The following is a 60,948-nucleotide window of genomic DNA, read 5'->3' as shown; positions in this document are numbered from 1 at the left end:
AGAAGGACACTGCACCTTAGCCTGTATTTCAAATACCAAATTACCTATCCCTTCCATTTGTAATGCTTCCATCAGGAATTTGGGAATATATTCTAACAGGCCAATTACAATATTTCCAGTACCATTAATGAATTTAGACTGGCAGTGATGAACTGAGGGAATAAGCACGTGAATTGGTCATTCAGCAAGGGTATAGGCAACCTTATGCAATGGACTTCTTACTAGTTTATTGAACATCTATTTCCTTTTCAGAGCAAGTTTAACATCTAATCCTAGAACTGCATCAAGAATTCTAACAGCACAGCAGCCAATTATCATCTAACTTAAAGTCAAATACAGGAAATAGACTCTTTAGACATCACTAACATTTGCACGCACACACTTATTGCATTCTATCTGTATAAATTAATTTTCACAAATATATTCTGCTTTCCCTACCCGTACTCACATTTGCAGAAAGCACAACACGCAGGCAATGTGAAACACTTCCCATAGAAAAGCCTGTGGGATCCTACGAGAACTGTCTGAAAAAATCACTTTTGTTTAAAAACTCAAGTTCCAAAACGAGCCTTCAAAGAGCATCAGAGACCCACCACCAAGATAAAAAGCACTCGAGGTGACCACGCTTCCCATGTGCAACCATTACATGACCTTTATTAAACCAGGACTTTTTTCAGGAAATTATAAAAGTAGTAGCAAAACCTCGTATTTTTCATCAAGTTTAACAACAGGACGGTCAGTCTCTCCCGGCACAGCTCCCAGACAGAGCCAGACCACCATCTGGCTCCATCACAGAGCAATGACAACTCACACAAATGAGCACCTAACAGGGATCTGAATGCAGGCGCTCGGGTGGCTCCACACAGCTCCATTACAGCCATGAACACACAGCTGCACACGTTCTCCCTCCTCAGAACAGAAACACACCCTCAGACACTCAAACAAGGGGAAAAATACAACATTTTATGCATTTTTTCTATGCTTCCCTGCTACGCCTGTTACCAATGAACGTCAAGAAATATCTTAAATATCTCACTGTACTGTTAGCACTATATAATATATATAATTTTAATTGTTTTTCACACATGCTAATGTTTCCAGTATGATAAATGTCTTTTTAAATCCTGCAGGTTTGTCACACTTCTGTTTGACGGCAACTCCCAGGCACACACATCAAGACAAAAATAAATACTGCTCTGTTGGCAAACACTTCAGAACTCTGAGGACGCTAATACAGTGTCATTTAAAGACTTTTTAAATACAACAACAAAAGACAGTTGTTAAATAGAAGCCTGCTCTGACACAGCTACGGAACCCGCACTGCATCTGTGAGTCCGTCCCTGTGTGTGCACAAACAGCTTCCAATCTTCGGACACGTCAATGTTACACTTCAACCCTCTGCCCATAACCTTAAAAAAGCCCTCGGTGCTATTCCAAGCAAGCCTCCCCTCGAGCTGTACATCAGCAACACTGTAATTCCCAAACAATTGAGGTAATTATAAAAATGAATATCATTTATTGTTTGTTACTCTCACATCTTAGCACTTACTTCCATACAAAAGCCTGATTTTCAGCATCGCTTCCCAAGGGCATCTCCTCTGCACCCAGGGAGATATGAATGGACAAGAAATTGTGCAGGAGTTTTTGCTACCACCTTCGAGCCCACATGAACTCCATAAATAAGGTTTTGGCAGGGAGGCTCCCCCGGCATTTTAGAGAAGGGGAAAGGGAGCTTCCACACATTTTCAGTTCCACTTTATTTTCTGTTTTAAATCGCATCTAACCCAATGCAAGTGAAGGGGAAAAAAAAAAAAAAAAAAGAAAAAAAGAAAAAAGAAAGAAAAAAAACCAAGTCACCACATTACTACTGTGTGTTACCCTTCAGCAGTCTCTGGAGGAAACCACAATGTTCTCCTGGCCCCCACCCTCCCACCAGCCCAGAGGGGCTCAGCCACGCAGCACTGCCCGCTCACAGCCGGGGCTTCCTGAGCAACGTTCTGCTTAGGTCCTTCACCTCCTCGGGGCTGCTGACCCGCTCGTAGCCCAGCATGGCCATGGGCTGCTGGCAGTACTCCTCCACCTGCTTGATCTGCTGGAAGCTGAGCGCAGTCCTCCAGGCGCTCAGTGCCTGGGTGGCATTCCGGGCCGATACCACGAAGGGTTTGGAGGAGTAGCCGGGGCCACTGGTCATGTTGAGGGTGAACTTCTCCATCTCCGGGCTGACCGCCAGGTTAACGAAGCCGTACACCTGCCGCAGGGTCTTGATGGGCTCCATCACCAGGTCCTCGTAGCGCACGGCCATGTAGTTACCCCGCAGCCAGTCGGGGGGGTGCAGGGCGGTCTGCAGGGTCTTGGCCATGCTGCTACAGATGACCTCCATGGCGCCCAGGGCATGATAGTCCGAACCACCCCCGCCGTCCTTCTTCCCACCCAACTTGTGGCCGGCATCGAGGAAGGGCATGCGGTGGATGCGGGGGTCGCGGCTCCTCACCACCTGCAGGCTCTCCCGGATGAGGCCGTGTCGGGATTTGATGCGGGAGCTGGCGACCGCCCGCGGGTCCCGCACCAGGTGAATGACTTTGAGGTCCAGGGTGGGGTCCCGCATGAGCGGGGCGAGGACGGCCAGGTCGAAGACGCGCACGCCCTTGATGACCAGCGTGCGGTACTTGTGGCACTCCTCCTGGAAGCGGCTGAGGCGCTGCGGGGGACACTTCTTGCACACGCGGTCGTCCACCATGCCCACCACCTCCTTGCGGTAGGCCGGGCACAGGGGCGACGAGCAGATCACCTTGTTGGTGGCCGCCCCGAAGATGCCCAGCGTGGTCAGGTTCTTCCCGGCGCCCGCCGTGCTGTACAGCTGGAACACGGAGAGGTCGCAGCGGTACAGGGAGCTCAGCATGTCGCGGGCCGCCCCCTGCAGCGAGACGGCGTCCCCGGGGTACAGCTTCTGCCAGACGTGCCACACGGGCTCGTAGAGAAAGAACACCTCGGGGTTCTGGTTGAAGAGCTCCCCGAAGAAGGACGACCCGGAGCGCCAGGTGGTGAACACGTAAACCAGCTGCCGCCGCCCGCCCTGCTGCGGAGCTCCGCTCCCGGCCGGCGGCGGAGGTGGCCGCTGCCGGGGGACGGCCGGGGGCTCCCCGCAGCGCCGCGGCTCCCTTCGCCACTTGTACTCCAGCAGGTTGAGGGCGGCGAGGAGCAGCAGGAGCGCGTAGCCCAGGCACAGCGCCAGCGCTTTCCGCCGGCACACTTTCATGCTGGGCGGCGGCGGCGGCGGGGCCAACTGTTGCTCAGCGCCCCGGCGCCCCGGGGCCCGCGGCGGGCATCAGGGCGCACCGCCCCCGGCGCCGACTCCCGGCCGGTCCTCCCCGCGCCCGGCCCGCATGGCGCAGCCGCCGCCACGGCCCCTCGGCCGCCCCCGCCCCGCGCTGCCCTACTTAGCGCCAGCCGCGCGGCCGCACGCGCTTCTTCCGCGCCGCCATCGCCGCGCGGCCGCGGCCGCCGGAGCGAGGCGACACCGCGCTCCGCTCCGCCCCGCGGCGCGGCGGGCGGGGACCGAGCAGCGCATCGCAGCGCATCACATCGCAGCGCATCACAGCGCAGCGCAGAGCAGCGCGTCCCCGCCCCGAGCGGGGGGAGCCCCGGCCGCCGCCGAGCGGCCTCGGAGGTGCGGTCCGGAATGGCGGCGCTCCGCCCCGCGCCCCCATTGGCCGCGGCCGCCGCAGTGCCCGCACCGTGCGGAGCGGGATGCTCCATCGGCTCTGTCCCCGCAGCGCCTGCCATCCCACCAGCTCACGGCTGCGGTACCGGGGCGGCCCCGCCGGACCCGGCTGCACGGAAAGCGGCGGCCCCGAAGTTCTTTCCAAGCTCCGCGACACGGGGGGAGGAACGGGAAGGAAAGGTTGAGCGGGAGACGTGCAGTTCTGCCTCTGCCCTCCGTGTAGTCCAAAACCCCCTCCGAGCGGAGCAGGCTGCGGCTGCGGCACGGTGCAGGAGGTACAGCGCTGGAACCGGAGGGATAAAGGCTGGCATGGAAGGCCCGCTACTCCGTTTCCTATGCTTGTTACTGTAACAGCTGCAGAAACCCGGACCTCCTCCTCCTCCTTTTCCCCTGCAACTTTCCCAGAAGCAAAAGACCCCACTTGACTTCCGCCCCCACTGCTTCAGGAAAGCGTATCCTCCTTCAGTTCTGAACGACTGCAGAGCTGTACACACAGCCCTTCACATTGGAGACGAGCACACATCTCATCAAAAAGCGAGGGGAAAGGGAAGCTTTCTGTTTTTAAAACCTACAGCAGAGGGAATGCTTAGAGCCACGCTTTGCACAGATGAAGGTTTACACCTGATGAGCGTATAATGACTGTCCTGCAGCCACTGACACAGCACAATGCAGCAGGGTGTACCTCTGAAATAGGCTGTACCTGGAAAGCTGCAGTTACTTTATTCTTTAGACCCAAACCTTGAGTTCTATGCATGCAAGACCGGCCCTCTGCTTTAAACAAACATATACAAGGAAACTAACCTTATTTCGAGGGCAGCTTCACTTTTAAAAACTGCATCTTATTTGCTTTGGTGGAGCCAAACCCCAGCCCTTTCCCCATGCAGGTACACTGTAATGATGTGCTGAGGGATGGTGTAACTACAGCACATTCTTCATCCCATGCAGATTCACTCTGCAAAGTCCCCTCATCCTTCAGCTTTCAATGAGTCAGCTGCACTTATCTCACACTGCAGCGGGTTGGGTAACTGTGAGTGAAATTCCCCAACTCAAGCTACGAGATGAAAACATTCCTTGCATTTAATGCTTACATATTTTATGCTCCACTTTAATATTTTATACTTGACAATTACATTTAGGCTTTTTATATGCAACATTTAGGCAACCCCGATCTAAAAGCTGAGTGCTTGTGCTGCTATACATCTAAAACGTGCAAGTCCTGGGTTTTAATTTAAAACTCCCATATCTAACCCAATCTATTCTAGAGGAACATTAAGGCCAAATTCCTCAAATGCTGCTCCCAAGTGAGATTCTTGACACTGAAGTGACCGGTACGGGCAGCTTGCCAACTGTGAACAAAAGTTACAAGAAAATAGAGATGCCGCCCAAACTGGAAGTCCTACCAATTTGTTTAAGACTATTTTTGCATTGCCAGATGGGTGAGAGAAGATTCCCAGCAGCTTTTAGAGCTACAGATGTTTATACTTTGCACCATCCCATTCAGCACCGTGCTCAGCTTCCTATAGCCTGCGCCATCCCCACACAGCAGCAGCGGCACCCTGCAGAACGCACCCACTTCTAACAGCGCTTCAGCAGCCATCCCATTAATGGATGGAGCAGCAATCAGCCTTTACAGGCTTGTTTGCTCTTCAGATGTTCCTTCGGGTCAGTGTGTGCAGAAGCAGCGCTGCAGAAGGTGCTGACGTGGGCCAAAATTAAAGCAGGTGTCGTTCAAGTCATAAACAGAAATAGAGGGGCCAACTGGAGCGCCCATCTGGAGCAAGCTGTGCCCTACCCCCACGTTCCTCCGCTATATTTACCTCCATTTACACAGGTGACATTTTCAATAAAGTTAATTTCAATAAATATTTATAAATTCCTGTTTGTGCAGCTGAAGGAATCCACGAATTTTATGAGTGTCCTGAGGACATTACAGCACAGTTAAGTCTTCACTTGACTTTTATTAATATTAAAAACCCTTTCTCGGCTGTTCTGTAACTGGTCTATGTTACAAAGGAAATTAAGAGATTCTAGTCTTATAACCGCATACCTTACACAACATCACTGCACAGTTGCACATCTAAAACTCAAACCCTTTGGCATGGCGCATCCAAGAGCCAACTTAGCTGCACTGCACCAACTCACTGCTCTTTCCCAAACTTACATTAAGGTACCAACCCTTCCACAACCAAATCCAGGAACAGGAGTTGATGGTTAATTAGCACCATCACGCCCTCCAACCCCAGGGGTGCACTGCCCAGGCACCCTTCTATCTCTGGTCAGTACAGCTCTCACTTTGGTTGGCAGCCCCATAGCAGGGGCCATCCCCAGGCCACGTGGAAGTTCCACCCTTGCTCACAGCTAACCCCTTACAGACAAGAAGAGCAGCACAGCTGATGGTCTTTAGGCAAGCAGCTAATGGAAGTTTTCCAGGCCACACAACAGCAAAATCTGAGTAAGCAGTTCCAGCAGTGTTGCAACATACCGCGTTTCTTGCCTGTGAGCTTTAAGTGATGATTTAATAACCCGAACATTCATACGATCCCTCCCAAATGATTACTCTGGGCTCTAACATCAACAAGAGATCATTCATATTCCAGCCTGTCCCACCACATGGGGCCACATGAACTCTCTACCCCCCTTTTCTGTCTTTGTCAGATGTTGCAGGAACTAAATGGCCTCAGAGCTGTTTGTGCCTCCCAGAGCTGATGGGCTCAGACTTACAGGAAAAGAAGGGAGACAGAGGCAGAGCTCATGGCTCACTGCTGCCCAGAGATGGCCCTGCTTCCACATTTCCCCCCCTCCTTCTAAAAGGAGGCTCAGCATACTGAAGCAATGCATGCACCCATTCAGCTTGCTTTGCCACACTGCCCTTCTCCAGGTGCAGCAGGATGCTGCGTGTCCCTCAAGTGGCCAAACAAGTGGGATGCACAACACAGCATTCACTCAGACCATCTTTTCAACACAAATAATCCAGATCATCATCATCTGAAATTGATCGTTAACAAGTTATCAACAATGAGAAGCACCCTGCCCACTTCTGGTTCCTGCACTGCATCACTTTAACACACCAAACCAGCAGGAAGTCAATCACATGGAAAACTTAAAAAGTTTTTTCTCTTAATGAATTGGTTACTTACAGGGAACTAAAAGCACCACAAAAGACAGACAAGCATCAGAACAGGTGGCATGGAGAGGCAGGAACAGGACATGCAGCAGCAAAAGGCTGTGACAGCGGCTCAGCCGGAACTCACATCCTCATACAGCACAACACAGGCCTCGTTTCCTTCACTTGAAGTTCCTGCAAACTATTTCAGGGGTTGAAGAGCTGCTCATCACCTCAATACCTAAGCAGTTCCTCCAAGCAGAAGGTTCTTTGTTCAAGAGAGGATTATAGGAGCAACTCCAGTGAACAGCCCACGCCTTGTTAGTGGGTTTCAAAGAAACAAGGTCACTGCTAACAGCAGGAGCACAGCAGCAGCATTACAGCTGGACAACAATGTGGGCACCAGAGTCAGCCACCAGACGAGCTGGCAAAAGCAAGAAACCGTTGTTTGCAGAACACACGCACACAGCGCGTTTTACCAGGTTAAAAATAAAACCATTTCTGGATATTGGCAAACTGACAACTTTATTGTCAACGCGTCATTTGGGAAATTTTCTGCATAGAATAAAACAAAGTAAGACAAAAAAGTTCATGTGAAACTACCATTTCCTCTTTAGGTAACCACCAACAGAAAACTTTCCAGCTTATGACAGTCACGCATAAGACATCCCTGCACAAGGTTAGACATTTCCAAATATTACTCTGTGGAAATAGAAGAGTTAGGAACTTAACATCCTTGTTAAACTACTCCCTGGATTGAAGTGAAGCTGTCAAATTTGTAACTCAACAAACCTCACATTACTGAACAGCTGACTTTAGAAACAGTGAACTATGAAGATCTTGTATAGACTACTCTATGATCACTGTCTTCAGCTGTAGAGAATTCACTTCTCTTGTTGAACCACTGTAACTAAATCTATTAGTCTTTCAAGAAGGAACATATGGAAAGCAGACAGACCAGAGGTTAGGAAGACAGAGATTCAGATATTCATCAAAAGCTTTTACCTTGATGTACCCAAGTATTCAAGTTCTTGTGTAATTATGCAGCACAGACATAAAAGTGTTGAGCAACACCTCGCCCCAAACCCCTCAAGGGACTGTGCCTGAGGTCAGCAAGCCTTAACCTAGACACAAAATTCAGACTTCACTCCATCTGCAGAAGTATGAGTGCTTCAACTTCAGATCTGTTAGAAGCACGAATTCCAGAGGACTGTAGATATGCATGGCCCAAAAAAAAAAAAAAAAAAGATGAAAGATGATCAAAACAGATTTGCCATTTTTGGTTGATCTTGCTTTTTCTATCACAAGATTGCTTTTGTTATTACTTCTCCTCTTATTGATACAGTTCCAAGACATGAGAAGTTTTTAATATGCAAAGAACACAACACACCTCCAGCAGTGGTTGACCCCCCAATGGGGCTTTGAGCACACCATGCTTAGAAAGCTCAAGCATTATTCATGCCAAATTAGAGTACCAGTACAACTATCACAGTCCTACCTTCTATCTTGAAAACACACTGAATAAAACCCATACAGACTGAAAGCTATCCCAGTGCTGTGGTCTGGAGCCAACTACCAGTCCATGTCTTTAAGGCAGTTCAAGTCCTTCTTTGTGGAAACACACTATTTCTTCCAAAAGCACGTGCGATGGAGAAACTTTAGAGGATACGCATGTCAATATGTATCCTCACAGCTTAAGGCTGGGGGAGAGAAGAGCATTTCAAGGGTTTGTTCCAAAAACTATAAAAATAATAAAATCAATCAGGATCGAGTTTGGGCTTAACTTCAAATTACTTAAATTAAGTAAAACTAGGACTGTTGAAGATATGCTATCAAAGTAACGACTACAGAGGTCAAAACAAAAGAACAGGAGTGGTTCCACATGCAAAGAAACACAAAGACAACAGCCTGGTATTCACGCTTTGGCAGAGCTGCTAAATTACTACAGAAGGTGATGTATAAATGCAGAAAGTAATACGCTCTGTATCACTGGGACTGATGCACTAATAAAGTCTTTAAGTGGTTGCAGTTCTAAATATATGCTCTGGAAAACATTAATGTTAGCCTCGGTGACAAATGCTTCATTCTCACACTTCAGAGCCTCCAAGGGGGAGGCAGAACATTTGCACAGCATTCAGTGCCTATGTATGAACCTCAACTTACAGAAATCAGCTCTGCCTCAAGAACTACACTGCAAAAAGGTATTTGCAGCTGCTGTGCAGAGGAGTCAAAGGAAGTCACAGGGTTTCAAAAGAAGCTAATTGTGAACGCTTCTGTACACCGATACGGAAAACATGTGAATCAGGAGACTGTACACAGCCAAGCAGCTTTTCTCCGCTGAGGTGCGGCCCACTCACTCCAAGTGTGGGTGCAATTCTTACCAAGGTTCACAGAAGATAGCACTGGTTAGGAATTAAAAATAATTTTTAAAAAAGGATGAATTGCAGCTCTGTGCATAAAGATGTTTGCACAAATACCAGAATGCTCCATAATTCTCAGTGTCATATCCAGGTAGGCTTCATCTAAGTCTGTCAGCAGGAAAGCTGCTAGTCCCTAACTTGGACTAACATATACTCAGTTTATAAGGTGACCCCACTCCCCCCAGTGCTCCAGCCCCATGCTGAGATGAGCCCAAAGAGCTGGTATTTCAAGCTGCAGGGCACTACTCAGCCACACCACAGCTCAGCAGCAGAAAGCTGCATTCGTTTCCATGCTTCAGATAAACCTCATCACCCAAGCATGAACAATTCCCTTTGGTACCAGGAGTGGGAGGAGACAAAAAAAAATCCCTTATCAACAATCATGGCTCCTCTCCTTCCCAAAGCAAAGGGTCAGATGCTCACTGACTATGGAGAGTCAAAAGATTATGGGCTGTCCCTATGTAACATCTGAAAACACTGGATCACATCACCCTTGGGTTAGAGCTTTTTCACAAGGCTTCACGTCAACCCCACTTTCTGAATCCCAGATAAAAATTAACAGATGCCCACCCTAAGTAAAGCAGAAGCTTTTTCACCACTTCACTCCAAAGCAGCACAGAACATCAATCAGCCAAACACAATTCTGCAGTAACAGCACACAGTGAGCACCCCCAGATACAGCATCATGTGCTGCTTTCCCCTTTTCTTTGCAGAAAAGCCAAGGTATCAATAAAGCTACTTATAAAACCATGGAAGAAAATAAAGAGTAGATACGACCAAAAGGTGTCCAGCAAGGGGGGTGAGGGATAGGAACTAAACTAAAAACCAGCAAAAATAAAAACCAACATCCATATATTCAGATTCTTAATTGCTCTGAGTAAGAAAACAGCTTTTCTAAAGTCAGGGATATGAAGAAAAGTGCAAGAGGTAATAAATGGTCATACAGATAGCATTTAGACAACAGCGAAACTGATAAAAGGTTTCATAAAGATGCTAAAAAACAGTCTACCAGCCATGCTCCTGTAGTGCTGCAGCGCCTCGGTTTGAACCTTTAGTAATCACTGATGAAAACGCTGCAAAAGCCAAGATGAGAACTAATTTCTGAAACCCATACGCTGAGTGATTTTCTACCCTCAGCACGTTGCCGCTCATCACTTCTCCATTTACAAGCAGCTCCAAAATGAGAACAGCTTTAAAGAAGTCAATCAGATCTGAGTCTGATTTTCTTATTTTTTGTTCTAGAAAATCTGACCCACTCTGTGCTGTATCTGAATAAGGTGTATTTAAGAGAAAAAAACATGGTTCATAATAGTTGAGCTGCCTGAATCTGTACATCTGAAATGTTACAGAAAGGAAAATGCAAGAACAAACTGCCTATTTCTAAAACAAATTCTTCATCATGTACTATAAAAAGGTGCATTCTTCTCATTATTTAAGTATCTGTCCAACACTCCTTGTAAGAAACCTTTCACCGTACACACGCATTCTCCATGTTTCCAGTATTCCACATCATCTCTCACTTCTCATTAGCAAAGTTTTCAGTTATTTTTCACTTGGTTCTTACATTTAAAAGCATTTTTATAATCCTGTAACAAAGCCTCCTGGCAAGAAAAAACAACAAAGAGAACCTATCTTCTCTCTACATTAAATCTGTATGTTTTTCAGAAGATGTTTTAGATCCTGCTCCTGGAATTGCCCCCAAGGCTACACACACACACACATACACACACACACACAAACCCCAAAAGATTTTCTCCATCATATTTACAAAACTGTAATAAACATAAAACCTCTAAGTCCAGAAATACAATAGCAGGCATCCTCCAACACTCTGTGCCTGCATTAAGTGCAGCTGTTTACTTTTAGGAACAGCTCACAGGAAGCTGCATCCCTTTAGCATTATGTTTCTATTACAATCTACCCACACCTTCAAGTATAAACATGGAACCCTCCCCCTTCCTCATGCCTGTCCCATTCCCGCATCCCTCCACCCTCAAAGGTTGCATGAGAGACACCACGGTGAAGTGGTCTGAAGCCTACATGGCCTTAAAGCTGAACAGGTTTGGAGAGGGGAAAGCCTATCATTACAAAGTTAAGCAGCATCTCAATCTCAAAAATAAGAAACCACGTAATTAAAAATTCTGTTCCTCGGATTTTCTTCTTATTTTGAAGAATTTCTGCAAGAGAAGAATAAATTCTATGAAAACAATGTAAAAAAAGTTGTACTTTTAGAGTAAAAACCATTTTTCATTTTGAATTGCAAGCTGATATTACTGTACCTGTGCTACAGGAACAAGTCAGAGCTTCAGGCTTGCTGTCCTTCTACTGATCCTCATTAATGCCATAAATACAACTTGCTGATATATCATATAATTAATGATATAGATAGACATGATGCACCTCTGCAGTCTATTTTTCCCCAATATAAAAACAACCACATTGCTCTGCTAAAAAATATTGCTCAGGATTAAAACAGCGCAACACCAAGCAAAGACCTACTTGCAAAGCCATTCATGTTCAGTACCAGACTGCTCAACTGTTTTTGCAGTAAAATAGCACAGCAGAAAGGACAGTCCACCCACTGGATTCAAAAGGTGCTTTTACGTGGATAGTCCAGCTTGAGGTAACAGCAACACCTATTACTATACTGAAAACCTATGCATCACAGTATGCCTGAAATGCGCAGTACTTCCAAACAAACTATGAATTTCCTTCTAAATCTGCATCCCCAGTGGGGCAAGAAAACAACGCCTTCATTTTCTGTTCAGATTTTATTTGAAATCTAATTCAAATTGTCAAAGCTACAAAAAAGGGGGAACATTGGAGTTATTTCTGCTATGTCACAACATTCTAAAACAAAATATCACTACTGCCAGCAGATCAGTTACACACGTCTGATGAAACTTCTAAACACAAAAATGTTTCATTTGGGAAATAGTCACAATGAAGATATTTTGTACAATATAAAACAATGACGGGTCTACAGATGCAGATACTCATGAGTATACACGTGCATTCACAAAAAAAATAATCAGGAATGCTTTTTTGTTTTTTTTTCTTTTCCTTTCTTTCCTTGTTTTTTGTGTTTTTGTTTTTGTTTTTTTGTTTTTGTTTTTTAAACAGACTGTTCAGGCACAAAAACAAAACTGCATTTCCAGTAAGTGACAGCATCATAAAAAATATCAACATTGTCAGTGTTTGCTTTTCTTGGACTTCTTGTGAGATCTGTGAGGAGAACGGGACTGAGACCTGGATTTTTTCCCTGACTTTTTAGGGGACCTCGATCGTGATCTTCTTGATCTTTTAGGTGTCCTGGAACCAGATGGTGACCTGAAAATAAATAAATAAATAAATAAACTTACTAGATGAAGCCTTTGCATTAAATGCTAACCAGTAACATCAACTTGTAGTTACCCAGCATTTCTGTTGTGAGATAATCTAAGTAAAAATCTTCTTTTTATGTTGAAGGGAATGTATTTTGGCTTTTACTACTCAGAAACCAAAAGAGTAAATGATATCTAATCATGTCCTTCTTACATCAAGATACAGAATTTACAGCCTTCAACAAATGCCTCAACTACCCAGGCTCTTGTATTTCTAGCAGTCTATATCCACATCCTCAGAAGTGAAAAATTACCAACTGTGTTACAATGAAATCCTGATTCTTATTCAGCTCATGATGCAACCCGAGAGAAGCAGAATGGACACCATCATGTAATCCACACCTCAGTAACACATTTCATATAACCTCATACATTAACCTCATATAATCTAAACTGAATTGCCATCATATTAAGTCTAATGAAAAATAAATCTCAAACACCTAATTCTAATTGAATTTCTTACTTCTAACAAAAGAATCTGATTAGTGTAAAAATGCTCTACAAATTTTCTCTAGAGCATCACAGGAGTTTCTCCCTCAGCATGTTTGTGCAATAAAATACTCTAGAACTCTAAAAAATGGGACTGAACTAAGACAGAAACAACAATCAAAATACTTAAAGCAACAAAAGCACCAATAATAAGATCTCACTGTAGTCTTAACATTAGCTATGGGCTAATATTTGTACCAGCCTGGAAGATGAAAGATAGCATGAATGTTGTAAGAACTATAATTCTATGAGCTACACAAGATTGCAACATGAAAAGAAAATCTAATGAAGGAGCAGGTTGATTTTAAGTAGTGTTTATCAGTAAGCAGGTAAACAAGAACATAGAAGTGAACAGTCTTGAGATATCAAGGCTTCAGGACACACACATTTTACATTCAAAGACATTAACCAGCAACCAGCAGTATACTCCATTAGGAGAAAAAAAAATGTGTGTGTATATTCAGTGTGCTTAGCTAAAAGCCCTAAAAACTATGTATTTAGCTTTCATACAAATTGAAACAGAACAGATGCCAGCTTACCTTTTGCCTTTTTTACTGACATCTCTTGGAGAGTCTTTATGTGATGACCGAGAACGTGAACTCTCTTTGTGGGATCGCTCTGAGCGCTCCGAGCGCTCTGATTTTGGTGATGGGGATTTTGCTCTTCTACTGCCACTGCTGCGAGATGGGCTGGGGGAAGCACTGTGCCTTCTTTTCCTTTGAAAAGGAAGCATGTTTGTTACATATTAGACACACACAAGTAAAAATGTGTATGAAGAAGACTGACTCCCTTTCTTTTGCCTATGTAACATTAGATACTCCAAAGTAACCGGCTGTAAAAAAAACTAAGACACGTGATTCATCTTTGTTTATAGCAGCATAAAAACATTCTGCCACGTATTCTTGAAAACAAAGCACTTCACCACAGTGCTTAATATTACAGAAGATATGGCTATACAAATATTAGAACATTATACAACCAATTACTCTAACCTTGCTACACTAAAGAAATTTCACAAGATAAATAATTAAGCATTCACAAATCTATCCTTCATTACAGCTTTCTGAAAGCAGCCAATTTACTGATAAGGCAGAGTTAAACATATATCGCTTTCAGTTGGTCATTCTGTTATCATGTTTCCTCAGGGCTTAAATAATCAGAAAGAGGGTTCTACTCGAAAGGACAAGTCACTTGGGACAGGACAAAAATACCCGTTCCTTTCAAACATATTTGAAAACGCTCATATCCCAAGCAGAAAAAAGATGTTTTGTGATGCTACAATTTTAGGGCTGCTGTTGTAAACAAAGGACTGGATTTTCCTCCCAGCTATCTGAATCCAAGGGAAGTCGTACCTCTCTTTTCTTGTTGGTGTACATTCCTCCTTTTCCTTCTTATCTTTGGACCTAGAATCAGACTTCTCTTTGTCCTTCTTGTCCCTTTCTCGTTCTCTTTCCAACTCTTTTTCTTTCTCCTGAATAATTAGAAGAACTCATTATTTCAGATGAAAAATGCAGAGGGGAGGAAGTTGGATAACGTAAGTGCAGGAAATTAATGAACAGCCACACTTTATCTGGTCTCATGTTTTCTTTACACTAATATTAATACTTAAAAATGTCCACTTCACACTGACCATTACAAGGTATTCTTTGACTAAAATCAGCAGGCTTGTAAGATGTGCATTTGGTAGCATAACTAATTACTTTACCTTAATAAATACAAATAAACAGTATTTCAAACAGTCCTGATTTCCTATTCTGTTAAAAATAGGAAATGCTACTAGAAACTTCACTCATTAAAAGCTCATTCTATAGCAAATTAGATAGATGATAAAACTACCAAGCCTGTGGGAAATACAATCAAAACCACTATTATTTTACTAGTAAAACTCATATTATAATAAAGCTAAAGCAAAAAAGCAGAAGAGGAATTTATTCCCCCTTATCAGTGGGGTTAACACGTTAGAGAATATCTGCTGTAACTGTCAAAATGTACCTCTTAACTAAATACCATCAGCAAAGGCAAAAGCAGTAAAGTGAAATAATTACCAAATAAGCTAATTCTACACAAAGGTATCTAATCAAGTTATTATTATTGTAATTACAAATTGAGGATGTTGTTCTTTTAAGCAACCATAACTCTAGACATTCCATGTTTAGTGTACATCCATATCACTTCTTTCTTCAACTACAGAAAACACTGAGAAAACAGGAAGTTTTAGGATGCAACTGCATGGAAATGAGAAGTTACTTATAACAAAGTCTTAATTGCTATCATCAACTTCCAAACACGTAAATCTGTTCCAGGATCAGCCTTCTTGCTTTTCACGAGTCTTTTTTCAAGGTATTGAAAAAAACTACTTTAGTGAATTAAGCAGATATTGAGCACTAAATAACCCAAAGAGTACATGACAAACACTAGCTGTGAAGTGCAGCATTTGTATTTAGCTTCCAAGAAACTGCATGTCTATCTCTAATGTCATCACTGGTCTGTCAGTCTCCAATAGTACATTACAGAAATAACCAACGCTTTCTCTCACTGTCCAAACAGGTTATTTTCTTTAATCACACAGACAACACTGATTTTTAAAGCTGCTCTGACTTCGTAGTTCAGATAAGACTACTAAAAATAGTAACAGTAAAGAAATATTCACTTTTAGGTGACAGCATGAACTGGAATCATCCAGAAAAGTCTTAAGACAGTGGAGAACCAGAAGTGCATTTCCTACTTTGTTCTGCTCCTTCTCTCCCTTCAGAAGCCTCTAACACAATTGGTCAATTACCAAAAACCAAAAGTGAAGTGTGATGAAAATCTTCAATGGGCTGCTCTTCCCTCATCTAACAGTTCACTTTATGTAGTTCATTCAGAAGCAAACTCTCCAAGGTCGCAATAAATTCCAATGATATTTATCTACACAGTGTGAAATACTACATTTACTTTGATTTTAAAAAAGAGATGATATCCACTGTGCAGAAACAGCAGTTGGATTTCAGCAGGCAGTTCAATATTACAGTACAATTTCCACAAGAACCATTTGTCAGTACACTTACTGTCACCTCACATTTGATAAAATGCAATGAATGCCTATCACAGTATCAGACAAACAAAGAATAGTTCTTACCCTCTGGAGCAGCTTGTCTCTATAGTGTTCAACCTGTTCCTGAAAACTCTGGCCTGGTTTCTTGGGTCTTTTCCCAGACTCTAACTCATCCTGAAACTTCATCACCTTGAGCTGTGAAAATAATACTGACCGTTAGGTTACAGGGCTTTTATTACCATCCAGTTATGCGTATCACCGAAAATGAAGTTTCTGTAATTTATAACACATTGTTCATTCTTTCCATACAAGTTTATGTACAAGATACTACCTTTATTTAATTAGATCAAAGTAACAAAACCACATACTTCTCCACAGCCACCTGCAGTTGTTTACAGACGCATCAGGAACTAAAAATAAAGGGCATTTTTTCTGTCATTCTACACCCTCTGTTTTTTCATTAGAACATTAGGCCTTGATAATTCTTTGAACATCATCTGTCTTTTTCTTTCAAAATGAGACCATTTATTGCGTGCCTTAATATGTTGTTTCAACTTCTATCTACTAGAAATTTTTCTTCAGAAACTGCTCAATTAAAATCAGATGAATGACAGAGGACATTAAATGAATCTCCAGGGCTGTTTGCACTGAGTGGCTGATTTGGAGAGCAATTGTTCTACTGATTGTTTTACTGACATAATACTCTTTCACGTGCTATCAAATTTAGTAGCAAAGTTCGGTGCTGTGAAGTGTAATTCCACATTTATTTCCGTAACATCCCCACCTCAGTCACAAAGTTAACCAAGTGTCAGAGTTTTTCTAATTTTTTGGTCTAGATATACTAACACCTTCACCAAGTTGATTCACAGCCTAAAGCTTCACTCACATTCCTTATCATTTGATAATTCTTGCTTCTAACATTGATTTCACAGCTGATGTGGCCTATCACAATCCTCCAATTGTTTTGGACAGGGGAGCTGTCATTTGAGATGTGGGAAGGATCTTTGCAACAAGTGACATTGTACTTGTCAACCCTCTTCCAAATGCTTACGCTGACTCCCAAGTATTTCCTGTTTTATTGCTGATCCTGCATAGCAATATACATAAGAGAACGTTTTTTCCAGCATTTGAGGCTTCATTTTGAAGAAAAAAAACCCCATAACTATTTAAAAAGGCTTCTACCTCATGCATCAGGGCATAGCATTAGACTGCACCATGCAGGGGTTTACAAAGCCCAATATTCTAAGCTACTAACAAGAGCACGATTGACATATGCAAAAAAAAACATGCTAAAATTTGCTTTAGTCATTATTACTGAGGACTACAACCAACTTGGAGCTGACACTCGCACAAACAAGCCTGCAAGGAAAGCGTCACCATCTCAACAGGAAACTGAAAGATGACTGCTGGGCACATTACCCATCTGACAAAGCACAGCCTGTGATACCTCCACACAGGAAGATAAAAGAGACAGCAAGGATAACTACGCATCTCTGAAGGCTCTGCCACCACACAGGCCATTAAGTAACTTGGACACAAAAATAATTAACTTGCGGCAATTTGTCTTAAATGCATGCCATGGAACCTGCTGCCAGCAAGACACGTGAAGTGCCAAAAGAAACTATTTGAATGTTTTCTCTAAGAACATGGGATAAAAAGGAAAACAACAACAACAAAAAAAAAAGAAATAGACCTTAACAAGTGACTGAAGGAAGAGGGGAAAAAAGGAGAAAAAACCTATACAATAATGACAATAATACAATACTGACCCAACACTCCATCAGATTCTCACTTCGTTCTGTAAAAGATCACAACTGCCTCAGGAAGCCTTACATTTTAAGGGTCATCAACAGCGCTGTTTTCCACATCGTCCCATTTCCCCACAAATCCACATAAACTTCCTCCACCCACAGCAACTTCCTAAGATAATCGAGTCAGTTGGGCCTACTATGACTCCTGGCAAACAAACACCCACGTGTTACAAAACACTGTGTTGATAGCAAAGGCTCACTACAGGAAGGTTATTCTTTCCATCCTGCCCTCTCCATTCCCTTTGCTCCAACAAAGCACTCCTTCTCCATCCTTTCCTTATAGCAGAGCTGCAGTGGTTGGCCAAACCTTCCACGAACCATATGAATTCATTAATCCAGCAGAATCCCACCACACAGTGGTGGCCTCCACCACTACTGCCGTGCTGGCTGGTATCTGCTATACATTCTTTTTACTGATTTCTTCATACAGTGTGCGTGGTACTTAGATTACTCCCATAGAATTGCAGATACCCCTACAGGAAAGGTATTCTTAAACCTCAGGCTTAAATCTGCTTAAGTATCTAACCAAGATTGCTGTAAACATTCTACTTCTGTTAACTTGCATTCAGAAAGAACTAACATGTTATCACTGAAATGGTTTTATGTTTTTTGGTTTTTTAATTATTTATTTAGCTACTCTTGGACAACAAAAGTAAAACTTATAAGCTCCTTTAATTTCAGGAGCAGAGATAGCTATATACAGAAATCTCCTCAGACTTCAGAGATCATACTGATATCGAGATAACAAGCCTCAAATAGTTCCTATGGCTTGATTAATAAACATATAGAAAACGAATATTCTGCACATTAAATACCACAATCTACTGAAAGAAATAATGGAAACCATATGGAAATTCAGTTTCTTAACAAAGATAAAGAGAGCCTTTAAATCCAGAATAGGACTCAGATGCAATCTTCTCTTGGGGATTATGCTTAATCTACTTTTATCCTATGCCTTCTGCCTTCTCCACTGGAGACCAAATACTACCTAAAAGAACTTTCATCTCGTATGTTCAAGAAAGTAAAGAAAACAACTGTTTTCCTTTATGACACAGGAAAAACTTCTTCGGCTCTTGGTAGAAAAATAAGTTGTACAATAACGTGACACCCTTTGTTGGTGAAAAAATTATTTCTGCATGCACTGGGCAGGGGGTTACTGACAGAGCACAGACACAGAACTCTGACTGAATTCTACCCACATCTCCCGTGGTGGAAATTCTGAACAGAAAGATTGAAAACCAGTAGACTTCTAACTCTGCTTAAGAACTCAGACATAGCTTTGAGGAGTCAGTGGCTACTGAAAAGGACAATCTTCTCCAGTTCCGACCATTTTGCGTGGACTGATAAGGCTGGGTTTATGAAAAACCCACTTCCTGTTGCAGAAGCCTGTACTGTGATTCTTCAGCACAGACCTGTAAACTTCTAACCTTGTCATTTTGCTCACAAATAAGTTCCTGCACCTTCCAAAACATGTACGCCTGGACTAAGAGAGATTAAAATCACAAGTTACCATAGAAAGTCACAATCTACAGTATCAAAAAAAACTGCCACTGCATAGACAGCTGCTGTCCCAAAGGCTTGAAAATTGGTATCAAAGTGATTTGAGCTTCTGAAATTAAGGAGATCTGCACTGGCTAAGTCTGCCAGAAATGTCTGGTACACATCTAAACAATGAGAGAACGCAGGCTTAACTTGAAACAATACATGAAGCCTATTTTTTGCAAGGATAGATGCAGGCAAACGGTTAATAACCTGAAATAACTGCTATATGTAGCCTGTGCTGACAGGGCCAAGGTTCCTTAAGCTTCTTTGTTACTTTACCTTCCCCTCCAGCCAACAAACATAAATAACTGTGCCAAAAGAAATAGATATTTGTATAGCATAAATTTCAAAAATATGCATAAAAAATAGTTTCAGCTTCCACAGTAATTATCATGTAAACTTCTAGAGAGTTAGCCTTCAGAGATATTAGATGACATTTTTAACAGTATATTAGATAGCATAACTGTTCAAGTCAGCAACTGTGGTTCATTTGGGGGACGACATTTTTTAACATAGTTCCTGTCCTTGAATTCAGTAATGGATGTGTTCTTTGGAAGGAATGGAGTATGTACAAGAAAACTTTCAGCATGAACAACTTAAAGTAATACAGGAAGTACACATCTGTCAATGATAAATTTACAGAGAAATGTGAAAATTTAAGTACATCAGCACAATGCCTGAAGTGCTTCGAAAATGAAAATAACTACATTCCTCTTCCAGTGATTTGAGGTAAGACAGAAGGCAAGAAATTCAAACAACTCAAATGTTTACTGCCTGAAACCATTACAGAAGATACACGTACAAACACTTTAGTATAAAATCGCTAACTGTTGAAGTTAATCACTTCATAATCTACCTCAACAATTGCTGAGATAAAAATATTTATATACTTTACAAAGGTTAACATTTACAAGAAGATACCCTCAGAATGAGCCCTTTCCGTATCAATAATTAGAGTAAAATGATAACTTGTTTTTCTTGCACTTTCATTATACTAACATGGATTTTCTATAAAACTACTGCCACCTTGCGTTAAGTGAAGTTTAACTTCCATTTGTCTTTTCTCAAATAATAAAAAACTGACTTCAAATGGCCACACACTGTGAGCTTTCACGTTGCTGTGATAAGCAAGAGGCACAAAAGTTCTTAGTAACAATCCATTCATTTTGATCAAAGAAGTTTTTAAATGAAAACACATTCACGATAAACGAAGAGCATGCTATTTTACAACACTGCTTGTATACCCTGAAAGAATATTATGGGAGTTTGCCAGCGTCTCATTTGCTAAGCAGTACACCCAAACAAAACAGGTAGGCAGTTCAGTGCCACCTTCAGAATTATAATCTGTCACTTGGAGATACAGTAACTGCAACAGCAGCTTGGCAGCCTGTTAGTACCATTTTAAATCTGAGAATAGAAGGTACAGAAAACAGCAGTATCAACACATTGATGGTTTCAATACCAAATAAATGCTGGAAATTAGCATGTAGTTTTAAACCTGATTTGCATGGCAATGTATGAGACTTAACCACTAACTTTTTCCTGTGTTATTTTAAGTCAACATAAAAGCAAGCCAATACTAAACCAACCTTTATAAAAAAAAAATACACCAGACTTAAAAAACCCATATAAGAACTGTGATATTTCAATATATTTAGATAAAATTTCAAATCAATTTCCAATAGTACATAGAGAATTTGTGGGTGGAGGAACTGAAAAGATACAGAAGGTTGGCACAAAATACCACACACTGACCTCAATCTCCCGAAGTTTGGCACGCTTCTCTTCACTCATTTCTGAGTATTTGACTGCTGACTTGGACTCAGGCATCTCTTCTTTAATAGGATTGGAATACATGTGTTGCTCTTCTGACTTTGAACTCTGAGTGTCTTCCTCATCTTCACTTTCCTCCTCTTGACTTTATAGAAAACAAAGAATTAACTGGTTTGTACGTACTAAAGACAATCTGTCATAAAATTTACCTTCTCTACTACTTAGTTTGCATTTAGTTACTAGTTAAGAAATCTGCTAAATGCAACAAACAGCAGTTACAAAGATGTCTCACTCTGTGAGGCAGATACCTTTATATTTTCATTTAATTATATAATTAGCTTTTATTCCTCAGATAATCTACTTTTTTCATATAAACAAAACACAAAAGAATTCTTGAAATGTACAGTCAGCAAACCCAGATGGAACTCAGTTGCAAGACAAGCTATTACTTCAATCGAATCTGTAAGTACTTTAATCATGTTTTTCAGATATAATTAGTGCTATTAAAGAACCAAATTACCTACATCTATTTTTGGAAGCAAGCCTCAATCATGACAAATATTCAAAATGATATTCCCAGATTGGCCGCTAGAGTGCTGCAGCACAACATATAAGGCCGTAAAATGTTTAGAGCATTACTAACAGATGCTCTCTATCTGCCTGAAGAATAAAGTAGAACACTGCTCATAAACAACAGATGGTACAAAGTCCACTAGCATCTAAACATACACATTAGAATATTATTCATTCTTGTGCCTTCAGAGATAAGGCAGAGTTTTAAACCCCTTCAAATAAATCTGACATTCAATACCAAACTGTAAACACTACCCCAGGTCTAACTATTTGACATTAAGTTAACAAATCATTATCGTTTTGAAGACAGTGGTTAACAACTCCACCGAGAATTTAAACATGTTTACATGTTTGCAATAAAATTCTGACTCAATTTTCTTATATTCCTATTTTGAACATATTTCTTTCTTTCTGCTCTTGTAATAAACATCTAACATAAAAGGATTATCAAGACATTCAATCTCAAAGGTAGAAAATAAATAATTTTTCATACTGATGAAAATGTATTCAATTCTTAGGATTTTAAGCAAAAAAAACATCTTGAAAAGTAACACGCTAGCAAGTTACAACGCCAATGCAGATACATGTTTAAAATGTTTCTATAACTTCAGATGCACCATAGCTGTCAGTAAAAATACTTCTTAATAAAGGGAAATGCTAGGCAAAGATTAGAAGATCCAAATATTTACTTTGGTATTTCTTCCTCTTCAGATTCTTCATGTTGGTCAAAAAGTTCCCATTTAGAAGTGGTAACAGCTAAAAAACACAATAAGAGAATTTCAACCACAGAAAAAGTTATCACTTTATCTCAAAGTTCCTATTTGTAGGTATGATAAAAATCACATTATAAAACCTTACAGCATCTAACACTTAATACAGACTTGTTAGTTCATAAATATTCCAAATTACATCTTAGCAGAATGCTTGCTTATACTGCTCGCAGATATCCACTTATGTCTCCTATTGTGCCAGTAAACCTTTCAGAAGCAGTGAAGTATTTATTAGCTTATAAAATCTTAACTGTCAGAAACGTATTTGGAAAAAGACTGCCAAAATACTCTAGTTTTTCTAATACTCACTCTTAAGAAATCATAAATTAGTTTTAAAGGCTACTGAAGTACACAAACAAAATCAAAATTAACCAACTCCTTTACATAAGACATAACCAAGGATCACAACTGAAAACTCTGCTGCATAATTACAGAAATCATATTAGCACTTTCAAACAGAATGGCTGAAAATAATCATAAAATCAGTAAGGGAATCTAAACTGCCAGCTTACTCAGGAACAGAGTCTCTTAACAGATGCTTTGAAAACTAACCTTGAGCTTCCAATTCTGATTCATCCACTGCTTCCCACTTTGAAGGAGCAACTTTAAATATAGGCTCATTCTTTTTTGAGTCTTCAGCTGTATCCACTGTTGGAGAAAGACCCAGAAAAATGATTTCCAAATCTCTTCAAAAATTCTAACTTAAAAATTCTTACTTAACAGTCTGATGCTAGTACTGAAGTTTATTCTATCACTGCACTAATTGCAAAGAAAAGAAATCAGTACTTGGAAGCTGAGGTGCTTCTATGTATCATGCATCTCAAATTACAATCTAAAATAAATTTTTAAACTAATTCCTCCTAGTATAAACTGAAATTAAGCAGTTACTGAACTACATGAGTCCAGGTTGTTACAGGGGTCTAGAGGTGGCCACAAAGATTATCAAGAGGGCTGGAGCATCTCTTCCACGAAAACAGGTTGAAGGAGCTAGGCGTCTTTAGCTTGGAGAAGGGAAAGCTCCAGGGAGACCTCACTGTGGCCTTCCAGTACTTAAAGGGAGCTAATAAACAGGACACAGATCAACTTTCTACACAGGCGGATATTGACACGACAAGGGGGAATGAATTTATACTGATGGGAGATTTAGATATCAGGAGGAAAATTCTTCACCGGGAGGGTGATGAGGTACTGGCACAGGTTACCCAGAGAAATTGTACATAGAGCCTTGGGCTAGTGTGTGGCAACCCTTGCCCATAGCAGAGGGAGTGGAACAGGATGGGCTTTAACACCTCTTCCAAACCAAGCCATTCTATGACTCTAAAGCCAGGTTGCCACATTATTTTTTTTTTTAATTTTAAAAAATTGAAGGTTTAAATTGAAAGCAAAATTGAAAAATTTCATACGAGGTACTCCATCAAGATCATCATCCAATGATTTAATAGGAACTCCATCCAGATCATCAATAGGAGCAGCATCAATAGGAATTCCATCCACATCTTCTAATGGAGCACCATCAAGCTCTTCCTCAATGGGAGCACCATCAAGATCATCTGGTACTTCCTGAAAAAAAGATAACAGCAAATAAATCTAGATAAAGACTGAACAAATCAATGAATAAATCTAAGTTGTCTTTCTTTATTTCTCCAATTATTTATTCAATTCAAGAAAGTAGCTTTAAAAGACTCGAACACCCTGAAAACCTCACAAATTTAGCATGTTTGCTACCAACTACATTTGCTTATTACAGAGTAAAAGTATGACAATGTCATCCCACGCAAAATGATAAGCAAGAACCTGGAATTTGTCCACAACATACTGGAAACTCTGTAATTATCATTCCAAAAAAATCTTCTGATCCAAATAAGACATTAAACTGAGGGTTAGCTCAAAACGTGCCAATAAGTCAGACAGATTACATTTAGTACATATGAAAGATCCCCTAAGAACCAGTCATTTGAACCACTGACAGCAATTAACTATTTAGCAAGAATACAAAATTTCAGATCACATATAAGTGGGAAACATATCAACATAATTTCATAAGTCTTTCCCTTCAAATTAAGGAAGATGAAATGGTTCTTTTAAACTAACCATGACACTCATGCAAAAAGAAAATTGATGGCTCATTTAACTAGATCCCAAGCATTCTGCTTACAAAGAAGCAAATGTGCTTCTGACAGATTCTTGGCAATACCAGGCAAAGTATTTGCAAGTAGGCCAATAGTTATACACAGAAGGAAGAACAGAACTCACTCATCTAGCGAAGGAGCTCTGGCTATGCAGTACTTCTTTTCAGGAAGCCACCTAGGCCCAACAGATACTCTCCATTCAGTGGATAGCCCTTAGACAAGACCAGGGTGGCTTCACCCCGTCTGGTCATGTAGGGAATACAGGTGTAAACAATTGGCCTGTGTTCCCTGGACCAGCTGCACCCCTTCACCAGGTGCTCAATCAGCAGTTCAAGGCATGATCTAACTGTTCCCCTACACCACATTACTAAGAATTCTCAAAAACAAAAACTAACAGTTGAAAAATCTAACTCTGAATTCACAGACACTACAGAGCATTGCCAACACATAGAAAATGTACATCATTCTGCACTAGTCTTTGCTCTGAAATGGTTACAGAAAGCAATCTGGTGCAGTATCTTAACCTGTAAATGCATTAACACATTATACAATATTTGCATCTGAGTTACACCTGTCTTTAAGACAAAAGATTTGACATTAAAAGAAAAGTTGTGGTGCTACATAAGCATGTTCATACAACAAAGATTAATCAAAACACAGAAATCACTTTTACAAACAACAGCTTTATTTACCTTAACAAAGGCATCAAAATATTCTTTGCCAGTTTTATTCTATACTTAAACATTCTCCCACCACCTGCTTGCACCACTACCAAGGACACTTACCTCTGTTTCTTTGTCTTCCATGATATTTACAAGCCCCAAGAAAATGTTCTGTAGCTTGATCAAAAATGGTTCTGGATAGATAGCCCAGTCTTCCCATGCTCGGAAGCATGTCATTACCCTTTGCTAGAAGCAATAGGGAAAAAAAGAGCTAGTAAGTTTGTATTAAGAAATTTTAAGTGTCTGAAAATGCATCATGGAATGCTACTATTGTAGGGATTGTCCTAACAAGTTCCATACTAGAACATACAACAACAATACTATACTGGCAAGGCAGGTAACAAAAACGTATATAAAGAAAGAAAAAAATCCTAATTTCTTCTAAATCTCACTTGAATGAGAAGAACACAATGGATTTAAAATAACAATAACTAAAACTGATTATCAATCTAGAGAAACTGGGAATGAAGGTAGAAGAACAAAGAACCTTAACACAGGAAAACCAGCTACACTGTAAACCTCATATTTAAGCTTCAAATTAAAAAAAAAAAAACCATAAAACAAAAAAAAGAAAAAAAAATGCATCACTAAAACAGTAGAAGGAATAGAAGGAAGAGCAGGGCTAAGCATATGGAATGGAGAAGCTGAACACTACCTGAAAAAGATTATTCTTAATTACTCATGGTCAGATTGCTTATCACATCTCAAAAAAAAAAAAAAAAAAAAAAAAAAAAAGGATACTTATCTAAAATATTTAAAAGCTAATTTAAGCTTCTAAGTCCAGAAATTTCTTTCAACACAAAGCAGAAAAAATTTAAGTAATAGTCCTAAAGTAATTAAGAAACCTAAGAAACCTTGCTGGCAATATGTAAGTACCAGATATACTCTATACTCTGCTACTAAATGTACCACTAGGTGTATAATCTCTCACACACTAGTTGTCTTCCTAACATTTCATTGATACTTCTCTTCAGAAGAGAAGGCAAGATGTGTGAAATAGAAAAGCTTCTTCAATATTTCCAAAAGACCAAATTAAATTTCAAGGCTATTTCTGCAAGAAAGGAAACATTTTTCTTTTGGCAAAGCTTAATTATGAAGCTTGAGGTTTAAACCACCCATCCTAGTATTCAATGGCTTGTGCAGGAACATCTGTGTTTTGACCTCTATGTCATATAAATAACAATTAAATACATACCTTGAAATTTTCAGACTGTAAATGGCCTTGTATTGTACGGTAAGTAGCATTGAGATCAGAGAATATCTGACATAATTTTGTTTCAAAACTAGAATTAAACATATACATTTCTTTAGTTAAACTTTGTAATATATCTTTTCTGGATATACATAAGTCTTGAAAGTACCTGGGACACAGGATTCAAAAGCATAAGATTCCAATCCCTATATTTGGTTTAAACTGAATTACAAGGTAAATATACTACATATTAAATCAGCTTTGACAATAAGAAAACTACAAAGGGAGATCTTGACATCTGCTGCAATCTTTTTCTATAGCCTGAAAAACTGAAGGAGGATAAAAGGTGTTTTACAATCCTACAGAGAATCAAAGAATTCTCAAAAATCATTTTTTAAAACTCTTAGTTGTTTCTGTTCTATCAATGAAAGGCCCTCAAAGAAAGCAATGAGTAATAGCTGCTTTGCTTCTCTTTGAGTTTCCCTTAACATGCAAAAAATAAACTAGAAAAACAAAGACAAGAAACATGATTTGCAATCAATACACTTTCACATCATGTTGTATTCCCCATCACGCTACAATAGCATTAATGATACTCCAGCCAATAAACACAACCATTTATCTGTATTGAGCAAAGGCTCTTTCCCTTCTACACTTTTGGTAAATTCTGCTCAGCACCTTAGAAACAAATAAATAAACCCCTTGTAAGGTCTCCAAACTTGGTGAAAAATTGGGAAGAAAAAAAAAATTTAAAAAAAAAAAATCACTTAATTATAACTTTATTTCAAAAACTCATTCCTTTGTAAAGATGCTTTGCTATACCATACCTGGTAATATACCTGGAATATTATGTACAGCCTCTTTACAGAAGAAGAGGCACATGAGTTATCCCTATCTCTACAAGGTTCCAAGCAAGCCACTGCTTGCACAGAACACATACGAGGATTATGGTCTTTTGGGGTTTTTTTGTTTGTTTTACAAAGCATTCTATGCATTAATGTGCTGCACTTTACACAGTTTTAGGTAAAGAGATGTGAGAACTACCAGTGTTGTAATGGTATCTTCAGAGACGGTTACAAATTTCTCTACTACCACATTTATCCAGAGTTGCACAAAGCTGAACTTAAGGACACTCCTTAATCAGCAATCATCTAAAATATTGTACTTACAATTTTCTATAGTAGGAAGCATTGGCAACTTTAGCTGAAGAGTTGTACAACACATCTGACACCAGATATAACCTTGCGATCTACAAAAAAGAATGCTCAAATTAAGATAACATTAGAGCTTAATTATCCTGAAAATATACGCATTTCACAGATATGACAAAATGGTCTAAACCATCTAGAAGTATGAAATTAGAACTCACTAAATATAATGCAGATATGCTGTTAACATACATACTAAGATGCGATTAGCTCCCTGTTATGCCACAGGCTGCTAGCCACACTGTAACAATGAGTATATACCTGAACTAATATTACAAAAGACAGATTGCAGCATTCCAGCTACTATTTTTTACTTTGGAATGGACTGCTCTGCAGTTTTCAATTTCAGAGCAAGGCAGAACATTATTCATTAGCAATTTCAGCAAGGAAAATAGTGTATTACAAAAAGACAACAAACCATACTTAAACTCAAGGTCTGGTCTTAATAAGAAGTCTTAACACCACCTAAAACTTAGAAAATAGTGCTTTTAAATTACACACACACACTGTTTGATAACTGAACTCTTCCTCAAAAACCAGAAGTACGATTACACAAAACCTCCACACCTTCTTGGGAAGAGGAGTCTTCAGAATGGACAGTGATTCTGTAATGCAGTCTACAATTTCTTCAGCAGCTTCTGCGTTATTTAGACAGAAAACCATCGCATCACCAATATCATTCTTTCGAGGCGTTAGCCCACGCAAAATTTCCTCCAGCTTGTCTCTCTGTCTGAAATAGAAAGATTACAATACTTTCAATATAAAAATCAGCAGTATTTGCGGAATTTCTATTTAATGTTTTTGATTCTACTGACTTCAGGACTAAGGAAATTTGAAATAGTCATCAGTTCTACTCCTGAGCTATTTTTCAGTGACTCATAACATGCACCAATAAGCCCCTGTTCATCACATAAAGGAATAATGCTTGAAAAATTCACTGTTCAAGTATAAGCTATGAATAGAAATGAAGAAAAAATAGCTGACAAAACAGCCAATGCAGAATATTAATATATCCAAACACATAATAATCAATTTGAACATTGCTTAAGCCTGAATGAAAAATGAGTGAATGGAAGCCGTGTAAGTAATTTATAACATGGAATCAGAATCATCAGATAGAGAAAATTAGTAGAAAGCAATTCTTCCAGGTCTTCAATACAATATGAAGAAATCACTTTTAAAAGAGTATCTTTTTAACCTTTCTAAAAAGGAAAGGGAGTTACATAATATGTAATACATATGTGTTAATGTGTAATAATACCTATGACTTCAGAACCACAACTTGTGTCATAATTATGACGAAAAGGACAAAATGAGAATAAAAATCCACAGGCTATGAATACACTTGGATCAAAGACAGCAAAATTTAAAAAATCATGTAAGTATTCCCATTATTATTGCTATATATATATATTATCCACTATTACAGCCATTCCCATCACACATACAATTCGCTGCAAAGATCTCTGGCAGTCTCTCCCTTTTTGCTAATTAGTAACAGCTCCCTATTTTAATTTCAGAATAACATCAATAAAATTAAGATAACAACTGTTTAGTTCGCTCAGTTCCTACAATGCTAAGATCACTGTTTTGTAACTTCACTAAGAGACAGGAACAGAAAAAAAAAAAAAACAAAAAAAAACCAACAACAACAAAAAAATAAACAACTCTTCTCATACTCCCCATCCCCTTCATACAAAGGCTTAATATCCACTCTGCTGAAAGAACTCATGGTTCAGTGAAGGCAAACCTAACAAAATCCAGAATGTATTTAGCACTAAGAATCATCAAAAAGGCACTAATATAAAAAATAATGAATGAGAGTTCATACTCCTCCTTAAGTGCACCCTTCTTGTTTGGTTCCTCCACGAATGCCTCGGTTTCTTGCTCTTCTGACATCCCATGTAGGTATGGATTTAATGGTGGTGGCCTCCAAAAAGATCCATTTTTGAACATACGGAAATCTTCTGTCCTCCACTTGGTTGGAGCATCTCCCTGCAAAGAATAAGTTTTTGATTTAGCTTTGTTTTGTCTCTTTACTTCTACTTCATAATTCTTAATGTTACAAACTAACACTTAAGACTTTACTGACCTGAAGAATTGAATAAAGCTTCCATCTGTAATACACATGGGCTGGAGTCTGGTTTTCAAACAGAAACCTAAACCAGAGAAGACAGACAAACAAAACACACTAGAAGTTAATTACCTGAAGATAATTTGAAGGAAGCCATAGCAAATATACCCAAACCCTGTTCACAATCACACTCCACTGCACAACCACTGTTGGAGCTACTGCAGCCTCAGCACAAGCTGAGGAATTCATAGCAAAACCAATTCCTATTAGCAGTTCAGAAGTGCAAAACACTGGCTATAGCAAAAGTAGTTTACACAGTTTCAAATTAAAGCAATGTAATAAGCACCTGAACATTGGGTTGTTGATTTCTCGGTTCATGATCATGGCTTCAAACATAGGCCCTTCCCGTACCACAAACTCTATCATTCGATGTATCAGTGCGAGCAAATTCCTACAACAACAACACAGTTAAAGAAAAATTGATTCAGACCTAACACTATATAAAGCTACACTCCATCTAAGATACTATAACTGTGCAGGAGATTATTTTGCTGTATTGTTATGGACTGTACAGAAGATAAGGTAACATGGAACGAATAATAGCCTTGCATCACAGACACAGGCACTCCAAAATAAAAACATGCCTAAGAGCGCTCGAGTAACAACTTAGAAGGAAACCTCATTGCTGAATTTCCACAGCTTAGTCTACAACCATCTCCTGCATAGGAGAAGCTCAATAGTCCTTATGCATAAAACGGGCAACTGAGCACAAAAGTGCAATAAACCCTTATAATTTTAGCCCTCACCTAATGAATCTAGTACTAAGATCCAAGTGTTAACTGCAGTTCTACAAACAAGCAAATGGCTGAATACTGTGTTCAAAACTAAATGCAAATGGTTTTGAATATTCAATAGAAACTGCATTCAGCTCTCAAACTATTCAAGAATAAATGGAAAAGCAAATAGCCTTCTTGATGCCAAACAGAGCAGTGGCTCCTTTCAATTTGGGTAAACTCCTTTTGGTCAAGACTCAAGGATGAGATGCTGAACAAAATTGTTCATCATTCCATGTCACAGTACTCAGTGTTTCCTTCCTACCACAATCAAGAGAACCAAATCACAATTAAAGAAAAACATAAAAATCTGTATTCATTTTATTCAGCACTACTTCCTGAGACGAGCAAGAAGCATATTTGAATTAACTGCATGTTTTTGAAGCCGCATTTGAAAATGTAAATTCATTTATAAATGTGCTAATGGCTTACATATATATATAACTATATATATATATATAGTTATATAAGCTTTATAAATTAACGTTCTTTCAATTTCCAACCTTTTTGTTCTGTGGATTTTTTTCCCCTAGAAACCACTTTCTAAATGTTTCAAATAAAGATTATCCACACATATCAAAAACTTCACAGCACGTGCCTTCTGAATGCGATGCAAACAAAAAAAATACAGATTTTTACATTTTTAAATAAATTTTCTCAAATGAAACAAACTGGCACGGGTCTTTTAAACTAAAGCTCCCTATAGTAGATTTTCATTATCAGAATTCAAAATACTTGCATTGAAAAGCTGAATATCTTTCTATCAGATCTTGGTATTTAGGTGATTATTTTCCATCATGTGTAATCAAAAATTTGTCACAGATGCAACATATTAGATAAAATATAAAATATAGCAATAAAAAACCTGCCCATCTATCTGCAAACTTGGCAAACGTTTTATGCCAGCCAGCATTAATGTCTCTTTTCCTTTCATATCACACACACAAAAAACCAAACTGATATGTACAGCTTAGCTGTCCTATACTTCCACTTTTTATGACATCCTCAACACTTTAAGGAGGACAGTATCAACAGTTCTTCAGCCATTTTATTCAAAGCAGCATTCTGAAAGTCTAAATAGCAAAACTGTTCTTGTTATATGAACTGTATTTGAAAACACACATAGAAAAATTACAATGCTCTTTCACATCTCTGAGCTATCACAGCGTTTGTTTATTGTAAGGCTTCAATATGATCAATATGATCAATTCAGGCTTCCTGCAGAACCATGCTACTGGATTTCATTTAACTGTTCATTCATCAAGCACAATAAAATTGCTTAAGAGTGGCTTATGGTTGGGCAAGTACATCTGCTTCAGAGAGTCCTCCAATGTATGAAAAGACCCAGTGCGTCCCACTGCTGAACAGCGAGTGTAACATGTATTCTGGCATATAGGGCATTTCTCAGAAATAAACAAACAAACATGACTGTATATATGTAACATTTGCCTTTTAGTAACTGTCAAGACATAACAGATGTTAAGAATTGGTATTGAAAATCTGCCAGGGAGAATAATTGAGTGCAGTATCCCACTAAATTTGTCAGAATTTGTACATAATGCAATACACCATGTAATAGTCTTTGTAACATCTATCATTATCACCTTCAGATATCAAGCCAAGGAAAATGAATGTAATGTATTTTCAAATGCAATTCAATTAACATGAGCTTTTCTTACCAACGAGCTTTCAGAACACCACAATAAATAAAATGGAAGCATACTTCTCTCAGAAAGCAAATTACTATGAAGAATTGAACAGTTATATGAGTACTTATCCTTTAGTATGCTTTTCAAATTAAGATTCCTCCTGGTCACTCTAATTATTCATGCCTCTACCCAACAAAAACTGTACTGTCCTAAAGCTTAATGGAAAATTTTCTAGCCAAAATGCACTTGAGCATTTAATGACACATGTTAATTAACTACTGTAACTAGCTTTACAGATCTTTCCTCCCCCCACACACGCAAAAAAAAAAAAAAAAAGGGACTTGGTGACAATTAAAACAGTGTTGTACAAAAAAAGATGATAGCTTTAAGTGCATTTAAGATGTCATTTAGCTTAAGTTGGCCAACAAAAAAAAAAGTTTTTCAGTTATAATAAAACCACATTTATTGGAGCCGATCGTACCAATGTCTGGTCAAAAACTGTATACTTTCCCAATCCATCCCATGATGTTTTCCTGGTCCCCCGCTGCCGCAGACAGTTCAGCTGGTGTTGCTCACCAAGGCCAATGTCAAAGAGAATTTGGTAATCTTTCGTGCTTATTTACTTTTAAAACAGTGTTGTGTTCCTATGTTTGGGAAAAGGTTTTAGCTTAACTGAGCAAGAGTATACCTAGACTGGAGTGAATGTAAAGGCACTGATGGAGAACAAAATGCAAAAATACACTTGCACTATGGAACTAACCGTAATTATTGACTGCTGTACATTTTAAAAACAGTAGAATTTAAAACCTATGACTAACTGAATTAGTACATTGTACAACTGGAAAAAAAATAAAAAGGAAAAAAATGACAGCACCACATTGAAGACAGCTGCATCCTCGACATCAAGTAATTAGAGGTTTATTTTTGGACTCACAAAGCATCGCTAAAATAACCTATTTCTCCCTAGTGCTCACTCAAAATTATCCTCCAACTATTTCTAACTGAAATTGCTCAAATACAATGCAAAAGATAATTACTTCAATCTAGCCTCACTAAAAAAAAGTTACTGAGATAAGGGTAATAAGATTGTAAAACACATTCATCTCTCTCACGCGTTATGAAAGAACCATTGCTCAGTCAAGCTGTTACCTTTTCCTCAACATCACAAGTTTTCTTTAAAATTCGAAGGGGAAATTTTCTATATTTAGATCAGTAATAATAAAGAAAAACATGTACCTTTCTGTTGGGATAACCACTTTGACTATGGCTTGCGACAGAGTCTGTATATGAAGTCACATCAGATAATAAACATAGAATATGTGAGTATTGTTAACAAGTAACAAGCAAAAATATACATATGCAATGAAAATACTACACATCTATCACAAGTTTTGCAGGCAATCACTGCTGTGAAGTTATAGATAAGCAATTACACAAAATGCAAAAGGTTGTGACAGTGAACCATAAAGGTTCACTAACTGCAAAGTATCAGAACATTCCTGTCAGAATGTACACTGATGCACTGAATAGCTACTACACTAAATATAATAATTAAGAGAAGAGTTCTTAAGTTTATGAAATGATTCTAAACTATTTGACTTGGATCAGGTTGGTATTACTTTATTTCCAAGTCTTAGAAAAAACAACCCTGACATTTAAGTGTCATTCAAAGAATCAACAAATTCTTACAAATGTAAATCAAGTAGGTTTGTGATTACAAGATACTTACCCCTCATTTTTATCAGCTAATATCCCAGAAAAAGAGTTTGAAAGCTGACTCCATAAGCAGCATTAAATACTTACTCAATGTCCAGATAAATTACCTTCTACACACAATATATCAATTCCTCTAGTGTAAAAATAACTACTCAAATTAAAACGTAGTAGTTTGTCTAAAGAAAATAATTTAGATACTGCAATTTGGCAGCCAACAAGATTGGGGGGGGGGAGGGGATGGGGTGGGGAAGGGGAAAAGGGGGAGATGAAGGAGAAAAATATCCAGGGAGCCGGGAAGGGGAAAATGATAGCTAGATTTAAAGAAGTGCTAAAATTAAGTCAAGACCCAATACACTGTACCCTAATGCAGACAGGAGACATCACTTCAGGAATTAGTTAGGTTCCCTTGGGCTACAGCAGGGAGCCAATGAGTTTGTACAGAGGGCTGCCAAAGTCAGCCTGAACAATACAAATCTATGAAGCCAGTGAAATACTCTCATAGATGTAGTGTTTAACAACGAGATACGGCCCAGGGTTCTATAAGTTACCTTCTCAAAATCTTCCTTGTTTTTTGGTGGGGGTAACATTGGAGCATTGGGATTCTTCAACCTCTCCCTAGGCTGGGCATTAAAAGGCAGACCTGATGGAGGAGGCGGGAGGGTATGCTCCATCATTGAAGGTGGAATGTATATTGGGTGTGGTGGTATAGGCACAGCTTTGCCCCAGCCTAGCTTCATTTCAAAGGACATAATCATCTTGCCTGCAAAAGATAAAAACACAGTTGTTAGGAACTGATTCTGCACTGAACCAAATTCTCCTGTGTAAGTGCAATAGTTAGGCTTCCCTGCCATGGTTTATTTTCTGCTGAAGTTGTTGATTAACTCCTACATACTGTAATTTACTTAGCAGTGGTTGTAGAAGAGTACAAGCAGTCTGCATAAGCTAGAAAACAACATCCTTTCATTTTCTATTAATTTTGTCCAAGATGTAGATTTTGGATTTTTGACTCTTCCTTACCTATGAGGACATAGCTTTCCTTAACACTTAAGATACTTTTTCCCTTCCCCCCTCACCCCCCTCAACTGAAGATAGACAAAATAGCCCATACAGGTGGTATACTAAGTTACCTCTTTAGTACTAGAAATTAGAAAAGAAAAAGGACCTAATTATCATCAGTTACTAAGAACTATTTCCTGTATGCTAGTCATATTTATTCTCAAAATGCACTGCAGATAATTATGACCCCTAACTGAAAAATCTGTTTACCATTTAAATTCTTTAAAGCTCTTTCAGCATCTCTCCTGTTCATAAATGCAACAAAGCCACAGTTTCTTTCTCTTGCTCTTTCTTCATCAGTTCTTGGCCACATAATTTTAACACTCGCTAGTGGTCCAAAGCGCCCGAATTCTTGACATAACATCTCTTCATTCATCTAAATGAAACAGAAGTAAAAATTAGCCTCCTGCAGCAGTAGTTCTAAGATATTTGTTCATATTACTATACAAATGTGGAGATTTTGATTTCATGGAGAACACTTAATCAATTCCTCATCAATTAAATCTGCTATAAAACAATAATAGAGAGGCTGAATTCTAAATTAAGCACAATCAAATTTCTGAGATAACTCCTCTCAGAAGGAACATCCATAGAAAAATTATTTCTGTTCAGCATTTTTACATCCAGTAAGTGATATTTTTAACCTTAACTATTTCAGCATCACATTCAGCATATCTGTTTCCAAATGAATACTGCTTCTACAGTTGCTAACTCTACTTTATACATGTGTATTAAAATATGCTACTGAAAAAAGCTACTGCCAGAATTTCAGCTGGGCCCAAACACGCTAATACTGCACTTCACCGGATAGCTCCAAACTTACTTGAGGATTAATGTTTCCCAGGTACAAATTTGTTGTGCTTGGATCCCCAACATCATGTGACCCTGGTGCATAATCATCCAGTACTAGAGTAATGGAGAAGAAAATAAAAGTTACAACCCTTACTATGCATTTAAGTGGCATTACATTGAATGAGAAAAGAATCTATATTACCACCAGATGATCTGTTTCTTCTTGAAGGCGCATCCACTGAATAAATAAATAAAAAAATACGTATTTAGTCAAGAAATGTTTTGTAGATTGAACAAACGTAAAGGCAACATCAACTCACTTGAACGACGCTGACCATCTGAATCCGACTGGGGGGGCTCAAAACGGCTCAATCTACCTTTTGTTTTATGTCTTTCATCACGCTCTTCTTGTATCCTACAAAACAAGTTGAAAGTAAGCAACAACCTTAACATTTTAATGTGTCTACTTTGAAGTATCATTTTTTGCAATAGGAGAATCTTTAGCGCTTATTGAACAATGGACTTGTTAAAAAAAAATGTGAAATTGCCAGTATGCTTTCATTTTAGTTGAATCAGGTGGGGTAGAACCACCAGAATAATTCCAGCTGCATTCCTCATTCATACTGTCAGGTTATTTTTACCTCAAAAAAAGAAAAAGTTTGAGAAGCAGTTTCCAAGACTAGAAATAAAAACTGTGCTCTGACAGAGTGACCTGAATTGCATATTGGACAGAGATCCATTAACTTTTCCAGATGCACACAACTCTCAGCATCGTTCTACTTTTTGTAGTTATTATTCACATAGCTGTTACCTTGCAGGGTAACATCTGAACATCCCCAGTACACACAAGACCCTCTATTTATACCTCTGATGAAAGCCCACACACAAGTAACTACTATTTGGTATCTCTCTGCCTTCCAATTTTTGGTTCATTAACAGAAGAGGCTGGGAGTAGAGAGAGACTTTGGGGAAGAGCTTCGCAAGAAAAAGGAAGGGAACCAGGCAAGGGGGGAGGGAAGTGTCATGATTAACTCTTCAAATTGTGAAATTCACATTAACTAAACCAAAAATAATCTTCAAGTAGCTCTAGAAACATAACAGCAATACATTTATTCTGGTCTCTGATATATACTGTTTCTTTTTGTTGTGAGTTTTGGGGTTTGTTTGTTTGTTTTTAGTCTTTAACTGCTCTGGATATTCTTCTGGTTAGGGAAGCAGTACAAAACCTCAAAGGTCAGACAAACACTTCTGGCATGGAAAGAAATCCACTCATGTTGACCAGCATACTTCAGTGCTTGTTCACCGATCATTTTTAAAGTCTCCGATTCCAAAATAGAAATACTTTTCAGCAGTAGTGGTAAACTCTTCTTAGTACCAATCAGCACAGTGAAAGACAGGAGCATCAAGGACACCAGAATGCTGATTAGATGGGATTATCCACCCAAACCACGTGGACCTGTACCAAGCATCTACCAACAAAACTTCACGCTCCATTTAAAAGTCTGATTGCCAATGCTAACAAAAGGGGCTGGGAGCAGAGAGACTTTGGGGAAGAGCTTAGCAAGAAAGATTCAAAATACTGCCTATAGAAACAAAGTAGATGTACTATGTGTCTTATTTACAGTAACAATCAAGGAAACTTACTGCTTTAATTCTTCTTTAAAAAGTTCCAGATTGCTCTTTTTCTTTTCCTTCTCTCCTTTCTTCAAAGGCTAAAATTAAAGAAATATCAGCCAACATTTGAGCAGGTGCAATGACACACACAAAAAAAATGGAAATGGTATGTACGTAACAGAAATTTAGATAATTTCCATGCATTTTTACCCTCAGCTTTCAAACCAAGTAAACTACAGGAGAAAAATAAAAGAAAACAGACTTGAAAACATTAAAAATGACTGCTACCAAACACAGCTATCAAATGTAAAATTAAGGATAGCTTGAACTAAACTTTACTACTTCTGATGACTACAGTACAGCGTACGTGATCCAACACTTTCTCTACAACACACAAATTTAAGATACCTGTGGTGTGTTTTGTCAGTTTGGTCCACTTTAAAATGTATGACAAAACCGCTAACTGCCCTAACAAACCTTCACGCTCCAATTAAATTGATACGTGTGCACTTGTTTTTTGAGAATACACACACATATATACACACAAATATACAGTAATAATTCACATGTGTATATATGTATATTCAAATATTTTATCCACAGGCAAACATTCTACTTGAAAGGAATTGCCATCCCTTATTTCCCTTCAGATACAAATACAAGTCTGAAGAGTCTGAAGAGTTACTGTAAATAAAAGAACCTCAGAAAAATGACTGAATGACAAAGAAAATGGATTTTATTTATTTTTTTTAACTGCACTTTATGCACCTTAACTAACTCACGTGAATCCTTCTACAACATCGCTTTTAAATAACCAAATTTAAATGAAAACGTTTCCAATAGGCAGACATACAAAATATTTGTGTTACACACTACAGCTTTGGAAAAACTGGACTTCCTACTCACCCCAGGCAAAGTTGTTTGTTTTTGTTTGTTTTTGGGGAGTGTCTGCCAAATAAATAAAATCATTTTTACCTCATTATCTTCAATCACCATTGGACAGGGCAAGTGAGTAAACTGATTGCATTATCTGATAAGTATTTATGACAAATTTGAAAAGCAGCAATATTCTTACAGTACAAATACTTGCATATGACAACAGAGCTCCAAGTGGTTAAAAAAACAAACATAATTCATTCCTGGTACTGTAGAGCTTTACATATGATGAAAATCAGCACTGCCATCCAGCATCATCTCACTATTCAAGGTTTGAGGTTTGCTTAAAGCTGGAGGAAAGTTAGGATGGGATTATTCACAATTACCACCTTCTACCTCATTTCCCATCCTGGTAGGCAGTATCACATTGTTTTAAGCTAAGTTAAAAAATTGTAGTAAGCACTTTTAAAGACTTCCAAGACATTGAATACAGATTGCACATATACAATAGTCATACATAACTATCACCTGACTTGAGAACTAAGGCTGTTCATAAAAATTCCAGTAATTATTATAACAAAAATCTGAGTTTAAGAATCAGAAAGTGCATCCAACCATGCAATGGTCAAAATAAATTAAACAAAAACCATGCTGTTCAGTTTCAGAAACTCTCAAGCTCTAAAATGTATTCATTTAGTAGAACTTAAAGAGCTGGAGGGAACTGTTCTAATATTACCACCCAAAACAAACAACTGTCCTTTAAAAATGACCCAAGAAGAATTTGGATCAATGCAAAGGCGTTGTCTTGTTTGGTTGGTTTGTGTGGGTTTCATTTCTTGTTTTTGGGGTGGTTTTGTTTGTTTGTTAGTTTTTGGGTTTTTTTTGTTTTTTGTTTTTTTTTTGTTTTTTTTTAAGGTACAAAACACATAACAGAACGGTAACAAGAAGAATTGCTTCTAAAACTTCACAAATCCTCCAGACTGGAGATTGTTACTTTAAGACAATCACCAAATCTGTATTCGTTACTAGCTGGAATACAGTGAAGACATACAACACTGGAGGCGAAGTGTAGCACCAAGTACTCGGCACTGGATACAGGTCTACCAGATACTTGCATTTTATCTTCGTGTTATTTTCTACGGAATTAAGCAAATCAAACACACTTCTGCCTTCTTTTACTGTGTGATAAATGGAAACACTACTCTGCAGGACCACACAGATTTTTCCTAAGAGCTTCAAAATAGTTTCTAGAACAAAGAGTTAGCATTCAAATAAGAAACTTACAGGCTTTTTGGTTTCTATCATTAAGAGGGATGGAGGCTTCTCATTAGATGGTTGACTTGGCTGGTTTTTTTGATCTGAAAATCGTGATGAAGGTTTATAGATTTTACCCCGTTTTTCATCTGTTTCATGTTCCTCTGAAACCAAAAGCAAATGAAAAACAAACTATATTAACGCTGCACAATAAAGTTCATCAGGATGAACACTTCTTTTGGTAGTGTAAAATCAACTTTTAATCGGAAGAGCAAAGATCAGTTATTTTCAAAGAAAATTTCCTTGAAATTTAAAGGACAAATCACGTGTCTAACTACCTTGTGAGTTAAAGCAAGAAGTAAATGTTAGCATCAAATCCACTACTGTTTATAATGTTTATAATGCAATGTATGAGTTTTAAAATGTAATTCAAAGCCAATCTTCACTTTTACTCTAAGATGAACAATCTACCACTATCACCCAAAAAAAGATCAGTTATACCTTTGGATGCATTAACAATTCCTCCTCTTACAAATGTTTTCACTTTATTGCCATCACTTCCCTCAAAGGCAGCAAGGAATTCTTCATAAATTTCTGCAGCAGCCTTCTCATCCTCCTACAAAGCAAATGTTAATCATTACTATCATCATAGAACAACCTGTGCTTCTAACAACTGAAACCTAAGGTTAGAGGTCAAACAGAAAACCAAAAATAACCTAAGGTGATCTCTGTCTTCATTTTGAGAAGCACAATAACCAATGGATTGCTGTAATTCAGTATTTCAGGAGGCCAAAAAACTTGCTTTCTCACCTGGATAAGCAGAGAAGCAAGCCTCTAAACACCACAGACAGCAGGAACAAATTGAACATGTAAAATAGAATTCTATCTCATTCCATGAAAGCTACAATTTTGTAAATCAAAATAAAGTTCTTGATGAAGCTATTTATAATCTAACAAACCAAATTCAGGCCCGCATACACAATAAAATTTTATTGTATATCATTACCTTCTTTTTTAATTCTTCTTGTTCCTTCTTGCTCAAAGTCCTTTTGGCAGCACTCATTTTGCCAATGCTGAATGCTTTAAGTTTACTTTCCATTAAAGGCTGCAAAAGTAGTATGAAAAATAATAAAATGTTAGCAAAACAATTAAAGTAATGCTACTCTCCAATCTGGCCAAGACCAGAAAGTTTCTAAGTGAATCACAGGTGGCAACCTGTTTATATGTTTGGAAAACAAAACAAAAGGCTTCCTGTACTTCTCTCTGAGCTTGACACTGTCTGCTACAATAAAACAAGTTAAATCTGTGTTTCATAAAAATGAGTGGTCATTGTCTTCATTAGGAAACTCTTGCTACATCGTTCAAAGACATCTCAAACAAGTTGATGGGTACTCGCTGTAAAGCACTGTGAAAGCAAGGAGAACAGGATGAAGATCATGCTCAGAAGACATGAGGAATGGGAAGGAAGGGAGATGAAAAGATAAGAATGTTCTGGAAATTTCTAGTTTAACACTAGAAATGAAGAACCAACATAAGAACAAGAAATTATCCCCAAAGAGTAGAAGGTAATCAATCCATTAGCCTTCAACTTGAGAAGATTTTTTTCATGCTTTGACATAAATGACAGTGATTGAATGTTTAAAAAAAAGAACAAAACCAGTTGAATATAATAAAAGATCACAACTAATAAGGTGTACAACTTCCCTATTATAAAAAAGATCAGATGCCAAGAACAAAGTCTCCTCTCGGAATAATTTCCTGTGCAAAAACGTTCGTTCCTGATATCAGCTGGCTATGCAAAATCTCTTTACCTAATACAAGAACAAAAAACTGAACAACTGTTAGAGATACTTTCAGTTTATAATCCCTTAGCAACTCAAAAACTTCTTAGATTTGTACCAAGCATTCGACCAAAAAGTTTTTTATTTCTTCTAAAAACATTTCCTAGTTCCTAATTAAATGGAAAATGACCTGTTACAAATTAATGCGGTGTTGTCTGCTTTATGACGCTATGTTTGTCAACATGAGCCATTGCAACTTGTTTATCAGCAGGTTTTCATCCATCTACATGTCTTCTAAGTTAATAAAATCACATTTTCCTGTTGTCTGAATGACAGCTTATATTTCAGTGTGACAAGCAACGCAGAACCTTGACACACTGCTATTACACAGCAGTGCCAACAAATACAAACACTGCACTCCTGCTCAAGGCCTTTCCTGCCATCCACAAGTCATCCCTCACAGCACTCAGAGCGGATACGCACAGATCAGCCACCCAGCCTGTGTTCCAGTCACATCATGGAAGCAGCTGTAGGACAAGAGACCTGGCACGAAGATCTCCTCTTTCTACAAATGGCCTCAGGGGAAAAAAACCAAAAACAACAGTGCTCCAAGTGGCAGGAGCAATATCAAATGAACAAGACTGAACTCATTTACTCCTGCAAGTCACATTCCAGGAGGCAGCTATAACACTACCCATATGCTGCTTCACAAAATTACTAACAGCAGAACTGCATAGAACTTGAAGTCCTTTACTGAATGGAAATGATCCAATGAAAGGATTAAAGCAAATGATGGAAGCAAAGCAAAAACATCAAGTAATGAAATCACTGCATGAAAGTAGATTCCTGTTGAACATAACACTGCATAAGATGGCACGAAGGACTGAAATCCCATTTTCACAAGACAGTAAAAACATTTTCTAAACGGTTTTAGGAATGATTTTCTAAACTGCATCAAGCAAAGAAAGTCATGAAAAATAAACTATTTCTCCATTAGAAGTTTCTGCTGTCGTAACTTCAATAATGTTTTCATATAAGCAAGTTAACTTGACTTCTTCATATGCCACATATATATATATATATTTATGGATATATATAAGATATGCGAATCAGAGAATAAATTGTCTGGCATTTATGCTATTTGGCTCTTGCTGCATATTTCATTTTTGGTCAGGAACAGGCAGGCCTTCCTGAGATGTGCCAACCACAGGACCAGGAGATGGTATCTCTGGCACAGAAACACAAAGACCAGATAACTGTATGCCTTTTAAGCACTTTCTATTAGAAAGAAAAACAGAGGGTTGAAATCCCTCACTTTTCCGAGAAACCAACTGCGTACAATAAAACGTCATCTTTACCATACACTGACTTTTAATTAACCAGCCAGCATTCTGAACTACACTTGAGTACAAAAGAAACATATTTAAACACGAAGAAGCAGTGGAAACTGTACGCATCCATTACAACGCAACATCCTTCAGTACCTTCCTACACTCCTGGTTGCACAAAACATCTTTTTTTAATATGAGCATCAACATTTCATTTACAAAGACCTACAGGTCGCGCAACAGACTTTGTCTGCAATAAGTAGTTTTCTTTGGAAAGAAAACTTTTATTTAAAAAAACATTTTGGCCTTACATGTGTATCAGCAGACCCAGCGTTATGTACCGCATCAGGAGCTCTGACCTAGAGAGAGGAATAAAGATCACATTATGCTTGAATACACGTCTTATTACCATAAAATCACTTCCAAAGCTGCTCTCAGTATGGCGCACATAGATGCAAGCCATCTCAAGAACATTACATCCAATTTGGGAATATTCATCAATTAACTCTTATTACCTAAACTAAATGGTGACTCAAGTTGAAAAACACGTAGTCACATATAGCCTGTCAATTTCAATGCAGTGTTACAACTATGAACAAGCATTCACTGACCTACAGCTTTACAACTGTTTTTAAACACTTCCCTATCTTTTCAGGCAATTCTGCAGTGTTCTGTCTGTGATCTAAAAACGAGTTGCCAAGGCCCAGAGAGACAGCACTCAAGCTGGATGATTCTTAACAAGTTTTAAACTACACGTCTCGTGCATACTAAATGTTCTGTACTGCTATATATACCATACAAGACATCTACTTTCTTTTTGTTGCTGTTCTGTATTTAAACTCACTCCTCTTTTTTTTTCTTTTAAATCATTTCTAGGCTATAGAACATGTCTATAAAATCTGTGTGGAGGCAGAGTTGTGCCTTTTTAAAACCGATCTGAAATTCATTTAAGCGATACAAACTCCAACAAACAGAACTGAGCAAGTTCTGAAGCTACGTACTGCCCAAATTCCAGAAAGCCTCACTAATTAACTTTTACTGTTAAGACAGAACTGCTTGATGCACAGCTCATAAGTAAATTGAAATTTTAAGTCAAAATAAAACATTTTCCTCAGCCAAAGCCTACTCATTAGTTACAAAACATCAGCATTTGTTGCCAGGTGTTTAGTTTCTATCAGAACTAGCACACCGTGATCACCTTCAGCCTTCTTGACCAGAAGCCAAGGCATGACAAAGCATGAGAGAGGTTGGTTGGGGTTTTATGGCATCAGAAGAATGAAAGCAACATTTCTCAGTTCTCTTTGTATCACAGAGGAATCTTAGAAAGCAACAGCACCCAATGAGGCCAGCTGCTGGTGTACTTCCACAGAGGACAGCACGCAAGGCAGCATACGCCATAACCGGCAGCACCCAGGCCCAACACAGTGATGTTAAGACACAACAGATGACATCCTGAGGAAGGACCCACACAGTTCCCCAGGCACTACCTCCATTTCTCCAGCAGCCCAGCGGGACAGCTCTGGAAGGTCTCTAATGCAGGCCAGGTGACCAGCAGGCCGCCCACAGACACCCACACAGAGGCACAGCAGCTCCCAGCCCACCCCACAGTCCTGTACCGCAGCACCACTCCTGTACTGGCTGAACTTCTGCCAACGAGTCCAGAAGCAGCTCTAGCTTGCTCCAGGAAACACAGAGACACAATATCCTCCTCCTAACAGTGTTCTTATTTTTAAGGCCTATAAATTTAGCTCATGCCTTTGACCATCCAAACAAGTGCACTCGCACAGAAGCACAAAACTGAAGTAATTCCTGACAGAATTACACATTGCTATCTGTCAGTTTCTAAATAACAGCAATTAAATTAGTCTATTTTAATTCTTGCAGCACTGCACTCCACATCCAGCTGCACTGACTCGATGTGAGGGGCAATGTTTCCCTCCAGGAGTGACATCAGCTGCGTTGATCCAACAGAATAACCAAGCCCTGCTAACATGCTCAGACACAAGCAGTTCATGTCCTACCTGTGCTTACACTCACAAGAAGATTCTTTTTCCCTCTTCTAATCAGGCTTTATGCAGCACAATTCAACCGCAGGAAGAGCCACCTGCAGCCCTCTCTGGCAGCTGAGAGATGAGGACAGCTCCTCCATGCTCACCATGCTGTGCTGGGTCTCCCTTTCCATAATGCTGCCAGTATAAGCAGCTCACGCAAGTCCTCATTCCCAGTCAACCACCACCAACACCACGCAAAACTGTTTTTATTCCAGCTTTATTATTAAGTTTTATTCCAGCTTCACAGCAGCTTCCAAAGAAAGCACAAAAGCGATGGCTGTTCATCTTTCCTATCAGCAAGCTAAGAGCCCACAAATCCAGCTCTTCACACTTTCCCCCGATTTAACAACCTCTGTGTAAAACTTGTATGATCACATTATTTCACAAATGTTTAAAATACGCTGTACTACATAAACGTATAAGCTAATAATGGTGCCATTTTGTAAAACATCAAAGAACAAAAGCTGCCCACGAAACACGGCATACGACCCCACAGCCATCAGATGCTGGATGCTATCTTTAGAATGATAATGGCTGTAAGCTTGAACATAAATCAAAGTCCTGCTCCTGCAAAACTCACATCCCAAGAGTAAAGCGTTTCTACACAACTCTGGTGTTACGTCTCACCCCAGCTCTGTTCCAACACCCTCCTTTCATTCTGCTCCCCCACCAGGCAACTGATCACCAACACAGAACTAATCACTTCTCCCAGTCCAGCTCATCACCTCAGATGGCTGAGGAGGCTCAGCCAAACCAACTTACTGTTCATTACAGGCTGCCCCCACCTCCATTCCATGCCCCAGAAATTACACCAAACCACCTAGAAAGGCCAGTGTTTGGGAAGGAGAGCATTGCTGAGGCTGGGAACAGCTGGTGTCAGCACAACCACCAAGGAAATGCCAACAGAATCACATCTTCAATTCAGAGGATAAATCCCAGCAAGGGCAGGGAGGTTTCCCAAACCAACTCACCTCTTTTATTCTTCCCTTCTCTATCAAATAACCCAGGAAACAAATGCATACAAACACTCATTAATCAAATTTTATAGCTAATCTACTTTTCACATTTACTAGAACAGTACATAGCAGGATTATTCACTGTTCAAACAGGCGTCACTTGCACACACAAAAACAAACAGAAAATTGCCAGGGATGCTCTTCAGAACTGATAAAGGTTGGCTTAGCAGGGATCAATATATTAGCCTAAGGACCAATACATAGTTTAGCAAAAGGAAATAACGGGTGCTAGCTCTAAAACTTTCCAGTTTAGCTTCACTTGGCATTCAAACAATCTTGTTTTCCTGAACCTTACACAGAGGAGCAGCCAATATTCCATTTTCTAATGCTTGGGAGAAAACTGAAAGGAACCTCCAGCCACATATCCATCAATACAGGAATGCATTCACGCCTCTCCTGCTCTTCTTCACAAGCTGAATAGCAATGCAGGAAAAGCTAAAGACCACAGGTATCATCATCCTGCAGAACGCTACACCTAACTGGAACTCACATTGCTACAGACCTTTCATTGCTGCTCCTCATATACTTCAACTTATCAATGAAAGCTGTCCGGTCACAAGAATCTTGGTTCTTCAGTGTTTTATTAACGCATAACATTACACAGAAGCTTAAGAAATGCATTTAAGATTAGGTAATGTTCTGAAAATGTTTTTGTGGGTGTTTTTTAATGAAAAATGGGAAACGTACAACTTGATCCCAGTGCATAATAACCTCCTCTGCCGTGTGGTACCCAAGTGGTACCAGATCATATGCAAGAACAGCTGACTGCAATAGTTACTGCTCTTAGAAGACGTAATAAGAAACTGGCAGAATCATTCAAGCAGGTAATCTTTCATTATATTGACATTACTGAACAGAATCTGCCATTTTAGAATTGCATCCTACAACGAGCTCCAATGTCGTCTTTGGCAAACTCCATTTCCTTTTCCTTCATTTTGTCCTTCATTGCTAGTTATATTTCTAGAAACCTTACACATACCTAGTTATCCTAACCTTAACATGACAAGTGAATAGATGATGTTCATACAGCACATTTCATATAAGAGACTCTCAAATTTATTTAGGTTATAAAAAGCACCTACCACCACAGCAACACAGGCAATGGATGTTCCAAGCCCCAACCACCTCAATGGGTGGTTTTCAAACAGTGAATCAAATAAACAATTCCAGACTGAAATAAACTTGATGACAGTCTCTAGAAGTGGCTACATATTGAAAATCAGACACAAACACCAGAGAACAAACATCACATGCTGTGAACGGGAGGAACTGCAAGTTCTGAAGCCATCAGTTGCCAGGTCACCAGCCAGAGCACAGGAAATACATCACAGCACCCTACCCAGAAGGGTGGGAGCCAGCGAGGGAATACCTCAAAATTGCCAGGGAAGCACGTGCTATGGAGCCTATGAAATATCACCTTATAACTTGCAAACACAGTGCACCAAAGGAAATGGCATCTGAAACTTGGATTTTGCTTGGTAAGTTAATAAAGCCTAACTGTAAAAAGAAAGGAACCGTAGGCAAGCTGCTTTGCACATCATGCCATTGGTTGTGGTACTCAGCAAACTATAATACAATGCCTCATCATACTTCAAATCCCACAGCCCCTGGTCCCCTAAAAGCCTCTCCACATAAGTTACAACCTCTTCTGCTCCTGAAGTTCTCTATCCAGATCCTGCTCATGCTTCCAAGCCAAAGGCAAGATCCAAGAAATGCTTCCTGACAATATTTGGAATAGGTCATGAAAAAGAAGCAAAAATAAAACTCCCTCTAGCACAAAGGCTCACAGGAACAAAATTCCAGCTGGTTTCCAAGCAGGACTAAATAAATAAATAAAAATAAGAAATCCTACTTTATCTGAATCACAAAAAATGGACAAAAGAACATTTATCTCTACAGCACTAGAAATTACTGCGCCAAAAGACAGATTCTCCCTTGACTAGTTTGCACACACACGTGACAGAGGGAAGAAAGAAATAAAAAGAAGAAGAAGAAGATTCAGGAGAAGGAGTTTCACCCTTCTGCTCCAAGACCTGCCATGCTGAAGGCAGCAGACAGCAGCTACAGCCCGGCCCGCTCTGCGCCGCGGGCAGTACCACGAGGAAGGCCCCGCTCGGGGCTGAGTACACGCCGTCCGCAGGGCAGCACCGCTCGGGCTCGTGTCCCTCGCACCCCCATAACTACTACACGGAACGCGCGCAGCGAAAGGTGCGGGGAGCTCCGCACAGCGCCGTGCCCCGCGCTGCCGCCCCCGCGGCGGAGGAACGGGGACATGCGGCCCGTTAGGAGCCCGTTAATACCCCGCGGCCCGGCGCTGTGCGGGCTCCCCGCCAGGGCTCGGGCCCCGACCGCACCGCGCCGCCCGCTCCCCGCCTGCCCCCGGCCGGGCCCGCAGGGTCGCAGGGACTCAGCAGGCCGCGCTGCCCGCTCCCGGCCGCCCCGCCGCTCCGGGGTCCCGCCGCCCCGCCGACAGGCCGCGGCCGTACCCGCCGGCGGCGCAGCGAGATGCCGGGCCTCGTGCCGCCCCGCGGAACGGCCTCACCTTCCCGCTGCCTTTCTGCGAGCCGCCCGACGCCTTGTCCGCCATCTTGCCTCTCCCTTCGCTCAGCCCCGGCAGCGATGAAGCGAGCGCCGAACCACGGATGGCAACGGAACGGCCCCGCCCGCTCAGGACGGGCAGCCGAGCGCCGAGACAGCGATGGGGCGAGCGGCCTGTGGTGCGCGCACACAGCGGAGCATTGTCGGGCCTTGTCGGGGGAATGAAGCTGGTTTCAGTGGTTTCAGTCTCTGCCAGGGCAGCACTGCGGCAATAACACCTTCCTGGCAGTACAGTTCCGTCACACGGCTCCGGCAACCTCGCTCCATTTTCACTGCAGGGAACCCATGGCTCCCCAGGCCTTGCCATGCCAACAAGGTGAAGAGCATCCCGAGTGACAGCTATGAGCTGAGCCTGTCCCCGTGCCACCCCCTCAGTGGAGAGCCAGGAGCAGCCCAGGCTGCACGGACATGGCTGCGTCCCACCCCACTTGGTCTCAGTGCTGTCTGTGTCCCATCTGGGGCTCCTGCTTTCGCATTAGCAGAGAAAAACCCAAATGGAGTCGCTAGGCAACCCCGACCCACTTAGCAACCAGCCTGAGAGGCAGTCAGGCACAGCCAGCACCCACCTGGCACCCTCCTGTCCCTAGGCAGCTATTCCTGGGCACACTGCTGTGTTTTTGGGAGGCACCAGCAATCCTTACAGCTGCTGTGAAGGACACACGGTCACACATGATAGGAGGGGTCTCTATTAACATAAAAATGACCGTCCTGCACTGCCTGAGACCCTGGGAGGAGAGACAAAGACTGATCATACAGGGTCTTTTCCAATCGCTGGGTATTTTCCCACAAGACCTTCAGAGAGGGCAGCAGGGAGCAGCTCACTACCCACAACCAACCTGCAAATCCTCTTTTATTGGTCTTGATGCCACAACACCGTGGCAACTTTCTTATTAATGAACACTGCTACGTGGACATTGTGACCAGAGGTGACGTGACATTCCACATGAAGCTTGTGTCCCCGTGTTCCTATGGGTTCTCATCATAATGCAAAAGGTGCTGGGTTGCGGTAATACTTAACAAAAAAGCACAGAGATGAATGAAAGCTTTAAATCCACCAACTCCTAACGCCTACAGTCACGGGAGCCACAGTAGAGAGCAGCCCACGCTAATAACCACATTTGACAGTGCAGATAAAAACCAGCATGATATGTTTAGATCAGATTAGATCTTAGGAGGAAATTCCTTACTCAGAGGGTGGTGAGGCGCTGGCACTGCTGCCTGGAGTGCTGTGGGTGCCCCATCCCTGGAGGTGCTCGAGGCCAGGTTGGACGGGACCCCGGGCAGCCTGAGCTGGTGGGGGGCATCGATCACTTCGGAGCTCAACAAAAGGAGAAACATCTCATTCAAAAAAACACTGCAAATTCTCATCAAGATCAGGCCGCAGCGCAGCTCCCGTGCTCCAGCAGAGGGCTGCGCGGAGCCGCCCGCCGGTACCGCGGGGTCAGGCGGGGCTGTGTCGGCTGGTGGCTCCGGGGGCGGACTCGGCCCGTTGTGTTCTACCTGCTGCCCACGCTGAGCAATTATAAATGGGGCAATATTGCTGCTGGGAGGGGCAGAGGATCAGGCAGGCTGGGCCCAGCTCCGAAGTGCTGCTTCCACGTGTAACTGACAAGGGGAAATAACCTGAAGTCACGTGCAGCGAGTCCTGTACGCTCCAGAGATGAGCTCCCCACTGCTCACAACGGACAGTGATATTACAGTGATGATATCCTGTGATTTCTACTTCCTGAGTCACATACACACACAGAAAAGGAAACCAACACAAAAAACAAGCCAGATACTAATTGCTTTACATTTCCAGCCAAAGAGGTGCTTGGCCAGGTAGTGGTACTGCAACTGAGAAACCCATAAGGCAGACAGATGGGGGTCATGTGGCAGAAATATGCATGTCTCCCTCTACCATTTGCAAAATAACTATGCAAAAATGATCCGGTAATGGATTGGGAGTAAGGATGAAGAGATATCAGATGTTTAATGAGCTCCCTTCGGAAGGGAACTTGATTTAAATACCACAATGAGTGTTTACCTGCCGCTCCCACTGTGCTGTAGCAGCTCCCTCCCTCCCACCTCCCACCCCGGTGGATTCCTCTCCATTTCTGCAGCCGCCTCCACTGCCTGTTGAACAAACCCCCCCCCCCCCACCCCCCCATTTCCCCAAGCTCAAGCTCTGCTCAGATCTGAAGTGGAATCACTGCTGGTTTGGGAGCAGGATGGGGAAGAAAACCCAGATGTTGACAGCAGAACTTGGGGGCAGTTGCGTCAGTCCTTCTAGGCTTCGTTGTGCTCCAAACTTGCCCACAGAGAAGCCTTTCCGCAGGAAGGAATGCTGTTAGCCAGGCAGCTTTAGGGGTGGATTGGGCAGGCTTCTGTTGTTTCAGAATCCCAGCAAAGTCCTTTTCCTCCATCTTTGTTAAAGAGAAAGAGGTTATTAAGAACCACTTTGGCAGATTGAGGAAGCACAGGATTAGTGTCATCCATTACATCCTTTGAGTTTTGTCTTTAATGTGGTAGTGGAAACAGGTGCAGCACTGAGCTGAAAGCAAACCAGATGGGAACTTGTACTGGACAGAAGGAGCACTTTAGGCCACAGGATGAGAGACAAAACCTGCTCAGCTCCCCTGGGAATGTGCTGATAAACCTGGTCTGAAAGAAAGACTGACGCTCCTGGGTAAAAGCAGACATCAAACTGGATACAGGGGATGTGCCTTTGGATGCCAGGAGTTTGGGGCCACTAATGGTTCACAAATGTGTGCTCCATTTGGCCTCAATCCCTTTATTTAATCCACCTCATTAATCCTTTTTAATTATCTACCTCATTGTGGAAATCCTCTGCTAACCGCTCAGCTTCTGTGCTCCTTTGTAATTAATAAACTGCACCAAATTAAGAGCATCATGATCCACTGCATGCTGTGAAAGGGAAAAACAAGCAGTGCATAGTTAGTATTCCAAAGGTCATCTCTACAGATACTTTGTCAGAATGAACTATCCTGAAACTGTGCTATTTATAACACATCCCAATAGTACGGTAGCAATCACATACTGTTAGTGAATGGCATTATGCCCTGGGCTGGATGGGAAGGGAAGAATGCAGTGAGATACATAACTCCATGGAGAACTCATGCTGGAAAGGGCAGACGATCATAGTAAAAAGGAAATACCAGATATTTTTCATTATAATGAAGTAGATCTGGTTGTATGCAAATGTGAGAGTTATTAACTGTTTTTATAATGACAGATATAATTAGGCAATGATAGGGAAAATCACAAATTATCTTAAATAATGAACACATGCTGCAGTGCACTACCCTTGTCTTTCTGGCTGCTTTATCCCCACTTCCACAGGAGCCCTCTCACCATTTCTGCCCACCCCTCTCACCTCAGGGCAGATCTCAGCTCCCTGCTCCAATCCTTTTGCAAAGGTGAGTATGAAAGAAAGGGACAGGGAGGATTTTATGTGCTGTGAATGTTCTTTACCCTGTAGCGATGAAATCCCACCTGAGGGCATAAGGATGGCAGATCAGGAGTAGGACAGAAGCGTAGCTACAAGGTAAACAGGTTTGTAATGTTTCTGCACTCTCCATAGTGGCTCACAGTTCCCTAAAGCCACTGTCATTGTGTGCTGTTTTCCCCTCGCATAGGCAGCAGTTTCCCAGCTTCTTTTTCTTTATTGTACCTTCTATGTCCTCCCACCTCTGAGACTGAAAACTACTAGGTAAGGGTTCCCAAAATAGGCAGAAGCATCCTCCCCTGCATACTCACTGCTGGAAGCTGAGTGTGCAGCATGGGAGGAGAGCAAGGTGGAGAGGGAATGCATCAGTGCCCACAGCCAGAACAGCTGCAACCGGGGCTGCTAGGAGACACTGGACTGCAACTGGGACCCCCTTCCTCTATTTAGCAGAGAAAGGACAGTTATTTGCAGCATGTTCTTCAGTAAGGCTCAATTCCAAAAGTTCTTCTGCAACATCTTGTCACAGAAAATTAACCTATGGCGATGGAGTCCAGATCTGAACATTTATCAGCTGTATAAAACCACGGAAATTCAAGCTGAGTGCAACAGCAGCCTTTCCTTTTTCCATACCAAGAGTCCATTCTTTGAGATTACCAACAGTGATATCAATTTGTGCTCCGGAAAACTCCCTCACTTGGTGTTTGAGTTAGCTGTGCTCATGCAAACAAACAAGTTTTCCTTGGCCATGCATTTTGCAAGTGAGGGTTCAGCCCTGCAATCACTCACAAAGGACAAGCTTACTTTACTCTTGCTGTACGCAGTCGGTAGGTAGGGCAGTGGTGGGTCAGATCAGGGGAAACATTTGTGAATGATGCATACAGCCTGTGAATTTGCTTTCCTTCATCACAGTGAAACTAATTGCCCTGCAGTACTTATGTTCAGATTTGCCACTGTCCAGAAAAACACAAAATCTACCCCCAATCTTTAAAAAAGAACTTAAAAATGGCATTCAGATAAATTGTGTTGGGATTCATCCCTCCAGTTTGTTTAGCAATCGTCTTTGCTATTTCCTTTACCATACCTATCCTTTCTAACCCCAAACAGGTTCTAAAGTACAAACATCGCTTCCACTTTGCTTATCTATTAAGGAATTATATTTATAAAGTATAATTGGTCCTAATTAGTTACTCAAGAAGGAGAAAATGATGCAAGGATTCCTGTTTATCCAGTCTGAACGTGATAGTGGGGTGGATGGCTAAGGGCAAGTTAATCTCTTCAATACTAGATCAAAGCTCTATACCTACACAATTATTACAGAAGATCACATTCACTACAGTACAAAGTTACTCATCAAGACATTATTTTCAAGAGACTGGTAAGCAGCTGAGAAAGGATAAAAAGCCACAGGGAGGAACATATTTGTGTGACTCTGCACATTCCACCAGAGAAACAGCAAGCATGAGCTATATTAGACACAGTGAGATGAGGCTAGAGCCTCTATTTTCTTAAGGTCTACTCTTTTAAACAAATACAGCCAAATTCTGCCCTCACTCATTGTCAGTGGGGTTCCATGATGGAACCATCATCAGATGTACTGGAGAGATGTCAGTGAAGGATACAATCCAGGGCACACAGGTTAGATGTTTCTACTCAGAGAAAATTTCTTATTAGGGAAGAGATTAGTAAAATCTGTCTTGAAAGTGGAAATATAGAAAAGGGAAAAGAAGTGAAAGAAAAAGCATTTTATGGCAAAGGATTAACATAAAAGAGATTCCTTCTGATTAATGTCTGCCACTCTGAGTGGGCTCAGTTGGATGAGGCTGAAGGTGTATCTCCAAAAGCACTGTAAATGCTTCCAACCACCGCAGTGTTTCCTATCATGCAGACTTCCCCTCTAGTTGTAGATTTAATTTCTTTACTCACTCACAAAGATGGTGGATAACAGGAGGGCTAAGCAGCAGCTCCTCCCAAGCATACCATATAAATTAGAGTGCAAAAGATGAAACCCGCTTTTATTTCTATCTGAAAGGCATAATTTCATTGTGGATGACTGAAGTAATTCACAATATTTTACAGGGCTTGTGGTATGTTAGACAAAATGATACCCTGTGAAAGGACTTCAAATACGAATAAACTGGAAACATACTATAGAAACAAATCCACCTTTGGTTATTTTGGGAAAACCTTTTCTTTGAGTCTTCATGCCAGCACTGACCAACACTACTTCCCATTATTTACCTCATTAGACAATGCCTTCACCAGAGTTTTAGGGGTCTTCCCAAAGGTTAACTCGAGACAAAGCCCGCAGAACATTCTCCACATGCTAGAAGAAACTCTGCTATATGTCATCATGCCCTTCTAAATATAAACCTTCTGGTTTAGAGCAATGCACTGAGGCTTCTTCACACTCTACAGCCTGCGGACTCCTCTGTGACCTCCAAATGCCCTGACTTTCCCTTCCCTACCACATAATAGTCGAGTAATACTAACCTTGATGGACTGTACGCAAATAAGAGGCTATTTTAAGGTTGTAAGTGCTTTAAATTGTAAGGTTCCCAGTACACTACTCTAGCTGGCTTGAAAACAGAATAACTAACTCTATGTAAGATGTATGTGGCCATCTTTATGAAAGCCCAGTCTGTCCTTGGAGATCATTCTCTCCTGTGAGACAGCAGCCCTGGAAAAAAAGGAACCAGATTGCTGGTGATTAATTTCATTACCGCAGCTCCTACAGCTGTGTTGGACTCACTTGGAAATGACATGAACAGTGATCTGAACAGCTCTGAGGTCACCATGGCATTTTCTGTCCAGACAAGCAAGGAGACCCCCAAATTCCACATGTGATGTTACCTAAGCACCTGGCATGATCCCAAGCTTGTGCCCACACAGAGGAGTAAAGGAACTTGCAATTTATCTGTAGTGCTCCTTGCATTTATATATAACAGCATTAACGGGTAAACTCACAGGAACAAAGCAAACAGACAGCAACCATGACCCTGTCCGCCTTCCAGAGAAGTGTGGTATGTGCAAAAACCTCAAGAGATGCCCAGCTCCAGGCAGGGCTTTGCAAGGAGCAAGGGGGCAATGACTGCTCTCCAACCCCTTTGCATTTAACCCACAGTACAGGCTGCACAGGGGCACAGCCTAGAGATACATGGCAGGACAGAACTGGCTGGGCTCACAGCATCTTTTTACCTATTCCCAACGAGCACCGGGACTGTGCGGCATCTTCCTGTCTGACCCCAGCACTGGAAAACTGAAAGTTTCCATCCCTCAGAATGTTATCTTAGGGCATTTCAAAATACTACAGGAAGACGAGAACAATAGGGAGAAATTTCCAGGCATTTATCTTCACTGCAGTGACAGCAACGCATATCTTCACCAGCGTCCAGACAGTCAGGTGCCACTGTGGATCCGGAACCACCAGCACATTCCACGTGCTGATCTCCAGCAGAGCTGGTTCCCACAAAGCCACAGACCCAGTGGGTGTTTCTCTCAGGAAGCCAGGAAATAGGGAATATCCTCCAAGGCGAGAGGACTGAATGCCTCCTGCCTGTGAGAGTCTGAGGTTGTAGGAAGGACAGAAGTGCTGAATGAGCCTGGCTGCTTCTGCAGCCCAGCACTTCCATCAGCAGTGGATGATGCTGTTTAGACCATCTGTCACAACAGCTGCTGGTGCTTTTCTAGCAGGCTCCTCAGTGCAGGTCTGAACCACGTGGCTCCCAGCCACTTCTCTGTACCTAACCTTGAGGAGGGAGGCCGAAGACCACGCTCACTTTGGCCTGATGCCTTAGAGCTTTCAGTGGCATTCACTACCAGAGATGAAAGCATCCCTTAGGAACCAGCAGCGTGGTGGGAGCAGGGCAGGAAGGAGACACCTGGCTGCCAACTACCTCACCAATGGGGACAACCACAGTGACGCAGCCCATGGGCAGCATCCAGCCAATCTGCTCCTGGGGGCCTCTCCAGCACAGAGCAGCCCATCAGAAGATGGACCCCTGCCAGAGGCTGAGCAGTTTAATACCAAAGAGCCTTTCTTCTCCCTAAACATCGCATTGCAGAGCCAAGAGAGCACCCTGCCCAGCCCAAGGTCTGCTGGGTGGGTATGTCCCTGCAGGCTGCCAGGCTTCCACCTCCCACCCTCTCGCATGCATAGACATCAGAAGATGTTAGGACCGTTATCTAAAAAATAAGTTCCTTAGTTTAATATTTTACTCTACTCATTAACTTCCCAGTACTGTGTCAGCTGTGTTTATTTTCCTAGCAGGACTTTATTTTTGTAAAGATGACAAGCAGTGCCATCAGTGTGCCCTACTTTGGACAGTTCTGTACAATCAATGCTTTCCTGTAATGAAAAATGCACTGAACATCACTTCCAGCAACACATTTTTACTGCTTCTTTCGTGCCGGTTTATAAAACATATTTCTGGTCACCCTTATGTTCACAGAATCCTGCACATTGTCACAGCTCATCACTCGGGAGACGATTTCAATAAAAATCTTAGGTGCCCTAATTATGCTGTATTGAGATTAAACTCAATACACAAGCTTACATATATATCTGAATATCACAGTGCAATAAAGACAGGAACATGCACAAAAGATGTTTAAGACCATATATAGGTGCTGAAAGCAAACAGAAAGGAAACACGTGGCAGCAGCAGAGAACAGCCCCATGCTCCAGCCGCCACCTGAGCCTGCAGGTCACTTCACTCTCTTCCCTTTACCCCAAACTTGTTACCTCACAGCAACACGCTGCCACTGCTTTCCCTGGATTTATACATTCTCATTATGTAACCGTGCCGCTTGCATAACCGCACGGCTGCTAAGTGTGGGATTTGTGTAAGGCTCAGCCCCGCACAACCCCTCTTTCCCATCCCTGCGTCCCCGCGGCCCGCAGCGCCGCTCGTGCAGCACGGAGATGGTGGGGGCCCGGTGTGTCGGTGTGTCGTTGTGCCATACACCCCTCGCGGCCCGGGCAGAGAACGTTCAGCCTAAAACCACTTCTCCGTTCGCCGCATGACAGGACGTCACCAAGAACCCGGCCTCGGCAGGCCCCGCTGTAGCGCACGCGGTACAAACCGCATCCGCCGATGACCCCCGCCCGGGGGCACCGCCGGCTCCGCGCTACCAGCCGGGGCACGGCGCGACCCGCCGGGGTCACCGTCCTCTTTGCGGTGCCTTCCGCCCCGCCTTTGTCACCGGCACCGCCGCAGCCGATGTGCAGCGCTCGGCGGGGTCACCTCGGCAGCCGCCCGGGTAAGGAAGGCGGTGCCGCGCCCGCCGCCCGCTCTGCGCTCCGGGAGCGGCCGGGGGCACAGCCCCGTGCCCGGCGGATCGCGTGTCCCCGCGCCGCTGTCCCCGCCCGCCCCCCGCGGAGCCCGGCGGAGCTCCGGCCGAGAGGGGGCCGCTGAGGGCCGGCCCTGGTCCGTGCCGCCCGGCACCTCGCCGTCTCCGGGGCCGAGCTCCGACGAGCAGCGCCGCGGCGGTTCTCCCTGGGGTCTCTCCCGATCCCGGCCCGCAGCCGCCGCCCCCCCCCGCCGGGAAACGCGCGGCGCGGCCGCATCAATCATTAACCGCGGCTCGGGTGTCCGGCGCCTCCCTCCTCGGGAAACCGTACCCGGGGCGGCGGGCACGTCTCTCCCGGCCCCCCGGGCGCGCTGGATGCGCCGCCGGTTTCCAGTTACCGCGATGCCGGGCGGCGGGGTGGGAGGAGGCGCGGCGGTGCCGCCGCTGCCCGTGCTGCAATGAGTGATGCTGCCGGGGGCGGCGGCGGCGGAGGAGGAAAAGCGCAGAGCTACCGCGGCTCCTCCGCCGGCGGCTGCGGGAGCGGCGGCTTCACCTCGCCCGGGCGGCGGCGGCGGCGGCGGAGGCGGCGTGCGGCGGACGGCGGGCAGGAGGCTGCCGGGGGTCCGGGCGCCGTTGGGGGCAGCATGCCGGGGGACGAGGGGGACAAGGAGGAGGCGGCGCCGCCCGCCCGCCCCGCCGCCCTGCTGCGCTGGGACGAGGTGCCCGAGGACTTCGTGGAGTGCTTCATCCTCTCGGGCTACCGACGGCTGCACTGCTCGGCGCAGGAGTGCCTGGCCTCGGTGCTGCAGCCCACCAACGAGACGCTCAACTTCTGGACCCACTTCATCCCTCTGCTTCTCTTCCTCAGCCGCTTCGGGCGGCTGCTGCTGCTGCGGGGGGCCGGGGACGTGCCCTTCCACCACCCGGCCCTGCTGCCCCTCTGGTGCTACGCCTCGGGGGTGCTGCTCACCTTCGCCATGAGCTGCACGGCCCATCTCTTCAGCTGCCTCTCCCCGCGTCTCCGCGCCGCCTTCTTCTACCTGGACTACGCTTCCATCAGCTACTACGGCTTCGCCAGCACCGTGGCCTACTCCTACTACCTGCTGCCAGGGCTGAGCCTGCTGGATGCCGGCGTCTTGAGCCGCTACGTGCAGCAGCAGCTGGGTTGGCAGCTGGACTGCAGCCTGCCCATCGCGGCCTACCGTGCCCTGGTGCTCCCCGTGGCTCTGGCACTGGCCGTGGGTTGCACGGCCGCCTGCTGCCGCAGCCGCGCTGCCTGCTGCGCGTACCCTTTTGCCGTGCGCACCTTCGTGTTCGCCATGCCGCTGAGCATGGCCTGCCCCATCATGCTGGAGAGCCTCATCTTCGACCTCCGCACGCGCAACCCCACGCTTTTTGTCTACTTCTACCGCCGCTACTTCTGGCTGCTGGTGGCCGCCTTCTTCAATGTCAGCAAAATCCCTGAGCGGATCCAGCCGGGGCTGTTTGACATCGTGGGGCACAGCCACCAGCTCTTCCACATCTTCACCTTCCTCAGCATCTACGACCAGGTGCACTACGTGGAAGACGGGCTGGCTGAGTTCCTCAAGGCAGCCCCGGCCGCCCCCACCTACCTGGGCACCGTGGGGTACATGCTGCTGCTGACAGTCTGCCTGGCTGTGGTTGTCAGGAGGTTCCTCAATGTTGCAGACCTCTGCAAGCAGGACTGATCGTGCCAGCGGCCACCGTACCATTGGCCCTCGGGCTGGAGACAGTTGAGCTGGTGACCTTCACAGTGGTGACCGTCAGACTGGCCCAGCCGTGTCCTGAAGATGCTGTGAATCTGGAGGAAAGACACCTGTGGAAGAAGGTTTCCAGAGAAAACGGTGGTGGTGAAACTGCTCGTACTCTTTAAACTACTAGGTTACCAGGGGAAGCAAGCAAACGCTTACTGGTATGTTGCTGCTTAGAGTATAAGCTGAAATAATTAAGCTCTGCTACTAGGAAGAATGCATGAACTGTGAATGCCACTTACTAGTTCATAACAATTAGGTTTAAACTAGCTGTGTGTATACATATATATATATATATATTTATATAGAAAGCTATTTATTTCTTAGCTACACATATATGTATATATATATATATATATACACACCTGAAGACTTGTGCAATGATTGCTGATAGACTTTTAATCAATTCCTGTGTGAAATTTCCTAGCAGATTATGCACTGACATTTATCTTCCTCTGTGATACTGTAACAGGCCTTTGCAGCCACATACTGGATTTTAAATGCAAACAAATTAATAGCTGTCGATACTTTTTAAGGCCTCGTGGCCTTTTTCAGCCAGGGAACATAACAGATTTAATAGAGAGCAAAACCAGCTGTGAATTATTACAGAATTACCAGTTGACGGAGAGACTTTAATTAGACGGGCAGTGAAGCTTGAGTGGTTGGTGTAGCTGCTCGGATTCTACAATAAAATACAGGGATATGTAAAAGAACTGAACCATAAAGGGGTCAGACGAGTTTAAAGTGGGGGCAGGGGGAAAGAAGGGCACTGCATAATGGCACAGCTCTTCCCCGGCATGTCAGGAGCATCTGTCACATTCAGGGGGTTGCTAGGGGGCCCCTTTATCTTTCCCAGTAAATCACCCCAACATCAGCCCTTCATAGTCAAGGTCAGATGCCAGACTTTCTATAAGCCCCTGCCAAGCTCGGTAGGAGTTCTTTGGATGTAAAGAGGGTAAGTGATGCATGAGATCTTGTTCTGGGTCTTTGAAAGAATTACATGGAACTGGTGTCTTCTGCTCCTTAATTAGAGCACTCTGACAAATTTGCCACCCTAAAATTAGGTGCAGAATAAGGTACTGCTGAATATGGGTTCAGGACCGACGAGCACTGGATATTGACACTTCCACGTAATTCCCTGCTTTTTCCTATGCTGATCAATTTGGGCTGCAGCTGGGTGCTTTGAAGTCCTCATCCATTAACTTTAGGCGGGTTTCAAAGAGAAGAATGATGAGTTATTTTCCAAAGCAGTGTCTTTGCTCAGCAACCCAGGTAATATCCTTCTCACACCACAAACAACTAAGCGTAGATTTAACTTACTCTTCATAGAAAGAGAATTTTTTTAAACTATATGCAGATTTTAAACAAATGCATTTTGTCTGACAAAACAAGTAAGAAGCGTGCAATAATAACACAAGGGGTTACAACTTGAAGTTCAGGTGTGAAACTGCTGTATACCCCCATTTTCAAAAAGAAGGGTGGTACTTCCTTGGGAAACACCGATGTCATACCGCACAACAGCACAGTGCTTCTTTAACTCAACCTCTTTGCTTCTATTGTGGAAATACTTCTGCTTGTATCTTCCCCATTATCATGGTCTTGGCATCCAAACTCCAAGTGTATGTTTTGAGTCCAGTCCAATAGTCTTCTGCAAGACAAAGTCCCCTTTGTTTATAACAGGAGTATAGGAGGGACTGTAGCTAGGGATTATGAGGTCATGTCCTTAATATAGGTCAGAATCATCACAGAAACCAATAATTGATATGTCCTGTACCAATGTTAGACTTGTGAAAATTTCCCCGTGAAAGCGTACAATCTAAAGGAAAATACAGGCCTGCTTCACTTTGCCTTTTATCTTAACCCATTTTAACAGCAGTAGGTTGGTTTTAGATTTTTGATGAATAATGAGAATGGCCTAACAAAAATATGTG

General features: G+C 41.8%; 3 protein-coding genes across 7 annotated transcripts in view; 1 reads left to right on the top strand and 2 right to left on the bottom strand.

Annotated features, from left to right (window-relative positions):
• Positions 1–626: 626 nt before the first annotated feature.
• On the bottom strand, positions 627–4,192 carry CHST2 (carbohydrate sulfotransferase 2). The gene is given in 6 exon segments (XM_015871495.2): positions 627–3,364; positions 3,367–3,543; positions 3,545–3,650; positions 3,652–3,727; positions 3,730–3,915; positions 3,918–4,192. Coding segments are annotated over 6 exon segments (2,055 nt in total). The 5' UTR covers positions 4,033–4,192; the 3' UTR covers positions 627–1,969.
• A 7,804-nt stretch (positions 4,193–11,996) lies between these two features.
• On the bottom strand, positions 11,997–48,925 carry U2SURP (U2 snRNP associated SURP domain containing). Of its 5 annotated transcripts, none has more exons than XM_015871473.2 (27): positions 48,453–48,925; positions 43,155–43,202; positions 40,741–40,839; positions 40,236–40,350; positions 39,765–39,898; positions 37,635–37,702; positions 36,311–36,405; positions 36,196–36,228; positions 36,022–36,104; positions 35,409–35,574; positions 34,691–34,902; positions 33,663–33,706; positions 30,291–30,395; positions 29,963–30,029; positions 29,702–29,865; positions 28,438–28,600; positions 27,832–27,911; positions 26,666–26,753; positions 25,534–25,656; positions 24,023–24,179; positions 23,172–23,267; positions 22,539–22,605; positions 21,259–21,421; positions 16,235–16,345; positions 14,469–14,587; positions 13,656–13,832; positions 11,997–12,574 (listed from the first exon to the last, which is right to left on the bottom strand). In XM_015871473.2, exons 1-27 carry the CDS (start codon positions 48,813–48,815, stop codon positions 12,436–12,438), a joined length of 3,279 nt encoding a protein of 1,092 aa, XP_015726959.1. In that variant the 5' UTR covers positions 48,816–48,925; the 3' UTR covers positions 11,997–12,435. The 5 variants fall into 5 exon arrangements, with proteins under 5 accessions (XP_015726959.1, XP_015726958.1, XP_015726962.1 ...); XM_015871472.2 differs by having other exon boundaries at positions 36,193–36,228; positions 48,453–48,923; XM_015871476.2 differs by lacking the exon at positions 43,155–43,202 and having other exon boundaries at positions 48,453–48,922.
• Positions 48,926–57,359: 8,434 nt separating this feature from the next.
• PAQR9 (progestin and adipoQ receptor family member 9) overlaps positions 57,360–60,948 on the top strand; it is a 7,848-nt gene continuing 4,259 nt past the window's right edge. Inside the window, exon 1 of the mRNA XM_015871478.2 lies at positions 57,360–60,948. This exon is cut by the window's right edge and continues 4,259 nt beyond it. Coding sequence (XP_015726964.1) covers positions 57,704–58,954 — 1,251 coding nt within the window. The 5' untranslated portion in view covers positions 57,360–57,703 and the 3' untranslated portion in view covers positions 58,955–60,948.

Source organism: Coturnix japonica, chromosome 9 (genome assembly GCF_001577835.2).
Source record: "Coturnix japonica isolate 7356 chromosome 9, Coturnix japonica 2.1, whole genome shotgun sequence".
Classification (NCBI taxonomy): domain Eukaryota; kingdom Metazoa; phylum Chordata; class Aves; order Galliformes; family Phasianidae; genus Coturnix; species Coturnix japonica.
This window is presented reverse-complemented; position numbering and strand designations above follow the sequence as displayed.

What these genes read in the sequence shown, in the direction of transcription:
- U2SURP (XM_015871472.2), bottom strand. Translation starts at nt 48,815, where the DNA reads ATGGCAAGGCCTGGGGAGCCATGGGTTCCCTGCAGTGAAAATGGAGCG. An exon ending in AAGAAGAATTAAAAAAGAAG is followed by an intron (nt 40,351 to 40,740) that starts GTAATGATATAC and finishes TTTGCTTTGTAG; the next exon opens with GAGGATGAGAAGGCTGCTGC. An exon ending in TGATCTTGATGGAGTACCTC is followed by an intron (nt 23,268 to 24,022) that starts GTATGAAATTTT and finishes TTTCTCCAACAG; the next exon opens with TGGATACAGCTGAAGACTCA.